At 42.1% G+C, this 72,089-nt stretch overlaps 1 protein-coding gene and 1 long non-coding RNA gene across 2 annotated transcripts in view; one reads left to right on the top strand and one right to left on the bottom strand.

Moving 5' to 3' along the window:
* Positions 1–24,851, bottom strand: part of LOC136996712 (transmembrane protein 164-like) — a 26,255-nt gene extending 1,404 nt beyond the window's left edge. The window contains exons 1-5 of the mRNA XM_067317550.1: positions 24,387–24,851; positions 16,590–16,639; positions 14,687–14,753; positions 5,367–5,445; positions 1–87 (exon numbers count right to left, since the gene is read on the bottom strand). The exon at positions 1–87 is cut by the window's left edge and continues 14 nt beyond it. Coding sequence (XP_067173651.1) covers positions 1–87; positions 5,367–5,445; positions 14,687–14,753; positions 16,590–16,639; positions 24,387–24,851 — 748 coding nt within the window. The remainder of the gene's footprint in view (positions 88–5,366; positions 5,446–14,686; positions 14,754–16,589; positions 16,640–24,386) is intronic.
* A 1,321-nt stretch (positions 24,852–26,172) lies between these two features.
* LOC136996713 (uncharacterized) lies at positions 26,173–60,040 on the top strand. The gene is made up of 4 exons (XR_010887673.1): positions 26,173–26,223; positions 27,751–27,823; positions 39,047–39,100; positions 59,964–60,040. It is a non-coding gene; the product is annotated as an uncharacterized lncRNA (long non-coding RNA).
* Positions 60,041–72,089: the final 12,049 nt, after the last annotated feature.

Genomic DNA, 72,089 nt, shown 5'->3' with positions numbered 1-72,089 from the left:
GCAAGATGCTAAAATGATATACGAACATAAGCCCAGTAGACAGAAGAGCCCACCAGAAATTGGAGAGTGGTTCTGGAGTGTCGATGCCTTGAAAAGAAAGGAATACATTAGTATTCAGCTGAATTACTGTGTCCAAACACTCATGGAAAATCCTCTTTTCTCCTCTAGATGTTGGGGTATCTGGTTTTAGCTGATAACCTAGTGACTACTGTTATAGTAATTAATATTTGAGAACCTTACTTCTTACCTGGAGCATCTGGATCAGTTTCTTCCCTCCTTCTGCTCCAACATTAAAACGTACAGTATATTAGCTCATTAAGCTTGCCTATTTTCCACCAACACCAGTGATTTTCACCTCATTTACCTAATTTTTCCTTCTAACACAGAAGTACTAAATGTATCCAAAAGCAGGTTGTTAATCGTACTCAGACACCTGCTCGTTATGGGAGCTATGACTTTAGCCTGCACAGAACTAACCCAGGTAGTGGCAATTACTGCGCAGTCCTGTACTGGAGTGTGGCTTGATAGCCATTTCCTATTTTATTGTTGGTTGACATCTATTCAAGTAATTTGCACCAATAATGCACAGGAACAGAAAACCTTTATAAAGTAGTCAATCCATTAGTGACAGACCATGCTCTTACGTGAAAATTGCTGTGGAGATACTCTCAAATATACCCTATAAACAATTTTATGTTCAGTAGATATCACAGATGCTGTAAAGTATTTGTCCCCCTCAAATGAAGCAGCAGGTACCACAGTATTTTGGGCCTCTCCTCCTGAAAATGAGTTTTGGCAATTTAGTGAAAAAAACACAATGTCACATGATCTAGAGTTTACCAAAGAAGTAAGAATACTCTAATAAAAGTACCTTCAGATGCAAGACTATTTTTAGAATTAAATAGTCACACATATAGCGAGAACAGAAACAGCTTACAGAGTTGTCAGTCTTACTAACAGACACGTTAATAAGATGTGGGGAAAATATTACTTTCCTTATGACTTTAATAACCTAGGGACACACACACAAAAAAGATGCACACTGTCATGCTGTTCAGACTCTGTAAAAAGCTGTAGACTTTCAGACAACTATAAAAATATACTGTCATTTTTATCTGCCTTTGCCTGCTCTCTGCCCTGTTAGATATTATCAAATGTTGACACGTATATTCATTACTCAAAGGATGCCTTGTGGCAGAGACGGGCATATTCATATTACCCTTCACTAGCTAGCACATTCAGCAATAACCATAAAGATTCAATAGACTTCAGCATAGGCTGTACAAGCCTACTGGAGACTGAGAATAACTATGCACATGTGTAGGTAGCTATGACTACTCACTACACTAAAGCTGGTATGAGTACGCCTATGTACGGTATCTTATGAAGAAAAAGGCAAATAACTCCTTTTCCCTGCTTCACCGCACCACCATTCAGTCATGCATGCTCTCTGTTTTAAAACCACCAGAGGACTGCTTTCTCCATCCTTATTGCCCTTTTACAATCCTTTCCTGCATTTATTTTTCTGTAATTTTGGCTGTCATGCCAGGTAGCTACAGCAAAATCAATGTAATTTAAAGAGAAATTTCTGAAAGTTACAATATTCTTCCCAAAATTACCTACACTTTACATTCTAAAGCAGTAGAGCTATCCATTGTCCACTGAAAATAACATAGCGGCTCCGTTCCTAGTCAGGAAAGAGCAAGAAGTTGGTGGTATACTTGAATGACAGCACACGTATGCACCCCATATATCAATCGCTCTCACTGTGACTTTAATAAACAACAACATTATTGTAATTTCACCCAAAATACAATTGCATACCATGTGTTAGTAACCAACCTGTGATTTGATGCAGCCATGACAAAGAGGAGCAGGGAAGCTACTTTGAAAGCGTAAGGCAGCTTATAAGAGTTCTTTTCCAGTGGGCGGATGAAGGTCAGAGGAAGTGTCTGAACTACAAGCAAAATCCAAAGTTAAAAGTGAACTTGATATGAATAACGGAGTCCTCTGTAGTTAAAGGGAGAAAATTCAGACTCGTCTAATACTTCTAACATACTTAGCAAGTATGATCTAAGAGCTGGGGGGTATCCTGTTTACAAACCAGTACAGAAAGCTTTACTTAAATAGCAATGATATTAATTAAACTCTGCTACCCGAAAACGTCGGTAAGATGGCAGATACATGATACCACCTGACGTATGGTTTTTCATTATAGATAGTGAGAGAGGAAGCAAGTAGCTTTGGTGTCAGAGCTTAAGCGACCACAGCTCTATTACCAAAGTACCAACTTTAAGTGACCTGGTCAAGCTATACATAAACTTTTGTGCTGCCTCCCCAGCTGTAAAGAAAATGTCATTTGACTTGCAAAGTTTTTAGTGTTGTCTTCGCAGTTTTAGGTGCATTTTTAACCTAGATGCAATATACAAAATAATATTTAAATAAGTTAAGCTATCTAAAACAGCTCCCAGGAACTGGCAGAGTAGTGCTATACCATATTTGTTTTCACATGAACTCACCTGGTTGACATTTACTTATGTTATTTCAGAAGTATTCTATAAAGCCTGAGAACAGATGGTACTGGACTAAAGAGGTAAACATTCAGAAAAGCTGGGATTCAGAGACCTTGATATTTGGGGGACAACTTAGGGGCCTACATCGTTTCACTAGGCAACATGTAAAACTCTAAAATAGACAAGCGGTCCTAGCTATGAAACAGGCTTGGAGGAAGAATGCAGTCTTTAAGAGATTAAGTAAATTGCCCAAGATTACAAAGCAGAGCAATGGCATAGTTTGGCTTTGAACCCATGTTTCTCATATCCAGCTCGAACAATCTAGTCAGAGAATCATGTTTCAGCAGACACTTAGGAGAGCTGTTCAGGTTCTTCCAGCTAAGAATTTTGCACTACTACATCCTCTTTTTTTTCCTTGCAAAATTAAAAAAAAAAATAGTTACTCTCACACTCCACAGACTTCTGATCTCACCAAATAATAGAAAATCCCCCTCGCTTGCTAGACTTCACAATCCTGAAAACAACAGTATGATATTCAGTAGTGTCATTATCCAGACATCGAGGGACAAAAAGGAAACAACGACCTCCGCACAGAAACATTTCAGAGCGATCTGGATTCCCACATGTGTTTTGGGATACTAATTTTAAATTCATATCTGGGATATTTTGTGAACGTTTCTCATTAGATAAATAATCGCTACAGATTCTACCTCTCTGCAACAGTGCTATTCAACAGATGACTGTTTAACAGGCCAGGGTGATCTACTTTCCTTAGCACACAGTCTGTTAACAACGGCATACAAAAAGGAAAACTGAGATCCAACTGAGAGGTTGTTTGAACGGCCTGTGGTGGGTTTGTCACAAGCTATTTGCTGCTCACATGGGAAATCAATTTCGATATGTAGCGGTGAGCTTCACCATCTCTCTATTCACTAAGAATCACAGGCACTTCTTATACGGTATGTTAAGCACATTCAAAAAAATTTAATCCGACTGCCAGTCTGGCACTAATCTCATTCTCAGAAACGCTCATGCCCCAGACAGTTGAGACCATTCCAGATCAGGGGCATCCAAGTAGGCTGTATATTTGCTCTTGTGTTGAAATAGCATGGTAATGGATATTTCAGTTTAAACTTTATTATTTCAGTAGCGCTGTTGGGAAGGACTTAATATGGATTCAGGAGATTTGGGTTCATCATCTGCTTCTGCAATAAGAACTCATGTGACCTTAGACAAGTCAAATAGTTAATTCTGTCATCTAGGCAATGGAAGTGTGGCTTTAAAATCTAAAGATCAACAAGGAACAGAGACTACATTTCTTTTATACTTTTTCCCCCATGAAGTCTTGTGCTAGTTCTAGTGTCCTTACTAATTATTTATTTTTATTCAAACTTCTCAAAAAATAGGCTTGTGAAAATCTTTACAGAATTTAACAGAAACTAATACTCTTTTGTATTTCCATCTAAGCATAAGGCAGTAGAAAATTACTCTTCTTTTGATTGCAAGCAGAGATTTATATTTTTCCCCTGCCCAAAATACAACCAAATCACTTTACTCTCTCCATAGTGTGGACAACCTGGGTTTGAATTGTGAATTTTGCACACCCATTTTAACAAAGAGGATGCTGGAGACTTAGCTCCCCCTGCAGTCTAATATGTCTGAACCATACAACGACGCTGTTTGACACTGAAGTGACACTGATACAGAGGCCTCTGATTAAGCATAAAGGATATTCCTGGAACTTCAGGTACATCTGTTCACACATCAGATTGCTCCATATGCTGGAGATCTCAAACTGTAAGAAGGATTATTACCTGAACTCTACTGCTAAGGAGTAGCCACATATTAACTCTTATTCCATACCATTGTGGAATGATGCCATTTGCTCACAGCACAAATATGTGGCTGGCATATTTCACTAACAAGAGACAAACAGAATGATCTCTGAATTACCGTACTTCACTTTTTCTTTGGATCATTTTTTACTTCACTTCACTCAATAGTCAAGAACAAAAAGGAGGTTACAAACTTATAGTATAGTAAGCGCAAAGGATTATAAGTGGCGGCTGCTGCTGTAAAACACAAGAGATTCACCAGAATGAAACAGGCTGAGTTTGTTCTGAGCATGTGCTAAATTGTATCCCACTGCTTGGCATCACATCCCTAGGTTGTCAACTGAAGCTACTGAACATCCAGACCATACATTATGAGCTTCTATTTCCTAAATGAAACAATGCAGCTCTGCTGGACAATGCGGCTGAGGGCACATCAACACTAGAGGGGGACAAAGCATCGCGCTTGAGGAACACGTTCTACATTACCTTCTCAGGGGTGATGATTAGAAAACCCCCTGTCGACGCAATGGTTTAGGATTCCCACACTTACTGCAATATTACAGTAAAGTGAATGCAAGATAGTAATCCTGTTTGAGCAGACAACAAGCAAGCTAGCCTATTTTACTAATGTGTGCCACTACAATTCATTAGAGCTTCAGAATTCCAAGAAATTATCTAACTAGCTGATTAATATTTACCTGGGATCTAATGCTAAAAAGAGATCTTTTCAGCTCAGTTTAAGGTGCAGTACTTCCCAAGAAACATCCAAGAGGGCAAAAGTCTTGAAAACAACATAAGCCTTTGGGCAAAAGACCATCTTTTTATTCCCCTAATTCAGGGCCTGATGCTGTTATCCAGGATGGAACTCCAACATATCACCAGAAGCTATTAAGTAACAACATACAAAAGAGTAATATATACTTTAAGAAAAAGAGCAAAATTTGTGGTAGCCATTAGGCACATCTTGTTCCATTGGGTGGGACGAATTCAACATACAAAGGGCAAAGTGCCAACCTACCTCCTTTCCGCAGCAGATAGAAGGGCACAACATAGAGCATCACATGCTGGATGTAGTAAATTTCCATTTCAAATGGGAGCTGAGGAATAAGGAAAACATTTGTAAATATTTTTCATTATTAACACCTGAATCACAAGGAACCATTTTTAAGAAGGAAAACTGCTCCTCATGCCCCACAAGAATCCCTTCATTTAAGTTCTTCTGTCACTGTGTATATTAACAAAGTGATGACAGACATTAATGGTCAGTGCTTTGAAAACGCAGCTATCTGTACCCGTCCCATCCTCCTTGCCGCTAACACAATACAGTGCTTCTAGCAGAGAATTCGCAAAATTAGCCAGCGGCACAATAAAGGAGGAATAACATAAGATAACATAAGCTTGCTCTCTTCCTTTTCCCAGTTAGCATAAATTACCAACAACAATGCAAAAAAGCAAAGTAATCAAACATCCCCCACATGGCAGCAGCCTATTTACAAAAAAAGTTAACTGCTAGCTTGCAAGTGATAGAAGGCTATAAAGCAGGTATTTTAAAATCATTGTAATGAAAAACAAGTTATTGCTGAGAGAGCCTGTGCAAAAATTTTCAAAAGACCTGATTTAGCAAACTGCACACGTGCAAAACTACTGCGCTTCTCTTAAAACCAATAAAATTCAAAATAGATGAATACCAGTCAATCTTCAAGCTGCAGAAGAATGCATATAAACAAGTTACCTGTTAGCAGATGAGCAATACCTGATTTACCACTAACAACTTTTGAGAAATTACTGTTAGACATTTGTCTGTTTAGTTGAATTCATGTTTCCTCTCACAGGAGGGGTCAGACAGACTGTGCTAAAATAATACTGTTCTAAAATTAACCTGAACCAGAGCCCAACTAATTCTAATTCTAGTTCTGTATGAGTTAGAAAAAGTAATACACTATATCTGAAAGTTATTCCCATCTCCTGTAAGTGTTTTTGTCTATATCCATTTGTTACAAAAAAAAAAAAAAAAAAAGGCTCAAACTAGACCATAACACATTTAAAATTGAACAATGGCAGGAAAAATTCAAATTCAAACTTCAGAATCCAAGTTGTTGTTGCAGTTCACTTAAAAGGCTGAAAAGACATACTTTTCTAATATATTTCAGATGTGAAAATTGGACAATACCCTTACTTGAGTCTGAAATCTCACAGGAATAATGCAAAGCCAAATCATTAGCTTTGGTTTAAACGCAGGCTCATTTTAAATGCTAAAATGCTAAAGTGACTCCGGATGCAAGTATTACTATCATGGCTTGTCTGTTCAAAAAAACAAACAAACAAACAAACAAACAAACAAAAAAAAACACCCAAAACCCCCACAAAAAAAAAAATCTGCATCAGCAGAAGTCAGAGATGGAAACAGTTCAATTTTCTTCCTAAATAAGTCAATAAAGAGCAGGTAAATACTACAGTGATGTTTTAAAGTCTACAATTCTTTTTAATCCAATTTTGAATGTAAAAGCTGTTAAACCCAACAGCTGGATTCCATTAGTCCTGGCATCCGCCAGCTGAATACTTTAAACACTATCAGTGTCCTGATTGCAAACTCCAACATGTTAGCTTACTCTCCCAAGAGCTGGCTGAAACGATCTTCCATACAAGCTGTTGGGTTAATTTGCTCCAAGTATTCTGCATCAAAACATAAAACCAATCAAGATAATAGTATGCAAAAGCAAGAACTTCACAGAGATTCTGAAGTTTCTTCAATATTAATCTTTCTTTTGTCTCCTGTATTACCTGTTGAAAGACACCTAGGGCAAAATAAGGAAATCAAACAAGAAGATTTGAAAAGAGGCTAACGCAGCTTTAGTAATGGAAAAAAATCCCTGTACCTCTCCCAGCTGGAATACGCACACTTCAGAAACAATAGCTCCTAATAGAAACAATACAACACGAGGCACTCGGTCCCTGCCAAGGAGCCTTCTCTAGTATCCTGTGGTTTCATAAGGGCTTCTGCACTCGCCGAGTTGTGAGGGTCAGTTACACAAACATCACACTCAGGACACTTCTGAGAACAGAGTAACAGTTATTTTGCCGCAGTAGTGTGGACAGTAATTTTTTGTGTAAAACAAAATAACATTTTTTTGCTGTGAAAGATTGATTGTTCTGAAGCCCGGCTAATTACGCAAGTGCATTTCCTGGTATGGAACTGACAACGCAGACTTCTCTGTACAGCCAGGCACTCAAGCTGTACAGCCAGGCTACAATAAAGAGAAAAGAACAAACACAAAAGATTAACTGTAAAGTGGTACAGAACAACTGACTCATCCGGCTCTAAAGGTCTGGTGTGTAAATTGTTTTATCAATAAACACTCATTCACAGATAGCAGATAGGTATCTTGAATGTGCAACAAGAATCTGCAAGTGGAGACAACATAGAAAGGATCACCCATCAATCCAGGATTTTAAAAACCTCTTCATGAAAACAAATCAGCAGTTTAGAATGTGATCAAGTTTGAGATATCCAAAAATCAAAGCAACACTTATTCACAGAACACAAAGGAGCTCAGAATACTGCCTCCTGAGTTAATTCATCATCAATTCATTTGATGGTATGCAGCTGCAAAGGCCATGAGGATCTAAATCCAGACTCCAACAAACTAAAGTAGACCCTTGCCACAGGCCCCAACAGACGTGTCTTCTCCCATCAGATGCCTTTGGTGGAACACAGCAGCCACTCTCAAGAGCAACAAGGAATTCCCTAGTAACAGACCAATGTCTTGATGGTATATTTCTTTATCCACACCTGTCCCCACACTCAGAAACATTGAATGTTCATTACCAAGATGGACCACTCTGAAATCTGTATATTAATTTTCAATCTGTTTGCTGACTGTTTGCCCTAAACTCCTCTCTCCCTTGCAGGCTGCTAGCATCACTCTTCCTGCATTTCACCTTGTTTCCCTTCTCAGGGCATTAAAACAAATAAAGGTACAAGACAAAATGACAAATTATCCATTTCTTCTACTAACTCATATTCTAGGCTCTTAACAGTCTAAATGAACACAGAGTACAGGCTGCCCTGTTACTCAAGATAATAGGTTCTTTTCCTTTAAAGGTTCCTACTCGAAGAAAAATCTGTTCATTGTCCAGTCACTGGTTTTAACATTGGTATAAAATCGTGCTATGTTCAAAACACAACCTAATACTGACATACACAATTCTTCAAACAGGCATACAAAATCCAGAGTACGATGTTAGCATATTTTGAAATAAACATTTAGACTATTCAGTTTTTACATTTTCTGATGAAATTTTTGTTAGAAGATATATACGGTGTTTTGTTTTTCCAGGAAGAGTTCAGCTCAAAGTAGCCACATCTGCTGCTTGCCCCCACATCAGCCCAGTATGGTGCAGATTCAAAAGTGCCACATTCCCAGGAGACTTGCTAAGGGCTCACTGGAGACGTACCAAGAATAAATAGTGAGCAGGCAGTAAGTTTTCATCCCAGGAACAGGTAAGTTACGTTCAGCGGTCTAGCTAAACTCTTAGCAGCCACTTCTACTGCTTGTGAGACTGCAGAAAAGAGAAACTATGTGATGAAGGATTAGAACTTGCCTCTGAGCAAGAAAAGTCACAGCCATCAACAGCAGTCCTCTGAGCACGTAACGGATGCCCTAACTTAAACCAGCTATTGCCCTAAGGAAACAATTAGGTCTTTCCATTGACTGCACTAAGATTTAGAAAAAGCTCTTCAAAACTATAGGCTTCTGGGCTGAACTCTATTCGAAGTGCTGATATTTAGATGCGAGTTCCTCCCTGCCCTGCAAAGTGTGGCAACTAGTGTAAACCCACTTCAACTCAGCAGTTGGTTTTCAGTGGAATAGGAGGTTGCTACTTTGCTCTATTTTCTGAAAGCAGTACTCCTCCCTCTGTTAATTATTTATTCCTTGGTTTTATATTTGCAACAACAGCTCAAGCACCGTGTTGTGCAAGAACTCTCCCTCCACCATCCCCTACAAAGACTGCAGGGTATGACAGAAAAAGGGACAAAAGTCATTCAACTCTGCCCTTTTCTATAGCACACCCAGCAGGAAGGCTAGGTGTCTGCATCAACTGGCATTCTGTACCAGTAGCTTTCCTAGACACAGTCAGTAACCCAGATTCATAACTTATAATTAAGGACTAGTTTCCTAGACAGGGTCAGTAATCCACAAATAAACCACAAGCAGATTTTTTAATTTAACCTGAAAAGCAAACCACAGTATATGTGAAATGGGAGATAGGGGCTGTATGTATATGTATGTGTGTTTGTGTGTGTGTGTGTGTGTGTGTGTGTGTGTGTGTGTGTAGCTGTACAATGCAGAAATCATGGGGCAAACAGCTACTAGGCCCATGTAACAGATGTTGGTTACTTCTCAACATACTCAGGATAGCAAATAACTTACTTGGCAGAGGAGAGACAGCTGCCAGAGAAGTTTAGGAGAATGGTCTAAGGACAGACGTGGAAGTCTTTAAAAAGAAAAAAAAATCCAAAACAAAAACACAAGTGGCCTTCAGAAAACAGATTATTTCCAGTCCTGCTAGGACTCATTTCTCAAGCAGACATCCAAACTGGCAAGTAGCCAAGAAGTTGACCAGGGCTCAAGTTACTGTTACACTATTCAGCCAATTTACAGCTCAGGCACCAGTTTGTCCACCTGGCATAGATCAGATAAGGGATTCCCACATACCTGAGTGAGGCAAAAATAAAGATATGCTAATGTTGGCATTAATGTCAACAGCAAAGCCACTTAAAATAAGTGAGTAACAGGGCTGTAGCTAAGTATCAGGCACCCATCTGTGTGACATCTGTGCTAAGGTCAAAACCAGTTTCCCCAGATTTTATTTGCAACAATTCCTTTTCTGATATTTTAGGGGCAGCTTGTTGCATTCAGATTTCCTGCCATACACCTGCTTGTCTGTAACTGATACAAATACATATTGACGAGTGTCATCCCCCCCACCCAAAAAACCCTAATCTCAATTTCAAGTAGGCATCTGCCATCGTCTACACAATCCAGTCAGTAGAGAGAATTATAATATAATCCCTTAAGGTAGCATTAATTGATCAGTTCTATCCAGTTTTATCTAGTTCTCATTTTCAATTAATCCTATGAGGGTGGGCATATATACACAGAGGGAGAGAATCAGAATCTGCATCTGCTACCAAAGGGAAGCGTTAGCATGCACAAGCACAGTCATGAGATTTATAAAGAGAATCTGTTTGTGCTGAAGATTAGTAGAGTTAAGACATGGTGGAACACAGGACTAGGAATAACACCTTGCTACAGGGATGGAGGGGATCAGAAACATAACAAAACAAGAACAACAACTATATTTTTACTAGTGTACAAATGCCAGAAAATCCAGCTAGGGCAAACCCCCAGGATTCCAACTCATGACATACCCAAATGCTGCTAACTTGAGAGGGAATTTTTTTCTTGGCCTGTCACTACACAGGATGAAGCTGACCAAGAAGGTTAGGAAAATGCAGTTGTTCAATGCACTGCTGAGCTCAACGGTATGCGTTTATTTTAACTTTTATTAGTGTTTTCCTTATTTGACCAGTGCTAGATTTGATGTTTATTGTATCTCATAAAAAGGCATCCCAGTCTCCTGGTCACTCAATCTGATCGTACAAACCAGCTTACATGTAATGACTCTAGGGACACAATCAGGCATCCACAGAATTGAGTCCAAGATAGAAGATGTCAGTTTGGTACAATCTCTCAAGGTGATGGGAAGCAACAGTCTCCTGTTTCCTTGATCTCACTGATCTCAGAACTCTCTCCCACCTACCTGCCCAGAAGCATGATCTCCCTCCCCCACTTTTAAATGAGTAGTTGGGTCAGGTGTCCAGCTTCTCATGCTCTTACTTTCTGCCAGACGCTATCTATTACAACTCTTTACAGATGTAACTAGCTATACAAATTTTTTATATCAACCATGTATACAGTAAAATATATGTCTTAAAATATCACAAAACTGAAATAAAAAGTTGAGGCATAAAATGATGACCATTCCTGACTGAGTCAAAAGCTTTTCAGGAAGGCATTACAAATCACAGCAGAGGAGCAGAGAGCATGGACAAATTTATTGCACTTTTTTTGGAACTTCCGACTAAGTGTTAAGAGTTATTCAGTGCTTTCAGGAAAATGTCATTGTAGACAATTGCAATGACAGTTATAGAGCAGAATGCGTGTCTACCAAGAGATAATTTGGGCCAAAGCTGCAGTGCTATAAAACATCACCCATATTATCTTGTGCCAGAAGACACACAGAAAAGAGACCGGCCTAGCAAGCAGCTGTTAAGCCAAAAATATCTTAGAGCTGTATTTATTCCAAAAATATTTTCTCTTGGACATAGTCCTTTGGCTCCTCTACCTCTAGTTAAGGGCAGAATTTTATATAAGTAGTCTGTATTTTTCCTGTTCAATCACTACTGCCCAAATATAAATGAGATCTACTATAATATCAGAGAAAATACAAGCTAATGATTTATTAAAACATTTCAACATTAGTATTTTAACCTTAAAAGGTTACTCCTAAAAATCCGATAGAAATCAGAAAGCTACCTAATTTGAAATATGAAATGAGAAGTATTCAATTATCAAGAAATCATATTTGAATTTTTCATTTAATGCCCTTTCTATTCAGCAGTAACTAGTTTTAGTAAAAACAATTGCAAACTGAAAATAAGCATTTCTAGTATGAAAAAGAATATGTGTAGTTACCAGATTAGGAAGGACAACCTAAATCTTGAAGAAACTCTAGGCTTACGCTACTGAATACACTGAAATCTGAGAATGATGATCAAGCCTTCTGTGCATGTGTGTCTTATGCTGTATGGAAGATTATTTCTAATGTGCAAAAGCCTACAGATGAATGCCATTAATATCCTTTCTCTGGTAACTAAACCCTGTCTCAGTGCAAAGTTTCATAGTCTTAAAGAAGGGAAGGAAGAGATCATGTACAAATCCATAATAAAATCTTCAGTTTTCAGGTCTCCTAGCTACCAGTGTGGCCAATCAACATATCATCCATAAAATTCAATATGGAAGCAGACTTTTATACTTAATCCTACTAAGACTGTCAAGATTTGCAAATGGACAACCACTTGTAAGATCTGCAATGGCAACTTCAGACTCCAGTAATACAGATAAGTAATAATCTTGCTAATAATATAATTAATTCATATGCTATACAGATACAGATATGAACATTTTATCCAGACACCATATATATGTAAGCAGGTAAAGTCAAGAGTGAACACTATCTTAGAAGAAACATTTAAATAACTGCAACAAAAAAAATTCTTGCAAAGAAGTCAAAGGTATCTTTACTTGAAAAAAAATGAGCAAGCATGTGTACATACATACATACGCACCCATACGTGCGTGCATAACAGCTCTTAAAAATAATCCTTAGAAATATTTTATCCGGCTCAGATTCAGGACAACTTTTCTTAGCATTAATTCTTGATAGGTTTGAGTATTACTAAGGACACCAACAGGCTAATTTTTCTTCCAGAAGACAGGAATTTTGTGGCAGTTTTGAAAACTTGGAGGAAGAAACCCTGCTGTGCCTAATTTGGGGGGAGAGCAGGTGACAGACACCAACAACACTGGGCATTTTCCAGGCCTGAGGAATCTCCCATACTCACGTGTACCCATTTCTAGTTGTTTTAGTCTCCCACTACAGCATTTTAACCATGGGCCACATGCTTTCCTTGAAGCTGCTTTCAAAGCCATCATGTTCACTGTCAGTTTAAAGATCAAGGTGGAAACGACAAAGAACTTTGTTCCACACTTCCACTCTCCACGTTATTAACTCTCCACATTGATTTATAAGCACAATCACAAAAAATTCCAAGACTAGTATTTTGGATCCATTCTAGTGACCTGTACCAGGAATTTACAGGCTGGTAAAGTGGACTGTGAATTTTCCTAAAACCAAATATATTTACTTAGCATTCACTTTGATCGTAGGAGGGCTGTTATGTGACTTCACTCAGGAAAAAAGCTTATTGATTGAGGTAAATAACTTGAAGCAAAAAATCTAATTCAAACTATAATCTGTAGGACTAATAGCTCCCACCAGGCTGAAATAAAGACCATATCTATAGCATATTCAAAGGCTTAAATGATGCTGACAGGCATACATCTACTAACAATCTAGCCTGCTTCAGTACCAATAATATCAAAACTTTGGCAGCAGAGATTTCAGCACCAACTATACAACTCGAACCCTGAATATGCCCTTGTATTAGCAGCCTACACAAACTGCATTGCCACATCTTCACTGGTCTTGCTTGCCAAAGTTTCCTAGATTAAACCTACCCTGGTTACGATACGATGCCACGGCTACATTCCTGAATGCACTGCTGCCACCCTACAAAAGAGCTTAGACTTTTGAATTAACCTAATCATGTGAAAGATATAAACTACTTTTTTTCATTAACTTTTTTTCCCCCATAATCAATTTACCCTGTAAAACACAAGGACAAAAGGTAGGGCAGTGTAGCAACCGACCTCCAAAAGAAGTCACGCTTGACAGCTCCATCTCACAACTTAGCCATTCTACAGTCTAACCTTCTTTTTACACTTAAATTTTATTTATAGTTTTACATGCACCTGCTTGAAAAGAAACTAGTTCTTCAGTTTCAAGCATTCAATACCATTGTCTCAAACACCGTCAAAATACTTACAAAGAAAAAACTGCATTTCAGAAAGCAGTTTGTTTGCTCCAGCAATGTAGAAGAAACACCTTTTAGAGAGCTTTACAAAAAGGACTGGGATGAAGAAAGGCAGCTACTTGCAAGTGTTAGTAATCTGACTACCATATTCAAAGTGGCAAGTTCTTCATAGTAAAAGAAGCAACTCAGTGATAATCTAGTACTTCAGAAAGATCTTAGCAAAAGAGCTAACTTACCTGCTTTGAGTGAAACACTCTCATCCCATCATTTTCTCAGTGTCTTAGATATCTCTTCAATACACAAATCCAGCAGGTATTTATAGATCACTCAGATTCATTATGCAAACAGTATGTATCCTGCTGAATTTAATTAAGAGGGAGGAAATATTTGCAGAAACAAAGATATGGGAATAAAGAAGTTTTCCATGGCCAGTGAATTTACATGCAGCAAGAAATTTTAACTGTCAGAACTTGCTTAGTATTTTAGAAGTATACCTCCTAAACCAAATCTGTGTCATTTAGCCACCTCTAAAGACAGCTCAAGCAAGGGTCAAGCACGTTTCTAGAGAAAGCATTGTAGAAACACACACAAGAGAAGGAAAGGTATAGTACACTCACCAGACGCGTGTTAACAACAGGAAACAGCAATGCCAAGAGGGCCCCATTTAACATATGCATCTGTAACCTTAGAAGAGAGATGAGACATTATTTTCACAGATTGGAAATGAAATGCAAATTTTTTTATGTAGTATGTCATATGTATATGTTATGTATAGTTATGTAGTATTTTATGTAGTATGTCTTTCATAAATGGTAGCAAGAGATTTGAGAAAATTCTGCTGGCTTGAATTTGAATAAAGCCACTGTTAACTGCAATAACCAGGATAAAAACTCTCTTTAAATAAACATTTAAATAATTTCCTGAAGTAGGACTGCTTTCTAGAATGAACTTTGGATTCCTAGAAGGTTTGGACTGCCTGTTCATATTAATCCTATTCATGGTCCAGGCTGCTAAATGGTTGAAATTGTGCTGTTCATTTTGCTTTCAGAGCTTAAAATAGATATTTGACGAAGTTTTTACTTCCATCCAACTCCATAAACGTACGTGACATCAAACTAAAGCTTCAGGAATTTGGAAGAAGTCTGATTTTTGAGTCACTTAAATAAAAGAAGAATTATATTTGTCAAGATGCAACAGTGAATCCCAAGAGAAGAACAGGGAAAGAAAGTAGTATTTAACTTACAGTGCTGTATTTCGTACAGCTTTCAGTCCTCTCTCCCTGAACCACTGTTGCATCAGGCGCACACAGAAGTAAGGTCAGAACTGTTTAAGTTTACTTTATATAAGAGATAAAGTAAGGCATAAAATTCATTATACAACCACTGCCTGTCATAAACTCTATTAAAAATTACAAAGTTTGTAAGTAAATTGGGGGGGGGGGAAAAGAAAAGAAAAAAGGTATTACAATTCCAAAACAGTTCTTCAAATGTCATTTATACGTCAGGACCTCAGAAAACAGAAAGGCTCATTCTGAAGAAGAACAAATACTGCAGCCTCTGCCCTGCAACCAGGCCTTTGCAAATGCATAGTAACTCCAGGATTTCCTAGACACCAGACTTACTTTGCACGCTCTCTGAGATGAAGAGGCACTAGTACTGTATCTCTGTACTCAGCCTACTCCCTGCCCAAATAAGGAGCAGCAGGGAAAAGTTGCAGCCAGACAGTAGCACCTCCAACACAATTCATGAGGCATGCCCCCAGCATCATATTTTCCAGTCACTGCCTAGACCAAGACAAGAAAGAGACGAGTGAACTGTCATGGTGGCAACTACAGCCATTCCTGATTATCATTCTGTCTGGGAAGTCCCATGACCCTCCCCACAACATGACTAGTGGTACCCCTATCACACAATGCACGTGAGAGAGCGCCTTTGAGAACAAGAACTCTAAGACCCTATAGGCACAAACCTGTTAAAAGTATGGGCTGTTTACTGGACTCTACTGCACTAGTCCATTAGACCACTTCCTAAAATTAGTAACGATAAGCAATATTATAGAAAAGATTGCACACATTTGAGAAATAGCCAAATCAGTAAGAATTTGCTTTAACTATTTAACTTATCTCCACATTTTAAAAAATAGACCCATACTGTACATATGGCCTTCCATGAAGATCAGCTACTAGTTTTCAGTGAAGATAATCAGAAAGTACAAGGCACATGACATAAATTAAACAAGCCCATAGGTTAATCTGCAGAAGGACACCTGTGCTCTCATCAACTAATGGATGTTGTTAGTGAGACCAAAGCCACCACCAGTACAAAAGAAACAAGGGTAAGTGGACTCAGCACCCACAATTGAAGCCATGATCCTTTTCAAGGTCTCATCTTTCAGTCCAACCAGTATGTCTTTCTGACTAAGGGCTGGATGCATATCTTAATATTTTATGACTTAAGCCATGATCAACTTCTAAAGCACATCATGCAAGTAGATAGAAATGTAGCAAGGACAAGGCATTACCTGAGAAGAATCATTGCAACCCGGCATGGAGGACAGGCAAGAAGAAAAATCTGAAACATTAGGAAAAAAAAAAAAAGAAAGAAATTAATGATACAATCTTATTTAAACTCTATTTTGTACATCTTTCTTCCCCAGTTTTGTATGTCACAGATCATTTCTAACTAGAAGGACTGTTTTACAGCAGAGCTGCAAAAGACTAAAAATCATGAACAAATTAAAAGGTCTAACATTACCTACATATACAAGGATTTAAGCAGTATGAGCAGCATCTAGGATTCAGCTTCTGCCAGTTCCTAAGAAGCAAGTCAAACTCTAGTCCATTTGAAATTCTGTCATTATTAAATATATATATATATATATTTAGATATAGATATATCTAACTCTCTCTCAGGGCTTTTTGTAAAGCAGATTACTGTATTACCAATCACTTAGATCTTCAAGAGCTGGGTCCTGCACTGCTGAGGCAAAGGAGAGCTTTGTCATCATAAATGCTTGGTATTCAGCACAGCAGTGACCTTATCATGACCGGAGGATATCTCAGTATCCGTTCTATGGATAACCTTAGTAGTCATCTTTAAATACGCCTGTTGCCTTATTTCCATAGAGTATTTTTGAAGTACTGTTTAAATTTCACCAGTAATTAACTAGCTATTTCCTAAGATGAAAAGTAACATAATGCAGTGTGAGCAGCATATATTTGTTTCTTTTTATAGGCCAGACTCCTGTCATAAATACAACCTGGTTTAAATCTTTATGTAATAAAATATTGTTGATTAGCAACAGTCTCCCATCCAACTTTCAAGGATAACCGTCATCCTTTGATACTGTTGTCCAAACCTCTCACAGCAACTTAAAACACTTCATATCAGCAAGTTTTACTCAGAATACAAAGAAAAAAAATGCGCAAGTGTTCAGTGCTAAATCCTCCCCCCCCTCCCCCCGCCATTTTTCTTTAATATTGCCCACTACTGGGAGGAAGGGGTGGGGGGGAAAATCGTACCTAGTCTGCTCTGTGAAAGTATTTCAGTGAAAAATGGATCATGCTTTTTTCTTTGTTTCTAAAAGAAGTGCACAATAGATTATTTCATTGTCAGGCTACTAGTCAAATCATTAAATCCCTTCAAGTGAGAATATCTGAAGAACATATCTGCTTTGGGGACAAGTTGGATAAATTCAACAAACATATTTCTTTGAAGTGCTACAGGGCCTACCTGGCCAGGTAACTGATAGATGTTCAAATTAATTACTATCAGGTCATGTACTTGCTACAGCAACAATAGAAAGGTTGAAGCCTGGATCATTCTATTCAGCCCTTGTGTCTAAAAGGGCCTGTTATTACCATATGAATAAATGTGCACATTTCAAATATTTTATTTCCAGTGCAGGTTCCTAATATACAGCCATTTATTTCTCTAATCAACTTGTATGTTTTAATTCAAGTCCATCAGTCTCAATAACAGTTTAGAATGTACACACACTCACAGGAAAAAAAAAAAACTTTTTCCTTAGTCGTACAGAACTCTACAGTCTTCTATTTAAAAAGCAAGGCATTTCAACTCATCAAGGAAGGTTAAAGAGTAAGCGAACACAATGGACGCATGATGACAATCTGCTAGTTGAGGCTTTCTTTGCAAAGGCAAAGAAAAAAAAAAAGTATATACCACAAAATCTTATGTGAGGTCTATATATCACCTTACACATTAAGGCCCATATGGCTTCTGGGAAAAGTGTCCAACGCTTACTAATTACATTTCATTATTCCATCATTTGATATTTTTGCAACAGACTGTCTACTAACTAGACTAAAGTTCCTTCAGCTGTGGAGTATATCCCTTCTGTGGTGGACCATAAAATTTTCCCTTCTGTGGGGACCATAAAAGTTTTCTACAGGTCTTTTATAATACCTAGTTTTTCCCATGCTCTTTGTATATATTAGTCAAACTTTTTAAACATTCCATGAGATAAGGCACTTAGAGTCCTACTAGTTTATTTGAAGCTTTAAATTCAGGTATCTTATGATTTCCTTACATTCATAAGTATGACAGAAGAGAGGTGTTACATTAGAAGCATTGTTCATACTTAAATGAAGAAAATTCTACTCCTCCAGTACATATTTTTTTTCTTTTTATCTCCTACATCTTAAAAAAATATATATTTTTTTTCTCTGTGTACACAAAATAATCAAAACAGAAATGTGTCTTAATCACACCAGTCATTTATTTTTCTGACTGCAGAGCACTCCAATTACTGAACAGCAGAGGAAAATAAACTAGAGTACAACTCTATGTACCAGCTGAATCTTAATGTACCAGCTGAATTTCACCATTGTGGTGAAACAATAGCAAGTATTTAAAAAGTATGGTCGTAATAGTTACAAAGATTGAGACGAACACATCAGCCTAATCAAAAATACTTTACTGCCTCAGAGACAGGCAAAAAAGAGAAAAGGATTCACAGCTGCTCATTTTCAGGTCAGCTCTACAGCAACACACACAGTTTCAGGATTTGTGATGGCAAAAGAAATATTTACTATTTTGAGCATGCAAGTCCCTCTGTTATGAGGGATCTTTCAGAAAAATGTGTTTGACTTCCATTTTTGGAAAGGATAGCAGGGAATTTAACTAGAATGTTTATGTTAAAACTTAAAGACAGTGGAATAGATCTTCAAATGTTTCAGCTTTAGCAATTTAATATCAAGCACTCTCTCTCTAAATACCTACTTTCCATGATAAATAAACCTCACCACCTCTTAAAAGGAATGCTTTACAGACCCCTTGTATCAGATTTACAAAAGATTATTTCACAGAGTACATTTAAACATTAGAGAGCATTATCATTCAGCTCACATAGTAATTAGCAGCCTGAAAATATCTAGTTCACAGCAGACACTCATAAGCTCTAACATACTGAGTGTTCACATGCTCATCCCGTAATAATATTACATTTCACTTTCATCCTGGAAACACCATCCTTAGCCTTTAGGTAGAAAACAGCCAAGTCTTATAAACTGAACAATATCATATTAAGTTAGTGACATGGCTGTGAAGAGTACCCAGCTTCTGTTTTCCTGGTGAAACTCTGAAGGTTTTACTTGCTCAGACTAGCAGAGACAATAGCCCCCATCCTAGCTGATACGTTGCAGACACAAGACAACATCTCTTTGAAAGTACACTGAAGGAGGCTCTTCCACACACGTTTTTATCTGATCATCATTGCATACATTCAAGGCAGAATAGCTAAACTTTCAATTTGGAAAAAAGCTAAGAAACAACCTCAGTATCCCTCCTCATTTTGCCAGATGTGTTACCCATTACATTTTTGCATGTTACAAAGGAAAAGAAGGACAAAAGAATTAACTGGAAGCCCAAAATGTACAAAGTAACATTTTAGAGAGGAAAAATAAGCTATAAAACATCCATTGTTTGACATGCTGAATTCTGGGCACAGTTCTAGTCATTCCCTTCCCTCTCACTTCTATACACACACCACTGAAAATACAGCAGATTTGGGAAAGGGTTACAGAAGTCAACAAGAATGATCAAAATATACTGAATAGCTTCTATACATGGATCAACTTAACACATCAAGAATCTTCAACCTGAAAAAGATTTTGGGTGATGGGAGTGAGAGAAAGAGAAGATACAAAATCATGTGTGGTCTTAGGACTTGTTATCTGCGCGTTTCCTTAATGTGGGCACAGCACTGCGAGTCAGGATGCTTGAGAGACAGAAAGTAGCGTTTCAATCTTTCACCAGCACAGGATCAGGAGATTCGGAGATTCTTTTCAAGTAATAAACTACAAAGAAATTCAAAACACTGGTAAATCTGCAAACTGAAGTTCACTTCAAGCCTGAGGACCCAGAATAAAACAGAAGTCAGAAAGCCAGTCAAATTCCTAGTTGCTCTGCAAGGCCATAAATATCGTCCATCCCCATGGGAAATATTTCTGGCATGAAGAACTGCACGACCAGCACTCCCTCTGCACAAGCCCAAATACAAAGGTCACACCAGAACACATGATGGGTCAGCAGGGCTGTTATAAGTTGTAGACTGTAAGGAAGAGGCAGATTGCACTGCCTAACTATTCGTCTACTGAGAGGAGACCTGAAAGAGACTAAACTCATGGTTGCATTGAACCAACCCAAGAATCAGCCTATTCCACATTCCATTTCTTGAGCCATGCACCAAGAAAGAGGAGAAAGCTCCAAGTGATATCTGTAGGTCTGGGACAGACTGCAAAGAAGGAAAAAGATATTTTCCCCCCTGCAGTAATATGCTTAAAAATTTTCTAGAGTGAACATATACGTGATCCAGTCGCTCAGTATTTGATGGAGTTTCCAAGAAATACCATGTCTGAGTTCCTTAAACATCAGAGATCATTATTTTCTTAAATCTAATTTATTAGTCACCTGCATTACTGTGGTAGGTAGTAGAGCCTGTATGTAAAAGGACTATTCTGAAGACCATATCAAGATAATATTGCATGAGTTCATTCAGGAAAACTCCTGTAATCACAAACAGGATCACGTGAGAGACTACAGAGCTGCACAGGGATCAAAAGACAGAAACATCATGACCTAGAGCAAAACGTTTCTTCCTTTGGACTTAGATGCACTGTTCTCTCTACGAAGTAAACAGAGCAAAGTCTATAAGGATTCACACCACTGTTAAGTGAGGTCAATGGAACATTTCTTTCCCTTGTGTATCAATCCTCTCCTCCCATGCAAAAAGCACAGAGAGATGAAAGGCAGTCTTCACTATTCCTATGGTAATGTATGAGAGGAGGCATTCTGTAGGACTTCAAAATTACTTTCAACTCTTCATTTGTCAACTAATCCAAAAGGAATATTTTGCAAAGTATGCCTTCCCTACCTTTAATTTCCTGGCAGCACTGGCAAGATAGCGATATGTAGCTATCACAAAGTATTACATTTGCCCTCCACAAATTCCTGTTAAGTTCCTTCCCTTTTAATCACTGGAAGCAAGCATAACCACTCAAAGGAAATAAGCAACTGGGAAAAACAGGTATTTTTTTTTATAAATTCATTTTTAGAAGTCAGAATTTACAAAAAAATACTCCTTGACATTGCAATAATATCTCTAGGTAGAAGTCAAAAATAACATTCATGGAAAAAAGGCTAGATATCCACTGAAATAAAGTGGTATTTTGCAGCAGGTTTAGGGGCTTTGATTGATTCTATCAGTTTTCCTAGGGGCAAAAATATTAAAATGCATCCACATCTCAGAAGTGTGAAAAAAAAATCTAATATTGGAACAAACACCTAAAATTCACAGAAGACTGCAACTTTATGAAACCACAATGAACTATGTTAACATTAACCTGACGGCTCACTTAATACGAACTAATTTTCTAATCTGCATGCACTACGGTAACCCCTAATAGTATTTTCACTTCTTGCACTTTAAAGCATTACTTATGCTGCAATTATCAGATCAATTTTGAGATATCAGAGGTTTCCATTATTTGATTTTTCCAGTTCATACAGAAATAATTTTATTCAAACAATCTTTCACAGTTTGCAAATCTAGACTTCAGCAATGCGCAAGCGCACCAGTATGAGTTGGAAAGAGGTGAAGAACACAGTCAGACACACCTAGTTTTCTATTTTCCATTTAACTGTATTGCCAGATTGGACATGGTAAGAAAGGAAAGGAATTGGGGGGCAGGGGGGGAGGTTATTTGTTTGTTTGTTTGTTTTTTAATCCAGCGGTGCCTCTTTAGTACATTTGCTATGAATCACTTTTGGTGGAGGGGAAAAAAAAAGGCCATGATGCAAGCAGATTTTCCTAAATCAGCATTATTACAACCCCAGCATACTCAGATGTTGAGAGAAACTCAAACTTCAAGATGTAAATGTCCCAATATGTTGCCAGGCTACTACCTAGAGTAGCTAAAATTTACTACTTTATTTCTGCAGCTCTTGCATAACTTATGTTTTCCATGTTATGGAAACTATTAGGCTCGCTGGCCTCCATAACAGGGTCCGACCCGAGGTTCCTGCTGAGGCAGAAGTTCGAAGTCAGACTGGAGAGAAATAAAATTTAGTGATACACGTGCGGTAATTACAGCTCGAGCTGGGGGCCTCTGAAGAGGGACCCCGAACAAAGAAATCTCTGGGCAATTATACCCTTACAATCTAAATTCCCCACCCCTTAAGAGATAGTTTGGACCAATAGTAATAGTTAGGTCTGGGTTCTTCCCCTTCTTCCTTGGGCCCCTTCATTGTCTCTAGGCAGGCTGTTTCTTTTCTTATCTTCAAGGTTGGCTACTCCTGCTGTCCATGTAACTTCTTTATCCCTCCAGCTTGAACCGGCTCTGGGGCCCCCTTTTACTTATCTAGGTAAAAATTCACAGCCCGAGGCCTAAGGCTTCAGCAAATTTAGCTACTAATGCTAAGCAAGTTATGCTAAGCAATTAATTCTAGACAGCTTCAGTCCAATATTCTCTAACATCCACTTCATTACCAATACTGACTAATTGATTGCACAGCTATTGTTACCACTTTATGGGCAGCAAGTGTCCTATAGTCCTATGAGCTAACGTTGCATCACTGCTAAGGAATTTACATACCCTACTAATTAAGTTCTGGAACAGCAAGTTAATCGCTGTAAATGTCTTGAATATTTCTGTAAGGAGCTTGGTTTTCCCCTCTTAAAAGGATACCCATCTTCCTTAGACCTCTGGTACAACAAGAAAAAATGTTACCGTTCCTTTTTCAGGAAATACTCTCCAGGAGTGAAAGTAAGAACTGGCTTGATCTGATATAGCCTAGATCAGTTGCCTCAGATCCTTTGCCTTCTGCAAAGGGAGACTGAGAGTAAGAACTACATTGGTTTGATTTTTATTTGTTATTGCTCTTAGACAGATGTTTTTATTATGGCAGCTTTTATGAAAGTCTTTTTGACATTCTTTTATTAATTTTTGAGCTTAAATTTTGTAAATTGTCCAGTGTTGAGGCTAGAGCATTAGAGAAATTAAACAGAATAATAAAGGAGTTTGGGAGATGTCAAAAATAATTAGTCTCAGTGAAGGTGACTTCTAGATACATGTACAGGACTATTGGAAAATATAGCTCGTATCACAGATATCACAGTTCAATAATTGTTTATGAGTATTTCCATTATTCCAACAGCTACACAAACTGTATATTAAAGTGCATCTGCAAGCTAGACACAAGTCATTAAGTTACACAGTGTATCCACAGGTATTCAGCCAGCCCGGTTATTTCATCCCACAGACAAATGTGACACAGGTAACACTGATTTCTTTACCATTCGGCTTTTAAAATTAGAAAGTCAAAATCAAAATTCTGCACAAGCAGTAATTCACTTCTTCAACAACTTCACAAAACACATTTGCATCCCTGAAAAAAGCTTACCTGAAAAACTTACCTGTGAACTGCATAGGTCCTTTAGCAATAGCCTGCTTTCATTAAGTTTGGTGAATTGGTAAATTGGTAAATTTTACCACTACTGTCACTGGAAACAGCATTTTCTATTTTTGAAGCAATAATCAGGTAAAGGTAACTAATGAGAGTTTTTATCTTTTGCCTTTCCAAGCAGGAAGTCTGACATTAGTATTTTCATTTGACTTTTGTTTCTTCAGAGATTTCAGTTCAGCCAGTTAAAAACTAAATCAGTATTAAAATGTTTATATCAATTCTTGACATTTGTACCCTTGCTATGCACTTTTGGTCCACAACTGACTACATAAAAATACTGCTTTGCAAGTATAAAGCTAAAGCAAACTTCCTGGTAATCACACATGGGCCTTACCTGTGTCATAGTGACCACATGACATGGATTCAGCAGGTAAATGACAGTCTTGGTAGCAAACTTGAACCCCACCTCCAGTCCAAAGACAAGACAGAGAGCCACCAGTAGCAGGTTTTTGCCCAAGCTCTCCTGCTTAGCCTGGGGCTGCTGTAGCAGATGACCCTCCAGCTCCCTGAAATGCAGCTGCCTCAGCTTCCACAAGGACAGAAGGATCTCCACAAAACCCACACTGAGGAAGACCAAGCTCTCCAGCAGACGCTGCTGCCCGGAGAGAAAGGCAGCACATTCTGGCCCTCCATTGCCAGCAAAGTTGGGGTCCACCCCCCCGTACAGCCAGCCCAGGAGGTTACGGAGGCTGTAACGGGACATGGTGGGATAGTGCCTCTTCTCCTCCCCGTCACCATCTGGCAACAGGTAGGAGCAAGATGGAATCAAAGCCAAAACGCTGTCGGGCTGACGAAACATGAAAGGTAAGGACGTCCCCTCTGTAAACTCCTTCCCTCCCGAGTTTCAGGAGAAGCCAGCAGCCCAGCTCAGAGCAGGGCTAAATTTGGGGGTTTCCTCTTGACGCCAGGACGGTAACTGCAAGCAACAGCCTGCAAGGGGAGAGGAGTTACAGGTGAAGGGGGTCACTGAAGGGCGCCGCCAGCCCCTCGCCCCCAGACCCATTACCCTCCCACCCCCGCTAACGCCCCTCGCTCTCCCCCGCCTGAACGTTACAGGACTGCCCTTCTCCCCGGCCGGCACCACCACGCGCCCCGCCCCGCGGCCGCCTCTCTCCCCTTACCCGGCCCCAACGCCGTCCTGCTCGGCTCGCTCCCCTCGGCCTCGGCCTCGGCCTCCCCCACCTGCGCCCCCCGCCCCTCGGCAGCCCTGCGCGGCCAGCGGCGGCCGCTGACTGGACGCCGAACGCCCGCGATTGTCCGCCGAGCGCCCGCTGATTGGACGCCGAGCGGCCCCTCGCCCGCGCGCCCAACGGCCGCTGCCCGCGCGCCCAGCGGCCCCTCGCCCGCGCGCCGCGGTCGGCGCCCTCAGGGCAGCGGCAGCGGGGGCGGATAGCGGCTCCGTTAGCGAGCGCGGCTCAGAGGCGGGCCCGGCGCCCCCCGCCACGGGGCTGGCCCTGGCGGGCGGGGAAGGAGGAAGCAGTGTTCCCCTCAGCGGCGGCGCCTACAAGCCCGAGCGGCCGGGCTGTGCCCACCGCTACCGCGTCCCGCGGCTCTCCCAGCCCCTTCCCAGTGCCGTAGCATCACCCCGCTGACGTGCCTGACTCGCATCGAAAAATGGACGAGCCCCCGGGATTGGCTGCGCGCGCCCGCCCGCTCCTCCCTCCGCCGCGGCTGCTCCCGCCTCTCGCGGCTGCCTCCCCCGCCGCTCTCCTTCGCTGCTACTTCTTCCTCTTCGTCCTCTGCTAGGTGCCTCTCGCTCGCCTTTCTCTCTTGTTTTCTCCTTCCTCTGCTCTCCCTTAGCTGCCTCCCTTTCCTCCTCCTCCCTCTCGAAACCAGCCTCCATGAGACACCCGAGGGTTGTTCTGGGTCCTCCCTCGACCCGGCTCCCCTCTACACTCGGCAGAGAGGAAGTAAAGGAGCCAAGAATAGTTCTTTCTGTGCTCCTCGGGCTCTGGCTGCTGCGCTGCTGCCTTTTGTGGAGCTGGGTGCTCATCATCACAGTGCTGTTTGCTGAACTGATTCAACAAGCAGCATTAACTTGATAAACAAGTTTTGCAAGTGCTATTGCAGCATTAGTCAGCCAAGAAATTGCAGTGGCCTGCTTCCTTCCGGCACACCACGGAAGGGCAAACTTCAGAGGGGCCTCAGCTTAGTCCCTGTCTGCACGCATGGTAAGTATATGCAGTCAGTTATATGTGGAAATTGTGGTCATGCAATATGTACAGTAGAGACACCGCTTATATGCATGCATAAGTGATTTACACACATACCTGCAAAACTGAGTCTTTGCAAACAGAGGCCAGGTTTGGTTCTTAGAGTCGACTGGTTTATGGGTTTGTGAAGTAATTATACTGCAAATATGCAGTTCTGTTTCTATCTGAAGGACAAAGGCAGATGGAGATGTAGGTAGAACAGTGGATAAAAGAGATATTGTCAAGGTAGTTAGAACTGTAAGTGAATACACCCTGACAGCTGTCTCACTTTATAGATTTTGCTTCAGAGAGTCTGCCCATTGCCTGGGTGCAACTAGTCATTTCATGTTCGGTAGGGTACTGTATAATGCGTGTTGTACTGGGAACAGTTTGTATTACTGTTTCATTACAGCCTGTGCGTGACAATTATTATAGTGTAACAGTGAATCTAGAGTGCTCAGTTTATCAGAAGCGCGTGCATTTTATTTTGGGAGCTTGCATTATTACAAGTGGGGAAATCAGACAGACTTCTTTACATAGATTTAATGAAAAAATAGGCCATGTTTCAAAGACTATAGCTATTGTATGTTTCCGGTTATTGTTATACTATCAGTTGTCAAGGATGTTCTGAGGACTGTCTAACTACACTGATACTACACTGATATATCTTCTGGAACAGTTTCTATTCCAGAGACATTTATATTATACGGACTCTTGAATTTCAGCACTGACTATGATTTTTATTGTGTGTAGGCAAGTAATCCAATTTCTTGCCAAAATGTCACAATTGTCAAATGGTGATAATAATGCCTATGTTGCAAGGATGATATGAGAAGTGAAATTCGTGTCTGAAGGAAAAGAATGTTTATGAGCAGCAAAACTCATTTTTTCCTACAGATATATATTCTACATTCTCCTACCTCAATATTCGCAGTTCCCTGATTCTCCCCACACAGCCCCAACTCCCACCTTATCCACACTTCTCCCCACACAACCCCAACTCCTGCCTGATTCCTTTTTGTACCTCTAAGCGTTATCAGCATCGGAGGCCTCAAAGCCTAAGGAATGTCCCAACAATCCCCTGCCTCCAAGCTTCCTTCCTGTCTGCAGGGGCTTTCTAAATTTTAAGTTTTCTTACCAGACCCCTCTCAAAAGTGAAGAGGTCTAGTAGCTCAGCAGCGTAGGGGATAACAACACCTCATACTTCTGTGTGTTTTGAGAAACTACTGGCTACTCCAAACCATCATTCCAGCTCAGGCTAGTTCAAAAATACAAATGCACCCATGGGCTTGTCACTAGCCCATCAAAACAGATCATTGTTGCACTCATGTTCTGGCCTTTTCCTCACTTGCTCACACATTTAGATCTCTTGCATATACCCAGTTATGAGGAACAGGGTTGGTAGAGCCTGAGTGCATAGGACTCATTTCCTTGTGAAAGCAATCTAAGGAAATTGCTGCATCTGAGGTAAGACTGCCTGACAATGTATTGCTCTTCTGATTACAGGTCACTTTCACCTCACAGAAGAGGAGTTCAGGAGATGAGAATTCCCAGAAGCAGACCACAGAGGCTGCAAAAGGTGAGAGACAAGATGACACACAGACGCAAGATACAAGTCTGTCTGCCATGGCTTTTAGCAGCAGTAGCTGTTCTACTGTATGGGGTTAAGGAAGTGGAAAGAGATGGATCTGTTCCAGGTTGTCCAGAGCAGCAGATGATCCAGTTGGTAGAGCCCACGAGGGAAAATAATCTGTGCTTGTCTTTATAAGCAGTATTGTTATGTTTTAGAAATAGGGAAAGAAAAGAACTGCCAAACTATTGGTGTTAGTGCTATTTCTTGTGGGGGGGGATCTTGTTACTATTGTTAAATATAGAAACCTTGCAATAAAGGTTGCAATAAATCTTTGGAGAAAGAATATATATTTAATATATAAATAACATTTTTACTTTTATATAATATTCAAAATCATAAAGTAAAGAAAGGAAACAAATTACAATCACAGCACATAAGAAGCAGCTGAAACACATTCAAATGTTCAAGACCGATCCACTTAATTATTGATCACTCAATTTGTTATTGTCATTTAGATGAGAATAGCTTAGATCTTAATCTTACCAGTGGATTAATGAGGAATCCATTAGAACAGGAAAGTGAAACTACAAGAGACTACTATAGCCTCTTTCAAAATTTAATAAGTGAAAATTTAACAGCAGTGGCAAAATAGCCTATGTTTCTTAACAGGTATAAAGAGGATTTTATAATAATAATGAATTTAGTTCTATCAGCCAAACTTTGAGTTTACTAAGGTCTTGTCTTACACTGTATCCATATGGATACATAAGAGGCTTCCTAAAACCAAGAGTCTTTTCTAGACATAGATGATTTCAGCAAGTGTGTTGCCAGAAGGATTTATCACTGTAAGGATTATTTCTACCTGAATACACAGAAACACCAGTTGGGTTTCAGTTAAAGTGTGTAGTCAGCAAGTTGATGGTCTCCCAAAATAAATATTAACATTTAAAAATATAATGTAGTAAGTTCACTAGTTAACTGAACATGGCCTCCTTTGAAAGCACACAAACATTGTCAAGTTTCAGAATCTTAGAGTATGATAGCTCTATTCTGCTTCCTCAGCTTCAAAAGAGCTTTGAATCTCTCTACCACTGATATGCATGATGCTTTGTTAACAAACCAGAGGATATTGTTCTGTGGATGAATGCACATTCTTATGTAACAAGGCATAAAAACTAAAAAAATAGTTATTAATAATAGAATAATAGGCAAGACAAGGAACTAATTCTTTTAGATATTGGTGTACTAATTCAGAGAGAATAAGAGACACTGGAAGTCTTAAAATAAGATCAAAATGATGACTTCATTAGCATGAATAGTTCCATATAATTAATGTATAATTTAACAGAAAACTAGAATATTAATATGAGGATATTAATATATCCTTATTCAAATAAGGATAGGAAAAGGGAGGATGTTTTGTTTTGCTTTGTATAGCAAGAAAACATACATTGTTTTGGGGTGCAGAATATGTCGTAAATTAGACTTGCGACAATATACATGATAATAATGAAAGGAGAGAAGCACATCACAGCAAGGTGAGCTTACAGTCAGACCATGAAACCCAAGATAACAAGGTGGATGGTTATTTTAAGATCAACTAGCTGAAATGAAAAACTTAGTAGTAATAAGGCATTTTAACTACTTGGACATCTATTGGGAAAAGAGCATGGACTAGCCACAAGAATACGGCGAATTGGTCAATTTGCTTGGTTTTGTTACAGAGAATGCAGAAAACAACTAGAAATAAGGCTCTTAGTTCAGTTCTAACCAGTGAGGAAGAACCGGCTGAGAATGTGAAAGTGGGCAGTGTTTTGTGTGAGAGCATTTGCAAATGAGAGAGTTTGTTGTCCATAGAAAAGGAAGGAAAGATGACAGCTAAAAAAAACCAGTTAGACTTCAGGAAAGCTTAAAAAAACTTAGGGAATTAATGGCTAAGATCTCATAGGAAGGAAGTCTTAGGAAATAAGGAGCTAAGAAGAGGGACAGTTCCTCAGAAAAATAATTCTAAGGGCACATTTATCCCAATTTTGAGTAGAATAGGGATAATAGTAAGGTTAGCTTGACCATGACATGAGCTCACTATTGACATTAAGCATGAGAAGAAAATATAAATCAAGATGGGTCAGACTACTAAGTATAAAGACTAAAAGACTAAAAAGATGTCATGAGAGGATTAAACTGTCAGGAGACATCAAAGATAACAAGAATTATTCTGTATTAGTAGTAAGAGAAAGACAGAGAAGAGGATTAATACCCTACTCAATAGAGAAGAAAATCTGTCAACAAATGATAAAGAAAGCTAAGTAATTGTTGCCTTTGTTTTATCAGACTTCATAAAAAGATCACCTGCAAGCAGATAGTTAGGACAGGTGATGCCAAAATCTTAGCCCAGAATGGGGAAAGAACAGATTAGGAGCACTCAGACCATTTGAAAACATCTGATTTATCTGAGTCTGATCAATATGATCCAAGGATAATTAAAGAATTGACTGAATTAATATCAGAACCATAAACAATTATATCTAATAGCTCTAGGAGGATGAATGAGATGCTGAAAAACAGAAGAAGCAGCTGTAAATTGCTCTTATTAAAGAGGCAGGCAGGAGCTGAGAAATACAGATTGGTCAATTTAATTAACTTCAATCCCCAGAAAAATTCTGGAACAATTAATCATAGAAACTATTATTAGCACCTAGATGATATCAGGGAACGAGAGCAATCAGCATGGACATGTCATAAATCGTGCCAGATAACTTGATTTTTTTCCTCCAATAAAGAAGAGAATTTAGGGAAAGGACAGAAGCAGATGACCTGTTGTCATGTGAGTGTCAAAAAACTAATTAAACTGACATTTTCATTAAAACATTAAAGAAATATGGTCTAGATAAGTCTATTATAAGGGCTATACAGAACTGGCTGGATAGCCAGCAGTAGTTCACCCTCAGAAAGGAAGACTATATTGCTGGATTCCTAGAGTTTGTATTTAGTCTGGTTCTGGTTGGTATTTTTTATTAACAGTGTAGATGATGGAATCGAGAATATGGTTATTAATCTTGTAGGTGACACAAAGCTGAGGGTAACAGAATTAAATTTTAAAATAGTCTTTACAATTTTGAAAAATGCTGTTTAAGAAAATAACAAGGAACATATTCAATAAGAACAAGTTGCATCCTAGTTCAGCACTTCATACTCGTATAAGTCAGCTGGTATAAACCATCACTGCCTTTCCTCTTCCCCTTGCTACTCATTTTCTCTCACACCACCTTATGCTAGCATAAGCTTTTCTGGGGCTATGTGGTTGTCTGTATGAGAAAACTGATTCACACTACAATTATCATCTCGGAGTTAACTGTAATCTGGAGCACTTACCTGATCTATTTGATCCTACTTTGGGTTACGGCGATGGATGAGGTGACCTTGCTAGATGTCTTAACAGCCCTGTTTTTCTGTGATTATCCCCTCATTAAAAAGAAGGGGTATATTTGATATAAAATTGACATACCAGTATGATTTTTTTTTTTTGGCAACAGCACAATATTGTTGATTCTTGTTCAGATTGTGATCCACTGTAAATTCAAGAGATCTGTGTTCTCTGATCTTGATCTACTGGGTGGCTTAGTCACAGTTCCTTGATTTGCTCTGTTTCAGTTTCTTCAGCTTCTTTGAGAAGCACTTTGAAATCTGTGAAAAAGAATTGTTGACAGAACACTAAGCCATTGCTCTTTCCTGTTTGTTAACCATTTCTTCTCTTCCTTTCACTAAGTAATTTACGTTCTTTCTAAGATCCTTTGTAAACATATATATCGCATATGTCAATAGAAATGGTTGTCTAAAAGCAATAAATTCCTGTGACTAGGATGTTTGCACAAGAGCCTGAGGCTTGTTCTTGTATCTAACATGAGATTTATTTTTCTTTCTGTGAATTCTTAAAATATCAAAGTAGTGAAATCTAATGTTAATCCATCAAGAAATGCCAGGGCCCTGTGTGCACCAGTAGGCCTTAACTACCCTGAGCAGCTTTGTCTGGGACCTCTACCAGGGAGCTCTATTTAAGCTCTGGCCTGTGCCCCCAGTCCTCGCCTACGTTGTGGGCAGCCCTGAACCCGTGCTCAGCCCTGTCCCCCAGTTGTTGACTGGACTTCCCTGACTGACCATGGACCTGACTTGTCACCTCTCGTTTCTCTGATGGTCACTGGACTGTCAACAGAACCTGTCACTGTCGCCAGCCCTGTTCTGCTTGCCTGCCTCGGTGCTGTGGCACTGCACCCCTGTTGGCAAGGTCACTGCCCCTCTCTGTGCATGGTCACCCTTGGCTCCTGGATTGCTTCCCGTCGTAGAGCAGCCCCACTCTTGCTGACAATAAAAAGATTAAAAGTCAATTTATGTGAAATTGCTTCCACTCCAAAATAAAGCTGTATGTTCTTTTCTATTCCTAATACATCACTTGCAAATTCCCACTAACTTTCCTAAGTACAGCGGTAAAGGCAAAGCCTGAAGTCTTGCACATGGTAGATAACAGTCAATAACCATCAGAAGTTGAACTTCAAAGCAGAAGAACTGAAAGGCTAAAGGATATTTTCCTTAATTCTTATTCAGTAGAGCATTTAAGCACAGACTTATTTTCAGTCTGTCCTTAAATTCTCTGAATTTAAGTACATAAGTTAAGAGCTTTCCTCTGTCAACATCTAGCTATGTTTCTATACTTTAGAAATTTGATTCTATACATCAGTATGTAGTTACACCTATAGGTTTACTAGAAACTGTGCATCCTTCTTGTCATGTAAAAAAAATTTTTTTTTTTAAACCCAACAAAATAAAATAATATTTTAAGCCTTGAAATGGTGAGGAGTATGTTCCTCAGGAATAATTATACTTACAGTTATAGCTGAATACATCAGCAAAGTTACATTAACAGTGAATCTATAATTTACCATGAAAGTTTTTTGCACAATGTAATAAAATTCTGATGTTTAGTTGTTTATTAGATTCTTTGAGCCGATGGGAAACTAGATTATTTGAAGTGTCAGGATGAATGTTTAATGCTTTATATATAATCCATGATGTCTCATACAAAATGGAAAAACAGATGACCACAGCTTTAGGAAAAAATCCATTAAATTGTGTGTACTAATGTTAAGACTTTTAAAAACAATAATCTGAGAGGGACTGCCATTTTCGTAATGGTTGGAGCTGGCCCCAGCTGACAGGGCTCTGAGCACATTCCTCCCTTCCAGTTTTGTTGGCCAAGTTGAGGAGTTTAGCTAGCTGCTCCTTCACTGCTAAGAGCTGTTGTGAAGAAAGCTAGATGCAGGGGCCTGCACCGTCTTTCTTTTGTGAGCTGCTGTTTAAGCTGAAGCTTTATCACTGGCCCTCGGCTGTGCTACATCCTAGCTGTGCAGCAGCTATGTCTGTGCCCAGTCTCTTACCTCCTTGGTTCTGGCCCTGATCCGAACTCACTGGCTTGGCTTCCTGGCTTGACCTCAGACCCGTCTCATCTGTGACTTGCTGGGTGATCGCTGGGCTACGACTGACCCTGGTCACTGTCTCCAGAGCTGATCCTGACCTGAACTTGCTGGCTCAGCACCGAACTCCTTAGAGATGAGGTCACTGCTGCCTACCTTGTTAGCACGCTCAGGTCCTGGCTCTCCATCCCTTGCAGAGCAGCCAGGCCTTGCTGTCCACTGATACCAATCCATTATATTGGAGCTGATGCATCTCTTCAAAGCCTCGTAAAAAAGGTGGTATTTATTCCTATTTGACGAAAGAGACATGAAGTGCAATGCGATTGTGTCTTATAGTTCTAAGTTCATATAAGAAGCCTGTGGCAATCAGGAGTTCTAACTGAACCAAAAAACCTTCCCACTTCATTGTATCAGTAACTCTGTTTCATTTTCTCCACTCTTCCTTTGCCTGTTCTTCTCCCACCTTTAATAAGCATTTCTTGGTCAGCCATGAGTGTTACAGTCTTGCAACATTGACCATGCACTGGAGACAAAGGTTTGTTTTGTTCCCTCAGCTTGGAACTTAGCATTTTTGTAGTTTCATGTGCTTGATCTGAATAGTGAGGAGTTTTGAATTCCTACTGGTACAAACATGGATACTCAGAAAGAAAGGGGAATTGCTTAACTGAGATAGGAAGGAAAGAGTGCAGCTGGATTGAAAGAAAAAGCAGTAATGAGGACAAGTTTTGCAAAAAGTTGTGATCAGATGCCTATTAAAGTACTGCTGTTTATTTAGAGGGATTTTTATTAAAAGAACATAAACATTATGTGCAGGATCTTTGATGGTCTGATGATCTTTGGAGGTGCATATGGAGTCAGAGTTAGACTCGGCAGCAAATTTATCATTCATATATGCTTAAAATGGAAGCTGGGTTGAGACTCCCCTTTAGCTGTCATTTCTTGTCTGAAGGATGGTATTTGGCACAGTATTGCCGTCTGGAGTATGCTTTGAGCAGTCAGAATGAGACTTGGAATAGCCACAGTGCCAGTAGTTAACAGACTTGGGGCATAAATGTATTCAAGTCATGCCCGCAGAAAGCAACAACTTTTCTACTGCTTAGGCCTGTAAGCCAGAAGGCTTGTTTCTGTAAAAAATAGAAGCTGGAGTGTCTTTGGCTTTCTAGTGACATCCTAATTCTTTCCACTTTGCACCTGGCCTTCCTGCTGTGCTCCTTGGAACCCGGGAATTAAATCAAATGTACTTCCCTTTCAAAAATTAGGAAAATTGATTCTATAACCTAGATAATTCTGCAGAAATGTACCTACATATTTTTCCCTCTCTCTCTCTCTCTCTCTCTCTCTCTCTCTCTCATTTTCCATGTTTTTTCTGTTGTTAGGATGGCTTTGGTACCCCAAGCTGAGTTCTACTAAGTCCTGAAATTTTCATCTAGTCTTAAGAAAATTCTTCCCTTATTTTCCATCTCTTAAAAAGTAACCAAAACTTTGATCACTGGCAAAAGCAGTGGACCTACAAACAGTGCTGTGCTGACCATGGTAAATGCTGTTTGTTTACTCGTTTTATTTTATTCAGTATGAACAAGGGAAATAGATTGATCAGTTTTGATTTCCATTTTTAAACACTTCTGTTGTACTTCAGTGTAAGGGACATGGGCAAGGGACTATTGAATCTAGTCTTCAAAACTGTTTAATTTGGGAAAAAACGTCTAACCAAGATTATTTCCTTCGGTGCTAGTTTTGATAAATGTATTTCTCTTCACAAAACAGTTTGAGCATAAGATGCTAATTCAGAAATGGTTTTTTTTTCTCTTCCAGTTCTTTCATATATAACTGTTATAAATGGTCGCATACAGAATAACCGTTGATGGTTCTCTCTCACGTTTTGGCAAAAAAAAAAAAAAAAAAGCATTTACCCTCCAGGGGCACCAGAACAAGACGCCTCCCAGCAAATCAGTAAACAAGTCTTTCCTCTTGCATGCTGATATCAACAAGTGAAATAATTAAGAGCCAGTAGTTATATTGTCATTAGTCCCCTGGGTTAATATTTAACTCCCTCAAAAATGGACATGCTTATAGATATTACAATTTTTCGTGTTGAATTATCTACAGTATCTGATATGACTGCATCGCTGAACATTTAGTTCACATTTTGAAAATTACCTTTGCAATCAGAAGTGCCTACAGGGCAACCACATGGAAAAATTCAGTCTGGTAAGCCGTACTCAGTACAGCTTTGTTTCTGATTACTACAAATCTGGTTTAATAGAAATTCTGCCATTAGTTATGCTGACTTTCTTCCATTTAGTCAGTTGCTCACCTATATTTTTTATGAATTTGAAGAAAGGCTTGTGGTACTGTAATTGCTGATTTCCTCTCAAGGGTTTTTCTTCAGAGAAAGATGAAAGGCTGTTGTGTTTGTCATATCTCTCTCCCTGTCAGCTAATTTAGCTAGAACATACGCTAGACAATACTGAAAAAAACTAAATGTCAACTTGAAACATTCAAAATAGAAGCTTAGAAAGCATATCATATTTTCATGTTTTTTAATCTGAAGGACTGAAAATAATTATAAAGTACCGACGGAAACTTGTTAGATGACAACCGGGTGAACCAGCTTTTTGTTGAATCACATTCCTGTCATTTGTTTGCAGTATCTGACTTATTTTTTCCCTTACGTAAAAAGCTGCAGTATTAATAGACACAGAAACAGTTGGATGTAAAAGCAAAGAGAAAAAGAAATATCATTAGTGTGTGAGATTTGCTTTGAGATACAGAAGATTATGGCTAACAGTTCTGCATCTGGAGGCTGAGTATGTGAGAAATGGTGATACATTTCATTTTAGGTTCATATCTTAAATGAGTAAAGGAATTCTCTGAAAATATTTGGAGCTTGGGGAAAATATTTTTTTAAGATGAGTGTGAAAAAAGAGTCTAATATAAAATAAATAAAATGTTTCTGTAAGAAAATTAAAGTGTCCATCCAGATGTTATTTATGTATTCTTCCTAAGCTTGAAGTATCTTGAGAACTAACTGAAAGAAGAACAAAACTGCTCTTTTCACACACCAGTAACTAAACATCTTATGCCTTAAAGTGCTTGATGACATTCACGCCCTTCTGAGGCTGTGTCCTGTGCTGTTTAGCTATTTTTCAATTTTCATTGTATTTTCAAGGCATTTGCTTTATTTCATGTCCAGCGCCAGCACCATTTTATTGTTAATATAATAAAAGGCATTTCACAAACCACCCAAACTCTTTTTCTGGAAGCTCAGTCTTAAGAGCACTTTTTTCACCCTTTCCTCCCAAGTCAAAATATTACAATATTAATATAATGCACACTTACAGATGTTTACAACCACAATAATTAAATAGACTTGTTAACAGTATTTAACTAGTCTTTCAACTGGCTGCACCCAGATGGGAGGTGATCTCTGACTTACCTATAGGTAGACTACAAGATACTTCTCATACTGTTGTCTCAGAAAAAGAAGAACCAAATCAGTGATGAATTTGATTGTCAAATTGAATTTACAAGAATTGTTAGTTAATTCATGTTTGGTAGAGTTTAACTTTACCCATTGCTGGTATACACAGGACTTATATGATTCTGTAAGTCTACACAGAAATGCAACGAGAAGAATTTGTGCTTTCCAGTTTTGTTCTATCAAACCTTATTAGAAATTCTTTTAGTTTTTGCTTATGAAATCTGTCATCACCTGTCAATCAGAGATGGAGGACAGTAATCAGTGTAACAAATTAGTGGAAGGGACGTGTATTCTTTCTTTTGTTTTAATGTGTTTTGTGTTGTGAAATTTTTCTGACACTTCAGATTTTAAATGCTAAAGCAGGAGACTAAGTGTTCATGAAAAATTTGTATATGAATTTTAGGGGTTTAAAAATATGTTACAAAATTTACAATTTTAAAGTTTGCTGTTTAAGAAGATTACCTGGTAATTGTGTGCAAACAGCCTCATTGTTCTTCAGCTTAGATCAAAAGCAGCGCATAACATGGTTAACAAGCAAAGATTTAAAAAATCAAGAGATGCAGATGTCGATTCATTCTGAATGAAGATCAGTTTTAAAAAATACGAGTTATTTCCCTGAATTTCATTTCAGATTTAAAAATCACCCATGAAGAGTCTGAGTAGCACAGGTACAGTAGCAAGCACTGACATAGCGGCTTATGCAACATCAGTTAAAAAAACACCTTGCCTGCAATAGAGGCTTTCCAGGCCACCAGACTCGGGAGGAAAACTTCAGTAACCAGAGCAAGCTGAAATCGGTAAAAGGAATATCAGTCTAAAATACAGACCTTTACTTTTGTACAGTGGTACCACCACTGGTTATTAATACAGGGGAAAAAAACCCAACCATCAACTATTGTAGTAATACATAAGGGGAAAGTTGATTTGTAAGCAAATCAGGATTCAAATTTTCCACATCTTTAAAGGTGAAAATCAACACCTTGAATGGGTCTATGGAGATTAGGTAATGCATACTCCAAAAAGTTAAGTGAAGTATAATCAAAGTACTAGGTTAAAACTTTCTTTTTCCCCCGCACATGAAAAGGATACATTTCTAAAATTGTAAGGTCAAGTAACTGAAGTTTTTCTAGTATGACTAGGAAAGAGTTAATTTTAGATGAACACCTCATTAAACGAAAGCAGAGTGTTTATATTAGTTTTGTCATTTCAGTAGTAATTCAAATTGCCAAGCATGAGAAGGGGTGGGTGTTAAGTGCTTGAGTAATAATAAATCCATGATCAAAATGAAACATAGTGTTTGCATATGGGGATGACAGTGACATGGTGAATGTCTCTTGGCCAATCAGAGACTAGTACAAAATAATAATCTTGTAGAATTTGAAAGCATTGTGAAAGAGTGGTGACTATAATGCCACAGTCCATATGTGTTTAAAGGTGACTGTGATGCAAGAGAACTTTAGATAGTACCTGTGAAACCAAGTTGCGGCCCCTGACTTTCATCTGCAGATAAAAGAATTTGATGCTTCTTTTATCAGCAACTCAAGACTGAGTTCTGTCTTAAATTCTGAAATCTTATTTCTGATTATGAGACACTCTATTACTACTTATAAATCTCAGCCTGAGAGATTCTGAACACTTGCATCTTCCCTAAACTTCTGTGTGTAGTTTGCCTTTATTATGAATACTGCAGTGAAATGTTGTAATATATAACAAAAGGTAATTCCAGTCTCAGAAACAAGAAAAAAGGTAGGAAGGAGAACTATTAGATTATCTGATCCCTGGTTAAATAAGTTTTATAAAATTTGTACTACTCCATTCCATTGTGGAATAGTATGTGATGAGACCAATTATGTCATACTATAGTATTATCGCTATGTATTTTCATGTCTTGTGATATTTAGGAAAGGAGGTGTTTAGTGTCTCAGCTTTTACAGTGATATATCAGGAACTCAGCACACGTTTTACTTAAAGGTTTCCAATCCAAACATGCTTGCAACAACTGTCTTGAAAATGTGAAGCTTAATCATTCAAGAATTAGACCGCAAAAAGAGATACCCAGATTTATTATTTGGCGTGTTTTGGTTTGGGGGAAAGTGAATTATTGGTTTTTAATCATCGGGCTACTGGTATTGTAATATGTGTGTGCAAAGAGGCACAGCTGGTTTTTTTTCTTACACCATTATATCAGAGAAGAAGGAAAGAATAGATCAATACCATTAGGAAAATATGCCAACTTTGGGACCAGACCAACCAGAGTATTTAGTTCTTTCAATTCTTTTACAGTTGATGAACGGAGCAGACAACAGGATTAGGCCAAATCACACAAGCTTTGCTCAGGTGAGTAGTAACTCTTACCTTTTATCGTCTCAGGTTTGAATCAGGGTTTCTCTGAAAAGGTGAAATATTTAAAGTTCTGTTAGATACTTGTATCTTTTATTGACCTATAAAAATATTGGAACTGCACTTTTAACCTTTCTGTTGAATGTAAGTAATATTAAGCGTTATTTTAATATGTTGAATTCATTTTTTACTAATCCACAAAAGCAGATTCTGTAAAATACCAAATGGCTCCTCTTCTAGTGTACACCATGTTGAAAACCACATGGTTCATCACACAATGAATTCTGACTTTTATGCTTAATATGCTATAGTTCTTATTTGTAGTCTAGAACTGCTTTCAGCTTTGCCAATATTTTCTAGCATTGACTCACTGAAGATATGCATTTATAAATGCATATTTATTATTCTGTAGAATGTCATCTCTTTAGAGTTTATTTTAGTAAGTTATGGAGAAAGATGGGTATGCTCAGTTTTTCCATGCAAGTTTATGTGTTTCATAAAGTCACAGGAACACCACACAAGACAGAGGTCATGTTTAAGTTCTTTACTGTTTGCTATTGATGGTTTTATTTAACCATTTTGTTAAAAAGACTAGATGGAATAATGAGCCCTCTAGTGGCTGTTGACCCTCTTAAATACTCATTGTAACGCTCTTGATTTAACTAATACAAAAAAAGAAAACCCTCCTTTCTTTTTCAGTAGCAGCATGATTTTTGTTGCTTTAACTCTTGGGATGTTGTTACCACTACTCTTATACACCTAGGAAATGGAATAGTAAGAGCTGGGCTGCTTCTTTTTAAGGCATGAAAGAAGTACCAGTAGAAAGCAGATTCAGAATTACGTCTGCATGATACATAATACTCTCTCTAAGGAGAGTTTTGCTTTAAAAGCAAGAATAGATGTCTGATTCTGCAAAGTTTTTATTATAGAGAAAGCTCATATCCTTGCTTTCATATTAATGAGTTAAAATCCAGGGAGCTTCTGATGGGGCAGCCTGGTGGTCTTTGCTCTTTCCAATCATGCTTTGACTGGCAGACGTATCCAAAGAGGCAGGAATCCAAAAAAAAAAAAAAATTTTTTTTTTGGTTCCGCTAATGGCAGTGGCATTTGGTCACTAGGAGCTTGGCAGGGGCCTAAACTCATCAAGCATTTTTTAGTACTTCATGTACTGATAGAACAAATGCTAGAAAAAGTTGTGTCAATGTTCATTCTCATTTCTTGCCTTGTAGAGTGGACTTGAGCTGACACTGCCACAGTTCAGGGTAAGCAACTGCTTGAGAAAGGCCAGGCAGACAGCATTTTGTTGGATAATTCTGAATAGGTCACTTTGCAAAGAATTCTGTCATGGGAGACATGGATAGAGCCTTGTTTTGCATCTGAGTACTCTAGCTATCCAGCTACAGAGGGTCCTGCAGGGAAGGAATAGGAACTAAACTCGATTTCCTAACCTCACATCCGCAGATGAAGGAGAAATAGGGGATGGCAGGAGGGAAGGGCAAGACTGAATCCCTGGAACAAAGGGGTGTGTAAAAAAGGCAAAATAAAAGAAATCAGGTAATGAAAGTGACAGTGGCAGAGGTTCTGCAGCAAGGAGAGGAAGGAGGGGACAAGAAATTGCATTCCCTCCTCTGTTAGAAATAGAAGAGGGAAATAGATTCAGTATTTCTCTAATGAGGTGGGGTAAGAAGGATCCAGCTCTAAACAGCAGCAGTCACCAGACTGAAATTCAGTGATAAATAATTTGGATTAAGTTTTCTTAAAATGTGTAAGGATTGCATTTTTGGAAAGGAGTTGTCATGAAAATGTAAGATGTTTTGCTTAGGCCTATGGAGCGCATAGTGTTTGAAGGAAACAAGAGAATATGATTCTGATGCAGATTTAGTATCTCTGCCTATATTCCCTGTCTCAGGATTCAGATGAATCCTGTAGTCAGTGGTTCCTGTATTCATACTACAGCAATGGATGTTTGCTAACAGTTTTCATTAATAGAAGGGATTTTTCTTTTTTCAGTCCTGCTGGGCTGTGATTCCTAGATAGCTCAGTTCCTTTTAGTTTCATTCAGTCTGTTTCATGAGTCCAGGAAATATTTGCCATAGAGCTCTCCAAATGTATCAGGGCTCAAGGATCAGGTACACGTGAGCGTTTGATTGATGGTATGTGTCATGCTTCAGAGCTAATTGATTTTTGTTTTCTCCCCTGGTTGATTGCTAGGAAGACTTTTTCCACATTCTCAACCTTGAATCTTCCTTTCTCTGTAGCACAGTCTTGTCTTCCTGCCAGGATATGGGCCAAGGCTATGGTACTCAGTACAGGCATTTTACCCAGTGGGTCATACCGGACTCAGTAACTGATTTTTCCCTTTAGAAACTATGACAAATGGTGAAAAGAAGAACCCAAATTACTTTCTTACAGCAAAGCATTACTTAACAGCAGAAACAGGGAAAAAGAGATTAGCAGAAACTGTTTGTAATGTAGTCCTGCAGAATTACACCACAGCCAGGTCTTCTCATTTGTCTTGGTGATCTGTGAGCAAATCTGTGGAATGATTCAGTTAAGCCAAGTTATCTACCAACTACTTCAATCTGCAGCATAATCAGAAACTCTCGTGCAGGCACAAAGTGATCAAGCATCCACAGGAAACACTGAAACTGAGAAAACCCAAGATTACTTTCAAACCCACAAAGTGAAGCCGAGAGAGGAAGTGGGGAAAGTTAGGGACTTTTCCTATGCTTACAGTTGTACTTACACTAGATGAAAGTTTTTCAAGCAGAAGGGTAAAATTTACACGGATGGTTCCCTTTCAGATATTTCTACAAGGAGAAGGATCAGTAAGAACAACGTGAGGTCAGTTTCTCCCTCGTCTTACCAAGTCGTGATCCTTCCTACCCCTCTTCCTTCTACTGAGCAATGACGTAGACTTCTCAACAAAATAAATGACAGGGATGAAATGAGCACACCTTTATGGCTGTGCAGTACCCAGTCCAAAAGAAATAGCTGGGCTCCATCCAAGCCAGAGCATGACTGGAAGCATACCGCAGCAATCCCAGGGCCATATTTAGGCAGCTGGAAAGGAGTGACCAAGAGAGAAATGGTCAGGGGAAACTATATGCCTGAATACCAGCAGGTGGCAAATTCCTGAGCTAAAAACAAGGTGTGCATCTACAAAAGGACCGATTCACAATTCAGACAGCTCGGCCATGTATCTTGCTTTCCATCACCACCAAACTGCATTTAACAAACTACCCATCTGTCTGATCTCATCTCATCGACTTAAGTCATGTAGGCATCTGTACCTAAGCTAGGCATATTACACCTGACCAGTCTACTTGTAGATGTGATGAATCATGTGCTGCCGGTACCCGTTTCTTACTGTTGACTCCAAGAGGATTACTAGAATGACTAATTCAGTAGAGGATTCCCACCAGTTATGGCTTATCTCTTAGTGCCTTTGCAGGGGTAGACCTGAGGTATATGACATAATGCAATCAGCTGCAAAATAAAATGAATCTCATGTGTACTCTTAACATCTCAAAAAGGGTGAGAAATTGCACCATCTCCTTACTGCATGCATTCTTCCCTAAAATCTCAGGTGGTTATGGGAAACAAAAGAATAATATCGAAGCAATCTAATCTGCGGCTGTAGAACTAGCTCTGTATGTGATTCTAGCCAAAGATAACTAGAGACGGTTGATAACTTCAGTGGAAGATTCTTTCTGTATTTTCACATTTGTGCAAGAAGAAAGGAAAAGGAAGAGGAAAGCAAAGCAAAACAAAGCAAAGCAAAGCAAAGCAAGAAGCCAGAGAAGCTGCAAAACTTACCTTGCCTGTGTTTAGAGATCTAATTTTTTGTGTAAGGGCTGTACAACTTTATCTCCTCAACTTCTGTCTTCCCTGGTATGTTAAAGAACATAGAATGGCTTCTGGAAAGCTTCCAAAACTTGCTTAGGAGGTGGCTGTTAGTGTATAATCCAATCCCATCTAATTTAACTGGCCATGTCCTTTCATTGAAATTCTTCCGATTGCTGGGGCATTCCAAGCTGTCGTGGCCGTGGCCGTTGCAAGTGGGAGGGGCGTTAGATGAGGGAGGACAGAAGAGTTAGTCCAGGGTGCTTTGGTATCAAAAACTGCAAGCAGGAAGCACGGAGATATAACTAGGTGCTACAGTTGTAGGAAAGCAAGTAGCTCCAGCCGATCATCCGGAAGGAGCCAGCCTCCTTTTCCTCCACCAAAGACATCCACAGACAATTAGGGCATGCTGATTTCATGCATGCTGTTCTTCAAGGATTCAAGGCCAAAGAAATGTGTTGTCTCTCCTCTTAGCTAAAAAAATGCAACGTGGGTTTGTGGAGTCACCTAGCTTCCCAGATTGGGAATGCAGGAGTGACTCACTTCGTAGGAAGAAAATTGAGGAATGGCCGGCTAAAAGGGCATAATAAAAACCCTGCAAAAAAGGGCTTCATTTGCGATCTTTAAGCCACTATGCTTACATTCATATTTTGATATTGCAATGTGAAAGTAATTCAATCCCACAGTGGAGAAGTTAGCTTTTGGGGTCCCAGCTGCATCAGTAATTTTTCTCACTCTCTCTTACTGTGCTGCTCAGGAAGGTTTCTGACCCACAGAACTTGGTCCAGTCTCTAGGCTCCTTGGCCTGAGCCAGAAAAGGTCCTGCAGTACTGGGATGGCAAAAAAAAAAAAAAAAGAAAAGAAAAAAAAAGGTGCTATTCACAGATGTATTCCATGATAACAGAGCAAAAACCACGAGAAAGTTGTATTTGCAATCTAGGAGACAGCACACAAGGAAAGATGAAACCATCTGAATGAAGGAATCTGATAAATATCCTCCAGTTCTATGGACTCACAGGAATGTTTTGCACTTTGTTAGATACAGCTAAGGCCTTTCAGAGCCCACGGCATTTCTTTTCCCACAAGGTTCTTCTGCTCCTTCCTGACCACCTTCTCCATTTCCAGTGGACCCCTTGCACCTAAACTTGACCAAGGCAGAGGCCTCAAGGCTGCTCAGTCAAGACATAATGAACATGAGAGCCTCACGGCCGGGGGGAAGAGATCCAGACCAGTGTGTGCTGGACAAAGAAAGATACTTTTAACATCTGTGTCTTGATCGATCACTTCCTTTGCAAACTTCTTGTTTTGCAGTTACGCTCCTAGCAATGCTTGTTGCCAGCCAGCATGTCACAGGCCCAGGTTCTTAATCGCTGTAGAGCCCGGGTACGGGCAAAGTTCCCACTTGGCGCCTGCACTAATACACGCGCTGGAGAGGTTTGCGGTTCACGTGCTGGACCTGCCGGCTCTCTTTGCTAGCAGCACCTCACCCGAAGAAAGATGCGCACAGGTACCTCTTCTCTCTGCCGTCTCACAGGATGAATAGACTCAGGGGAAGCAGGCAGACCTCCCGCGGTTAATGGTGGTGGCCTGGCTTTCCTCTGCTTCCTGTGGTGGTTATTTCGCGCTGAAAGAACACTTTTCTTGTACGCTGACCCATGGAGAAGAAGGATGTTGTGCATGAGCATCTTTTCCATTCCCGGCTAAACAGTAAGGATGTTGCTAGCAGCTCAGGGAGCTCCAAGATGCTCTCGATAAAGCCCTCTGCATGGCAAGAGCTGCTGCTCATGACAGCGGGCTCTCCAGAGCTGTTTCCCTTGCCTCTTCAGGCTCTGTAGCTCCCAGGAGGCGCCTCTGCCTCAGCCTGACTGCACATCCTGCCCTTTCTCTAGCCTCCCTCTTTATAACACTGAAATGCAACCCAGGCTTGGGAGGGGGGAAGAAAAGGGTTCCTCTTCTCTCATCATACCGCAGGGAAGAGGCAAGAACACGCTTGTTGCATTCGAGCGGTGTAGCAGTGGCCCCAGGCTGATGTGGACCCTGCTGAAGGGCTGGGCCTGTTTTTTCAAGCACACTACCACTCGCACCGGGCGTGAGGCTCTGGGCGAGTTACCTGACATCTAAGCAGTTTGGAAATCAGGCGGAGATTCAGGCCTGCCTCTCGCTGTGGAGAGGCTGAAGAACTGGCTCCAAGCAGCAATGTTACCTTATTCTTGGTGGCTTGTTTGGACACTTTGTGCACTCCCGTTTTGCAGGCAATTTTGATTGATACATTGTTGTTCAGCAGCAGCCTCTGCTGCCCGCTTCAACAGTCTTCTCCAAACTTCCTTTTGACCAGTTGATCCGAGAAGCCCAGAGGACAGCACCGAGCATCCTTTATATTCCACGTATCCATGCCTGGTGGGAGGCTGCTGGACTCACCTTGAGAGCTACGCTCACAACATTGCTAGAGGGCGTTCCAGCATATGCTCCAGTGCTGTTGCTCGCTACGTCGGATGTTTGCCATGCAGATCTCCCGGCAGAGGTATTTCTCTCACTGCCTTCCCGGCTTCTTTCAGTCTCACGTTAATTTATCACTCCATTAAGCACCGAAATACTGTGCTCTCCTAAGCCATTCAACACCGGCATTACTAGGGCACCCTGCTGGCATCTCTTCCCTCTGCAGTTGCCACAAGGCTTCAACCTGAAGGGCAGCAAGGCAAGTAAATCCAAAACAGGCAACCTAGGAGATGCTCAGTGTCCTCCCTTGGAGCACTGGAACCTCGGGTCGCTTCACAGAGCTTTAATCCTAGAGGTGTTCCTTAAACAAGATGCCCTAAGTTGCCCTGCCGACCCACTACAATCTCGCCTTTAAGGCCAAGAAGCAAACTTGTTCTAGTCTCTCCCTTATTCAAAGCATTCCTCAGCTTCACTGGAAAAGGCATTCATCTTTGTGGAGCAGAACACAAATTTGCGGGGGGCTTACGGCTGCGCTGTCTTTTCTCCTCCCACCTCAGGTACGAGCTTTATTTTCTGAGCTTTACGGAGAAGTTTTCAGTGTCCAGTCACCTAGCGAGGAGGAAGGGAGAAAGTTTTTCGAGGACTTGCTTGTCCAGCAAGCTGCTAAGCCTGCTGCACCACAAAAGAAAGCAGGTGAGGCTATTCTACAAACACAGCGTTGCTATCTCTAGCTTAGCAGCCACTCGGCATTTGCTTTGGTAATAGATTTCCTGGCACGAAGGTTTACTCTGCTTGTGTCCGAGTATCATCACTTGGCTAACCTTTTCTGGTTGACTGAAGCTTGTCAGGCACGGGAAGTCCTCCTGCCTGCGGCATCACCACCTGAGCCTCGACTGCTGACAGAGGAGGAAGACAGGCAGCTCGAGGAGCAAGGGGATGAGACACGGCCAGCGGTGCCTGCAGAGTCCAGTACACCCCTCTCTACTGGCAAGTCCTTTCTTCCTTTTTTCTTTTTTTCTTTTTTCCTTTTTTGGATAAGGTGCCAATGACATTGATATCTTCCCTCTTGTCATGGCATACCTGGTTTTGGTGATGCCGGTGGCTTTATGCCAAAAGCATTCCATTTCCAAATTAGGTGCAGCATGTGAGGTCAGTCCCCAGGACAGTCACTCAACGTGCTTATGAAATAAAGCCCAGCCACAGAGCTTGGCTCACACTGTAAAACACTGGCCTCGATGGCCCCGCAACGGCTAGCTCCTCAAATGTAACATGTTGTTTAGAGCAGTTGCTGAACACTGCACAAGTTCTTATGGTAATAGGAAACAGTGAGGATTTTTCCTTTGCTTTTGCTTCCTTTTTCTCTTCCTCTCCCTCTTGCCTTCCTGCCCGCCACCCCCACACCAAGTGATTGCCGTCTGTCTGTGAGGCTTAGGCAACCTCTGCTTTTGGAACACAGGGGAAGGAGAGCTTGTCTCCAAAGACTTTTTGCTTCTCACCTCTTTTACTTCCTGTGATGAGAGACGAAGCCACCTGAGCTTATGACCTTGCTTTGTGCTCATGCCTTCGGTCTACAGTCTGCTCTGTGCACAAAATCGTCAAGGGCATTCTTTTATGCATGATATAATCTAACCAGTTCTTGCACTTTTTAATTCTAATAACAATTGAATCCCCTTCACTTGCTGCCCTCTCTCCCTCAACACATGCATGTAGTGAGCCAGCACAATGGTACTTCAGTCCCTCTCACCATTTCCCTTGTGCACCGAGTAAGACGACGGTGCTAGAGTTTGCAGACAGAACTGCTTAGCTAATGCTTTGGCTTGCTTTTTCTCCTATCTCCGTGCAGCTGCCTGCAGACAAAAGCGAAGGAGGAACGCATCTCCCTCAGAGAGCCTAGCAGAGAAGAGGAGGAAACGCTCACCCCCTGCTGAGAAGGAAACCAGCCTCTCTCTCAGGGTAGGCTGGAGCTCACTGATCCACCTTTGCTTCCCGCTCTGCTGACGACCCTTGAGCTATCCGTTCTGCCAGCAGAGCTGCAGGCATGGGCAACATTCAGCTAACGGGGAGACAGAAGCACCTGAGGAGGCTCCCACTGCCAGCTGGCAGCCCTCTTTCTAGAGGCTCTGTGGCCTCTCTTCAAAAGATGCATTTCGCAGGGCCCTGCGCTGCAGCCACAGAAGCTCATGCAAGGCAAGAGGGGCTTTGCTGTGGCAGCCGCTGTCCTTTACTACGAAACGGGCCATGGCAGTTCCCGCTGTTCTCAGAGAAGTTCACTTGCAGTTAGGATCGTGGAGGTGACTGATAGCCTGAGGAGCAGCACAATGCTAGCTGAAACTGGAGCCTTGCTTTTTCTCGCAAGTCGGACACAGGAGCTCATTTCCTCCATGGAAATCTGCTGCGATATTTAGTCTGTTCTTGGGCGTTTCACTCCTTTTTTATTTAGCCATACAAGGAAGGAGGATGCGAGTTGTGTGGGACCATTTTCTTTTGTGTCTGAACACATCGAGAGCCTATTCAAATGATCACGTGTTAACGTAAACTTGTACTGTCTCCCTTTTTTCTTCAGCAACTGCTGAATGTCGTTGGCGACGCAACAAAGGGCTGCAACATCCGCCACCTCGAAAAACTACACCTGGTGCTCAGCCAGTGTGTTTTCCGCCATCGGCAAGACGATGACAAAACGCAGTTGATAGAGGTACTTTGCTTACACAGCACTTCCTGTCACTGTTCTGCACTTCTTCCTTGCGCACTGTGGATATCCTGCTTATTCGCTATTCCTCTCTTTCCTGCTTAGCAGTCTGTGTTACATACGAGTTGCTGACTTCCACCTGGAAGGCATCTACACAGACTTTCATTTCATACAAAGCAGCTAGCTACAGGATTTTACATTTCTATTCCAGCTTATAGCAAGTTTGCCTGTGTTTAGTTGGCAATTATTATTCCTTTTTTATCTTTTTTTTATCTTTTTTTAGGAAATGAAGGAAGAAATTGAAAACTTCTCCCGTGCTCAGTAACAGGAAACGTGCTTCTACTCTGCCATTCTTTTTCATTATTTGCTGTTTAGTCCTCAGTGCACAATTCAGTGAAGAGAGCCTGTAGTTATAATATAAAGACATCTGTTTGAATATATATCCAAATATAGCGAGGCTATACCAATAAAGCTCATATAAATCCTTTTAAGCTTTCTTACTGGCTATTTGTTGCTGTTGTTGTTCCATACCTATTGCATATACATACGTGATCTGTTGAGATCAATGTGTTTGGCCTTCCTTTCGCATGTGCATTGCCTGAAAGTCTCGTGCCTGGCATTTTTAGGAGACCAATGGTCCTCAGTGCCTTTGACCTACACACATCTGGACGTCTTCCCAGTAATCTCAGTGCCTCTCTCAAAAGAAAGCAATGGAAAACTCGACCATCTTTGCCCAAACGGTGACAGGCGGTTTTTCTGGCGCCGCCTGTGCTGCTGCCTATGCCGTTGTCTATTAGGCAACGTTGCAAGGCAGCGCAGAGGTCATTCTTCTCCGGACCTGCTCGCGCCCCCAGGGATTCTCAGAGAAGGAAAACAAGCCTGCAGCAAGCGTCGGGGAGGAAAACTCTTCCCCAGGCAGCGGCACTTTGCTGTGCTCGGGGTGCCCCGCGCCCGGGCACGTCTCAGCCCGCAGCGCTGCCTGCTGCGCGCCGCCCCCCCCCAGCAGCTCTCCTCCGCCCGCTCGGCGGCAAGCGGCGCTCGCGCTCTCTCGGCCCCTCGCCTCGGCCCCGGCCCCCTTCTCGGCCCGCCAGCGCCCCCGGCAGCCGCTCCGCCGCCGGGCACGGCTCTCCCGGCACAGCTCTCCGCCCGGGCGGCCGCGCTGCGCCGAGCCGAGCCGCGCCGCGCCGCGCCGAGCCGAGCCGAGCCGCGCCGCGCCGCGCCGAGCCGCGCCGAGCCGAGCCGAGCCGCGCCGTGCCGAGCCGAGCCGAGCCGAGCCGAGCCGAGCCGAGCCGAGCGGCGCCGAGCCGAGCCGAGCCGCGTCGAGCCGCGCCAGCCCCCGGCTCCCTCGGCGCCCACCCCCGCCCGCAGCGCCCGCCCGGCGCCCACCCGCCGCGACCCGCCGCGACCCCCAGCGCCGCCGGCAGCCGCGCTCCGCGCCGGGAGCCGCCCTCGCGGCGGGAAGCGCCCCCGAGCCCCGCCGAGGCTGCGAGCCTGCCCGGGGCTGCAGCGCCCACGGCGCCGGCTGCCCCCGCACCCTCGCCCCCGCCGCGCCTGTCGCGCTCTCGGCTCCGCGCAGCGGCCCCGCGCCCCGACGCCTCGCCGCCCGGCGCCCGCGCTCTGCCCCGCCGCTGCCCCGGCCCGCCTCGCCCGGCCGCAGCCTGTGCTAGCGCGCCCCGCAGCCGCGGCGCTCCAGCCCAGGGCGCTGCTCTTCCCCAGCGCTCTCCTGCTCGCCCCGCCGAGGCTCAGCGCCCTCGCCACGGATGCGACCGGCGTGTTCGTCGCACTGCTTTAAAGGCTCGCGTCTGGCATTGTAACACAAGAAATCGGCTTGGGGCAATGGTAACTCCCTTGCCAGGCTTGCTTGCCTGGATCGGCAGCGGTAATGGGCCTTCTTCCCTTCTGCCCTTCTGAGCGCAGATCCAAAAGCTGCCCTGGCAGATGGCCGTTGGCAGACGTCCATCGCAGAGCAAGCGGCCGTGGGAGCGTCGTCTTTCTTTTCCTGCTTCTGCCCGCTGCAAACAGCAATCAAGCAAACAGCAGGCAAGAAAATCAGGAGGAGAGAGCGCTCCTGCCCTTCCCCTTTGTGCAGTGCAGTGCTGTGCGATGCAGCAGGAAGAGCCGAGAGCGAACAGCTGAAGGCGCCACACACACTTTACCCCAGACTTTGGAGAAGCTCCAAGACAGCTAAGTGCTTACGAAGGAAACAACCACCCGAGCTGTAAAACTGTGAGCATCCCTCAAGGGGCACAACCTTTGCTGATCTGGTTTTACATTTGACTCACTGTGTCCCCTCAGAGAGGGCTGCTGCCCAGGCGCTCCTGCTCCTCTGCATCTTCTACCCTTTCACTTGAAAAGCCCTCCCTCCTGCTCTCTCTCCTTGCTGCTAGCACTGGTGTCGAATGGTAGTGCTCCTACGAGTAGGGCTGCTGCTTGCCTAGGTGCTTGCCCAGCACTCCCTGGCAGGGCAGCGCTACCCAATGCAGTGCACTTGCCCCGGATGACGGGAGCATCAGTGCAGCCCTCTTTGGCTTCAGGAGGTTCAGAAGCCTCTTAGCCTGGGATTTGCACCTGCATCTTAGGAAGGAGAGTGTGCTGGGAACTGACAAGTATGGACTTGGTGGTGTGGCTGTGTGTTTCCTTCCCCTTCGGAACGAGCAGAAGAAGAGGACGGTGAGCATAATCACGGTGAAGAGCCTGCCTGTTTGGAGGTGCTGGGAGCTGCACTTGACTTTGAGGAAGAGGGTGAGGCTGAATACCAGCATGAGGGGCGTGCAGAAGAGGAAGTCCAGGACTCCAATGGTGATGAGGAGTATGTGGCAGTTGCTAGAGAGGCGAACAGTGCTAGAAACTTACCCCAGCATGTTCAGCAGCAGCGAGAGGCTCCAGAGCAGGCCGGAAATGATGCCAGACAAGTGCTTTGGGCGATGGCTTCGGCACCAGATGGGACAGAGGACAGACGGGCACCTCTCGATGCTGATGGCTGTCAGGAGATACAAGCCAGTTCCGTACGTGAAAAGATCCAGGAAGAGGAATATCCCAAACTGCACTCCCACATTGAACTGCATCAGGCACTGAACTGTTTCGATGGCGATGCAGAGCAGGTAGCCAAAGTCAGCGGCAGCCAGGTTCAGGATGTAGACAGTGAAGCGGTTCCTCCGGATGCAGAAGCCGAGGTACCACAGGACCGTGCCATTTCCCACCATGCCAGAGGCAGAGCTGATGAGGCAGAAGCTCTCCATGAACTTGAGGAGAGCATATGACGGCTCTGCCTTTTGCACAGTCCCACTGTAATTAGTCCCTTCAGCCAGGCTTGAACTGCTTTGAAAGGAGAGCATTATGAACTGATCAGTCACTATGAAATAACCAAAATGGAGAAAGTTTCTTCTTCTCTCTGTTTCTCCAAGAGACAGAGGGGAATTTAGTGACTGATACACTGCTTTTATACTTACAGCCTTGTGGCCTGGGACAGCTGTCGCTCACGGAGTATGCATGGCTGATGTCTGGGAAGGTAACAGCAAGGTGCTACATATTGAGGAGAAGGCAAAATCATGCAGAAATTTGGAGAGGTTGAAGCAGGAAGACAGGGTGAGACAGTTCAACAGAGTTAAAAAAAAGAAGCAGAAGAAAACATTGCTACTTATAGAGAGGGAGGAGCAGGAGATGGGGAGGGGGTAACTCTACGCAGTGATCGTGTGTGTGTGGATGTCTGTGAGAGAGGACATGAAGATGGAACAGCAGAGACAGAGAACATCCCAAAGCATTAATGATGGCAAGGAAATGCTGAACCTTTCCCACAAATGCTTACCTTCCTGCCCCAGTGCATCGGAATTGACTGCTCAGAGAAGCTGGGACCTGACATCAGCTCTAGTGTCTTTCTCTTGGTTTCTGATTCATCCCATGGATCTTCTGGGAAACATTTTCTGTGAAAAAGACAAGGAAGTTCTTTCAGCCTGCAGATTCAGTTTCTGTCTCCTGTGCGTAATGAAGCAGGTGTTGTCAGGAAGGAGTGTTTTCACTGTACTGAGGAGGCTGGGACGAAGTCAGCGGCAGATGAGAATGGGGCTCTCTCATGTTGTGAGGCAGTTTCCTATTTCTGCTCTACTTCTCTGGTTGCTTTTACAGTAGGTGGGGAGAAAATTACCTGCCAGGGATTCCATTCCCAGGGATGCTGTGGGATTTTGCATGCATCTGTGAAAGGCTCTTGGTGCGTTCGTACTCTGGCCAAATGCTGTTATAAAGGAGATGTACAAATGAGCAGTCAGTAGAGGTTGCGGGAAGTTTTCAGAGTAACTGTATTCTGTTTTGTTTTTTCTTTCTTGGAATATGAGAATCAGCTGGAATGGGATTATTCCAGAGGAGGATGTCCCTTCTTCCAATGTTTCCTTCAAAAATCATTTCCTGTGCAATGTCTCGCCCCAAATCCTGCCAAGACCCCCAAAAGAGAAAGGGCTTGTCTGCTGCGCGTGGGGTGTGAAAGGGAGATCAGACATTGAGGCCTTCACAGCCTGGGTGCTAGGCATCAATAATCCTCTTTGGGCATTATCAGCCTTTGCCTGCCTCCCCGAATGCTTCTGGGCCTCCCTTTGACAACACGTGTAGAAAGGTGCCTATTTCTTTCTCCTGCAGATAGGAGGAGTCTCCCCAAACTGCACAGGGCTCTAACAGCATTTGATGACTCGTCGTTCACCTCTGGCCCCAGAGAATTAAAGTATTTTAGCAGCTTGACCTGAAAGGGACTTCAGAAAAATAGTAAACACAGCGATTTATTCGCCGTAATACAACAGAAACCCTGCAGACCAGAAGTATGCTTGCTGTGTGCCACTTACAAAATGAAGAGGAAGAAAAGAGTTTTAACAGTGTGATTGTGCAAGCTTCAAAATGGGCAGGTGTTGGCTCCAGAGGGACAAATCTCACTCAGACTTTGGGTATCACGTGGTGAAGCAGCAAAGGTCTCTCTCTGCCTCTACAGTCAGGAATTGTCTTTGATTAGACAAATTAGACCTATTTTGTGATATTGTGACTTTTGTTTGCTACTTTTGTTTGATGTTTGAGGTAGGCTGAGGTGAGGGAGAGAAGAGGGTTGACTGCAGTAGGAGCTCTTGGAGTTGAGAAGGGGGTAGCTGTGGGAAAGGAAGGGTGGGGATAACTACTGAGGGCAGAGGCTTGGGAAAGGGAAGCAAATCAAGTCTTTTTAGAGTTTTTCTCTGACCCTTCTTCATGTGGTGAAAATTGGACTGCTCTGAAACACGCATATGCACCTACAGATTCCTTCCTCCAGGCCTCAACCACATTGCAGAAATACCAACAGTACCATGAGTGCCTTATGTTGCAATCAATGAGAAAATAAAGACTATTTCAAACGCTGGTGTCTAGGAGCTCTTGTGATGAGTGGAGTCAGGTTTGCTGCCCTCAGGGCGGCAGGTGTCCCTTGCAGGCACCTCATGCCACTGGTACATGGACTGTGTTGAGGAACACACTCAGCACTAACATCCTTGGCTGCCTGTCTCCTTTCAACCGTCCCCAGGAAAGCAGAAATGTGGTTTTTTTACAGGGTGCTGGTGGCCCCCGAGGAACGCATTCTTCTTAGCCATGACCACTGACCTTCTAGAGTGCTCTGTGTCCTGGCATCTTCCCAGAGAGATACTGAGCAATTCAGAGGACAAACATAGCTCACTTGCTGAGGGCATGCTCCATGGTAGGCTGGGCTGGCTATCTTAATGTTAGTTCAGGGCAGAAAATTCTGCATATGATCCCTATTCCTTGCAGTCATCCTATCACCGACTTCTTTCGGACCACAAGAAATATATTGCAAACATGTGGCAGATGCCACCTCTGAGAATGCTTATTTCTTACTGTCAGTGATTGAGAGGGTCTACGATAGTGGTTTACATCCTCTGGAGGTGCCTCTCTCTCCATTGGGCATTCAGGGAATGTCAGGTGATTAGCTTTCTGTCTAAGGCATTTCAAACAGATTTCATAATGTTAAATAGCATCAGCCTGGGCCATTGATATGTACTGTCATGTACTGTCATACTGGTTGTAGTGGACGCCCTGTGGAGATATGCCGAATCATCAAAAACTTTGCATTCCATATAATGCAAGTGAAGTAACCATCCTATGACTTCCATAGACCGTGCAAAAGCATGCTGAAAAAGTCACTCACAGTTCTCGTATATCTATTATAAGGCTTTGGTAAGATTGGTCTCTTGTCTCCAAAGCATATTCAAAACCTGAGTCTACTTCCTTAACGAAACTAATTAATGAAAGCCTGCATCAAATAGCAGCAGCATAGCTCTAGTTTCACAGACCTTGCAGAAGATGCTCTACTGCTGCTCAGGGTCACACAGATTGAGAAACTGTCAGTCCTCTTCCCTAATGCCTGCTGCTGATTTCACAACCTCCCTCAACAAAACTTCTCATTCCCCAAGGGTCCACTGTCACTGCAGAACCTCCCTTAGCACACTCATCACTACCGAGTGTCCTCTTCTGACCTCAAAATCTCTCCCAACACAAGTTGTCACCATACATTGTCCCCTACTACTTCACAGAACCTGTTCTACAGTAGGGTCTCCTTGAACTCTGTAGCCAGCCTTATGACACCTCAGCAGCCCCAATTCTGCAACCTCTCCTAGTGTTACCCTTCAATACACGATGCCCGCTTCTGATGTCACAAGGTCTTTCAACACAGCTTAGCACCCACAGTATTACCTGCCACTTCATACGATCTTTCAGCACAGTCCCTCACCGCACCTCAGGCACTTCTGATTTCACAAACTCCATGAAGACAGCTCCTGGCCATGTAGCATCCATTTCAAGTTTCACAACTTCCCTCCACACCGTGCCTTGTCCCCATCCTGCCCATCATCAAATTCACAACACACATTCACCATGGCTCTATCAACAAACTCCTTGCCAGTATTCACTATGCAGCTGCAAAACCTCATTCATCTCACCATGCACAGTCCCTCCTTGTCCAAATCACAGCTCCCCTGAGCATGACCTGCTGCCATAGTGGTGTCCAGAGCCAGGTGCCAAGGTAAGTGGAATGAAAATGGAGAAAAGACCTTTCTCCTTTGCTGGCACTAAGCACAGCCCTACGGGGAATTATTTTGCAGCAGGAGGTAGCAGCAATTCTTCATTTGGACTTGTGCATTAAGTCACCTCTGGTAGTCCATTTGGCTAGGGAAACAAAAGGACATGAATACGATGCTAGCCAAGTTGCTGCCATGTGTGCCACTGGGTACAGAAAGTGGCAGGCTGATTCATACTAGGTTAGCAGGCCAGATGCTATTGGCCTGATCTCTGGCTTCTGTCATCTGTTGTTCCTCTTCCTTTCCCAAAGATTGTAAGACTTTGTTTACCTTCTTACCCAATACTCTTGTTTCCTGTAGTGACTACTGATAACCCTCATTAAGCTGCCCAAGACTCCAGGCGACAGTAAAAGGATATTTAAGTTAGGGGACTATTTTCACCAAGACATTTCTTTACCAGTATTTATTCTCATTAATTGTAGGATTTCTGTTTTCACTCTGTAGATCGCTGGCATTCTGTGCAGAGGAGATGGAGACATTAACTATGTTGCTATCAGGCCATTCCACATTTCCAGAAACTTCAGCAAAACAAAGTAAAGGACGGCAGCTGAGACAATGTCTTTCCTGACATCCGTGAGGCATAAGCTACAAATACACAGTAGAGTTGAGAGAAACGATGAATTTGACTTGGGCCTTGGTTGAGATGATATGCTGATATAAATCAGCATGTCTATTTGCTTCATAGGTTCACCTTTGACTGCAGCTGCTCAGGTTAAGAAAGATGGGGCCCATCATGACAGTGAGATTTGTCCGCCCTAAGTTATTTTGTTTAAAAGCTAGATGTCTATTTCAGACCTAATCGCATCCTAAAATCAGTTCTGAGGTAGATCAGATGCATCTGCCTCCGGAGACATTCATTTTTTTCCGCAGAAGAGCCTAGAGTGACTAAGTCAGGGTTAAATTTACTGACTTCCATCAGCATTAAATAGGTGACGTCCTCCCTCAGTTTCCCAATTCGTAAATGAAGGATTTTTTTTGACTGACTTTGTAATTCACTGACCTCTGTTAAAACATGCAAATTCTTGCAAAGAGGCTGGATTTCCAGTGATGAAATTTCTGGTGAGATAGGACTTGGAGGGTCATCAAGAGGTCACCCAGGACATCTTCTGTCCCTATAAAAGCTTAATCGTAACCACTCCTGAGAGAAATGAGCCCAACCTGTCCTTAAAAGACTCCTGTGATAGGAATTCTTTACCGTCCCTGGAGGATGGTGACACTTCCTACAGCTTGAGGTTTCTTTCTTTTTTTTTCTTTAATGAAGATTTCTCTTTTACATGTTTTTTGGAATACACAGAAGTTAAAAAAGGAGAGAAAATATCTAGATTACAAATGGACTGTTTTAGCATTCACAATGCTAGGAAGCCAGAGCAGTGGACCTAATGGCCCTTTACACATGGGAAATCCATACAACTATCAGCTTGGAGTAAGGAAGACTCCGAGAAGCGTTAACTGGATAGTTCCATGCATATGCTTGTCCAGTTGAATACTCAGCTACTCCTTTGACTGTTATTTCTTATGGAGAAACCCTGAAATGCCTTTGTGATATCATTATAAAAGCATTGACTGACAACTGTTTCTTTACAATATATTTACTTAAACTTTTCAGTCAAGACAGAACTCATTCTCCTCCTTTGCCTCTTTCTTTCACGCCTTCCCTTCACCAAGCCTCCACACCGGCTTCCTCCAGCCCCAAGAGCCCTTCAGGTGGAAGATTTCCTGGGAGAGGGTTAAAGGTTGGTACTTAAATGGTTTTCTTCTCAGCCCTTTTTGCAGCTGCTGGGGTATGAAAGCATCATTCAGCACACCCAGGTCACATCATCCACACAGCCCATTAAACCACTTCTCACATAGGCAGGAAACATCAAGATACACTTGTGACACACGAAAGCAAGTAATAAATTAGATGGGATTGGATTATACACTAACAGCCACCTCCTAAGCAAGTTTTGGAAGCTTTCCAGAAGCCATTCTATGTTCTTTAACATACCAGGGAAGACAGAAGTTGAGGAGATAAAGTTGTACAGCCCTTACACAAAAAATTAGATCTCTAAACACAGGCAAGGTAAGTTTTGCAGCTTCTCTGGCTTCTCGCTTTGCTTTGCTTTGCTTTGTTTTGCTTTGCTTTCCTCTTCCTTTTCCTTTCTTCTTGCACAAATGTGAAAATACAGAAAGAAACTTCCACTGAAGTTATCAACTGTCTCTAGTTATCTTTGGCTAGAATCACATACAGAGCTAGTTCTACAGCCGCAGATTAGATTGCTTCGATATTATTCTTTTGTTTCCCATAACCACCTGAGATTTTAGGGAAGAATGCATGCAGTAAGGAGATGGTGCAATTTCTCACCCTTTTTGAGATGTTAAGAGTACACATGAGATTCATTTTATTTTGCAGCTGATTGCATTATGTCATATACCTCAGGTCTACCCCTGCAAAGGCACTAAGAGATAAGCCATAACTGGTGGGAATCCTCTACTGAATTAGTCATTCTAGTAATCCTCTTGGAGTCAACAGTAAGAAACGGGTACCGGCAGCACATGATTCATCACATCTACAAGTAGACTGGTCAGGTGTAATATGCCTAGCTTAGGTACAGATGCCTACATGACTTAAGTCGATGAGATGAGATCAGACAGATGGGTAGTTTGTTAAATGCAGTTTGGTGGTGATGGAAAGCAAGATACATGGCCGAGCTGTCTGAATTGTGAATCGGTCCTTTTGTAGATGCACACCTTGTTTTTAGCTCAGGAATTTGCCACCTGCTGGTATTCAGGCATATAGTTTCCCCTGACCATTTCTCTCTTGGTCACTCCTTTCCAGCTGCCTAAATATGGCCCTGGGATTGCTGCGGTATGCTTCCAGTCATGCTCTGGCTTGGATGGAGCCCAGCTATTTCTTTTGGACTGGATACTGCACAGCCATAAAGGTGTGCTCATTTCATCCCTGTCATTTATTTTGTTGAGAAGTCTACGTCATTGCTCAGTAGAAGGAAGAGGGGTAGAAAGGATCACGACTTGGTAAGACGAGGGAGAAACTGACCTCACGTTGTTCTTACTGATCCTTCTCCTTGTAGAAATATCTGAAAGGGAACCATCCGTGTAAATTTTACCCTTCTGCTTGAAAAACTTTCATCTAGTGTAAGTACAACTGTAAGCATAGGAAAAGTCCCTAACTTTCCCCACTTCCTCTCTCGGCTTCACTTTGTGGGTTTGAAAGTAATCTTGGGTTTTCTCAGTTTCAGTGTTTCCTGTGGATGCTTGATCACTTTGTGCCTGCACGAGAGTTTCTGATTATGCTGCAGATTGAAGTAGTTGGTAGATAACTTGGCTTAACTGAATCATTCCACAGATTTGCTCACCGATCACCAAGACAAATGAGAAGACCTGGCTGTGGTGTAATTCTGCAGGACTTAAAATGGTGCATTTTAACACCAGCTGACTGGGAATGTTTTGATACTAGAAGGAAGCCCATACAGTGGATATTGTTATTAAAAGAGTGCCTGCTTTTGGCTGACCTTAAACTCTCTGTGAAGAGTTTAATCTGGTGGTTCCCAGACTTCTTTGACCAAGGGAATTCTGGTGGTCTGGGTGCATAATGGCAAGCTAGAGACGTTACACTCTTTCTAAAGATGTAGGCTACTCATTTATTAGTGACATGTAATGCTCGATGGGTTGTAGCTGGAATACAGGGTGCACCAAAGAAGTCCCATGTTTATGCTGGAATGTGACCTTGTCTCGAATGAGAAACTGTATGGATGTAGAAATGCCTAGGGACAAGGAGCTCAGCCATAACCTAAAACAGGTGGATGGCATTACAAAAAGCTCTGAGCTACTTTCAGGGACCAAAAGGGATTATTCTCTGAGGTTCATTCTAACCTGGTGGTGCTAATTTGCTTAAGCTCCTCATAGTGAATGGAGGAAAAAAGGGTTCTGCAATGGACCCTAATTTAGTCTTTCTGAATCAGCCTATAGAGAGACTTATACTGGCTGTTGAAGGAGTTTAGTTAGATTAGCTTCATTAAGCTAAGTTAACCCTTGAAAGCATCACGCAGAGCGTATCAAAAATCACACTAGGTAAAATCAGTACAATGCTGGGACAGAAGATCTCACAAGAGTCTTTCATTCTTCCTTCCTTGGATAGAAGCAATGCTGAGATTTAGAACAATGTGAAATACTACATTAAGTCATATGTGCAATTTTTTTCCCCTCCATGATAGATAACCTTCCCAGAACTCATTTTTCAGCCCGTGACATTTCATATTTACGTTTCAAAATGTATATACACAAAAGAGTTCTTTTCTCTGCGTGTGGGTACGTTTCCCTTCTAAACAAGAATTCAAAGATCATGTGTACTTATAAAAGAAATCATCATTCTGAGCAATATTTCCAGGTATTCTTAAAGACACCCATTTTACAAAGATTGCTGTCAGGGACTTTGTCTACCCTGAGGGCAAACATACTACATTATCTGCCTTGTAGTGCCCGAGGTGAACACTCTGGCCTTGTCCTTAGTGCATGGAAAGCTATCAGCCATGGAGACAATCCTTCAAAATCCTGGAGGATCAGGATTAAGGAACATATCACAGAGTGCACCTATCTCTGTGCCACCAAAGCCATGGCAGAAGTTTTGTACTGTGGAGAATTAAATAGCCGTTAAAAAAAAATACATGACAGAAACTAAACACTTCATAAGCTTAATACTAATGCTATATCTTTCTTGGTTTGTATCCACTTCTGATGTAGAACTCATTATTAATAATGAAAAAAATGCTGATGAATCATGTGTCTGTCTTTGTTTTCCCAGGTGTATAAGCTGTATATTGCATATTGGCACCCGACTGATCAACATGGAGAATGTAAGCAGTGTGAAGGAATTCATTCTTCTGGGCCTTTCAAAGAACCAAGGGGTGCAGAAAATATGTTTTGTGGTGTTTTTGTTCTTCTGCATTGTTACCGTGGCAGGAAATCTGCTCATCGTTGTCACTGTAGTTAGCAGTCAACGTCTGAACTCCCCCATGTATTTCTTTCTCTGCCACCTGTCCATTGCAGGTCTTTGCTTCTCTTCTGTCACAGCTCCCAAAACGATTGCTGACTTCCTTGTTGAAAAGAAAACCATTTCCTTTGGGGGTTGCATGGCACAGCTATTCATGGGACATTTCTGTGGCTGCGCTGAGATCTTCATCCTCACAGTGATGGCCTATGATCGCTACTTTGCCATATGCAGACTCCTCCACTACACCACCCTCATGACCAGGCGTGTGTGTGGCTGGATGGCGATGGGTTCATGGGTGGGGGGCTTTGTGCATTCCCTGGTGCAGACCCTCATAACCGTTAGCCTCCCTTTTTGCGGCCCCAACAAAATTGACCACTACTTCCGTGATGTCCACCCCCTACTACAACTGGCCTGTACCGACACCTATGTTGCGGGCATCATTGTCGTTGCCAATAGTGGAATGATTTGTTTGGTCTCTTTCTTCATCCTGGTCACATCCTACATTGTCATTTTGTTATCCTTGAAAAGGCGAACGTCCGAAGGGCGGTACAAAGCCCTCTCCACCTGTGGGTCCCACATTACTGTGGTGATTCTCTTCTTTGGGCCATCCACATTCACCTACATACGCCCATCCAGCCGTCTCTCGGAGGACAAGAGGGTGGCTGTGTTTTACACTGTCATCACACCCCTGCTGAACCCACTCATCTACATGCTGAGAAATGAGGAGATGAAAAGTGCCATGAGAAAACTGTGGAATAGAAAAGTCTGGAGTGAAAAGGGTGAGGTGTAGAACTGTGGTAACATTTTCTCAGGAGCTGAGAAAATCAAGTCTCTCTCACTATAATTCCATTTTGGAAAATTCACTGAAAGCTCCCTTTTGAAGAAAAGCTTGGTTTTAGCTGTTGCAGTAATTAGGAAGACACTGAAAGTTCATGTTTTGATTGGAATGGCATTGCAAACTCTGTGACTAGCAGGGATTCCTTTTATGTTCTCTTTTTGAATAGCACAGGCCCAGGACTGGGGCTTCCAAGCACTGCTGAGACACCAGCAAATACATAAATGAATGCTATCAAAAATACTAAAATGTGTTCCAGGCAGAGCATCCCGTTAGTCCGAGCTCTCCCAGGTGTAAACTTTCCGTCAGACAAACTCCATCTACTCTGCAGTTTACTCAGCTAGGAAACGATGGCCCAAGGTGTCTGCAAGACCTGGAAGGTCACCTGCTGCTGGAAGCAATTGTGCCAAAGGCTTCCTTCCCCTTTACTTTGGAGTGAATGCCTTCTTAGGAGCACTGCATTGTCATATGCTGAATCCATGGGTTAGCAAGTGAAGTGCTGATATTAGATGCTGGCTGGGTCATTTGCTGATGCAGATGATATGAGGAGAAGCTTCTCCCCTTCCCATTCCAGTGCAACTCTCTGCCTTTCTGCAGTAGTTCACCTATTGCTAATGCCCTCCTTCCTAACCATCCCCTCTGCCCTTCATCTCTGCCTCAGATTTTGCATTTTACTGTTTAGACTAATAGAGAATCAAAGATCCAAGTGGAAGATGAATTGCTCACTGTAGGAAATTGTCATCACCAAAGAAAGCATTGGGGGGCAAAGAAAGCATTGGGGGGCACAATTTTATGTGTCAGTGAAAAAAAAGATTTATTTGGGAATAATTCCTGTATGCAGGATAACTCCTAGCCCAACAGGGCACATCTACAGGCCCAGGCAAAGGAAGACACGTATTCCAAGGGAATAGCTGGAGCAGCTACTACTGCAGGAGGGAAGAGAAGAAATGTGAAGATGGAAGATTAAATCATCTCAGAGCCAGCCAAAGCTGCCACAGGGAGGTTAGTTGTAGCAGCTAAGGTTCTCCACAAGGACGAAGGAGCCACGAGGAGCCACGGGACCCTGACTCCTACCTTGCCAGGAGGAAAAGAGCAAATCAGCTGCGTGAGGGAGAAAGACATCTGTGTAATGCACTCTGAAAGTAACTAAAGCACTTTCTTTTTTCTTCCTTCACTTCACGTTCCCTATAAACACTTGCTTGCACTTGTGTTGCACCTTAACACGGCTTAAGTGTGATTCAAGACAAGAAGGTGTTCCCTGCACAGGAGAGCGGCAGATCTACAGACCAAACCCTGGCACAATGTCGGAAATGCTCTGCTTCCCTGAATGTCCTCTGCTCTATGCAGGGGCTGGCAGAGTGGGTTCCCATTTCACAGGCATGCACCAGTACACTGCGGACGTCTCAGTGTCTTCTCCTCACCATGGTGGGTTATGTGGATGGCAGCCAGCAGGACGGAACTGGGATAAATCCTGATTCTCAAGGCTTAGAGGGATAGTGTCCCTCAGGCCTGGGCCAGCATGTCCCTCACCCAGCATTCACACTCTGTGGACACAGCTAAAGGTGGGACCATCCCCACCTATTTGTAGCAGTCTAAATTCTTCATGCAATGAAGGACAGTTGTCGAGCTCAGCACCATTGTCAACAGAGAGGGACAGGCGCCTTCAGAGGTTGGTCTGTCTCACCGTAGGTGGGGCAGGTAGAAAGGCAGATGGGGCCCACTGACCCCCTTCATACTGCAACTGCTGAGGGGTTAGGGCACACGGCCAGTTCAAGCTAAGGCTTATAATTTAAAAACTGTTTGTTTGGGTTTTTTTTAATGTTTTGGGGAAGAACGCCATGATTCTTCTGATTTCTCTTCCATCTGCCGGATGCTAGCAGGCAACAGTGGGACCATAGCTTATGGAAGGCGTCAACAACAACAACAACATTCGATTCCTCTACACATTGGCGCATGAGCTTCAGGCTCTGCAGCAACAGAAAGATGACAACTAGCAGGACCATAAGGCTACATTTTCACATTCTTTTTCCTGCATTTTAGGACCGTCAGGCCAGTGGGATAATAGTGCATATAGTCCAAATGCTTTTACTGCCCTGTGCATATTCTAATTTTAGCGTTACTGAGATAAACGGCTTCTGAGACAGTGATGGCCTTTAATCATCACTACTTGATCAAAATTCAGACTATAACATACTGAAGATAAGTTTTCTCCCCAGCCGTGTGTCTTTGGGCAAAAATAATGAAGTTTCGCAATCATATCACCTCTCTGTAAAATATGCTGGCAGCAGTTTGAAAGAAAGAGACTTGTAAAATCCGTCTTTAGGGTGCCATAGATGATCATAGGGACACAATCTTTGCTATAGTTATGCACAGCTTTAAGGAGAGGAAGTCAGGGGAAATAACAGCCCTAACAGGCTTGCAGTGAAATGCAAAGGGAATCTGCAAGACCTCTTTCCATCCCCCTTTGACTGTAAACCTTATGCAGAGGCAGGAACCTCTCACCTGTCTGAGATTAATTCTGTCACTTTCAGCTCAATAAAGATTTCAACTCCTTCTGCCAACTGAGGGACAGCATTTGTAAACTCAGCCAGAAGGGATGAAACATCTACTAGTGATAGAACACCTATCCTTAGAGCTAGCTTAGTTGAATCAATAGAAGGATTCCAAAGCCTTTCCCAACTTTCTCATCTCCCAGAAATGACTGGCCATTTATTCTCAAAATCGCATTGATGACAGACATGTAGCTGGTAAGTCACCATCTTATTCCTTCATTCTTTTAAGTGAAAGAACACTGCAGCTTGATTAACTTTCAAATTATGTCCAATGTCCTTAAAATAACTACCAGTTCACTCAGTTGCCTCAAGTGGATTGCTGATATGTGGAGATGAAAAGCAGGAATAAGTTCTTGTTACTTCACAATGGTAGCAAAATTAGAAGTCAATCTTTTTTGCATTTCTGTAGTTTTTTCATGTTTCCAGGCAGAAGGGGAAAAAGGAGGTAGTAATGAGTGACAGAAGAGGGAGATTTAAGAGAAGAGGGACAGTTACTTTCCCTAGTGTTTGGGGGGCAAAAACACAGGTGTGTGTTCTCCAAGATTTCCTTTCCAGAACTTCAGGTTCTGTGTGTTGCACTGGAAGAGGCTACTCCTTTCAAATACTGAAGACGTAGCAGAAATGGCCATAAATTCAAATCACATTGCTTTTCTCCTCTTGAATATCTTTGAAAGCTTTTTCTCATCTTGACAGGCTGGTGGCTTTCCTACATGAGCAAGCGTTCCTAATAGAACAGAGAACTGAAATTCTGTGCCACGCACTCCTCAGGCAGGAGTCCTGTTTCTGCTTGGAACTTGCAAGTTAAAAGTCAGGATTCCTCCAGCTTTCAGCAGCAGAGGAACACAGTCTTTCAAGATAGAAGTTGCAGATACAACCAGTTAAAAGTCCACCTAAAATCACTTCTAACAATTAAGTACCTTTCTGAATCTCACCCTTGGAAGCTGATCAAAGCTTCCTTGGAAGTCCTACTCTTTGTACCAAGGTTTTGATAAACAAGTCCAAGTTTGGCACTACAATGGTTTTCGTATGCCCTCTTTCTCCTTTTCTAAGGAAAAAAGTCTGCTTTTCTTGAGGACATCTATGGAGCACTCTTCTCCCCTCACTCGTGGCCAGGGTTGGGTGTACAGTATCATCCAAATGGCCCACTCCAAGGGCAATGGCCCGCTTGTTCCTGAAGATACATGGTCTTGACACTAGTTCAGACATCATTCTTTCTGTATTGCAATCACCAATACATTTTTTGCCTATTAGCTAACTCCCCCAGGCATTGGTAGCAGGGTAGTTAGAGCCCAGTATGGGCCAATAAGTCCATTAATGGGACAAAGCAGCCCCCGTTCAGCCTTGCTGAAATAGGAATATAATGGTTAGGCTGCAGCTGTGCCAACTTGGTAAGACCTGCCTTAATTACATGGACCTCCACCAGCCTGACCTTTGGGACTGCAACTTGTAAACATACAAATAACAAATCCACATCCTGGCAGAAGAAAGTAAGAGTTTCCTCTCTTGAAAGAAATGGCGGCAAGCACTAAATGGCAACAGCAGCAGGAAAACTCAGCTTTGCACCTTCCCAAAGAGGAGCAGATACCACAAGATCCTCCAGGTTTGGCTGAGAAAGGATTTCTCATTTGCTTGCATCCCTGTTGTCAAGGAAAAGTGGCCATTTTCTGCTCAGGAATAAATTGGGAAGAGTCACCAAATGAAATACTTTCCATTTAGAGGGTGAAAAATCTCATGCTAAAAGGGAAGGAATCCTGAACAAAAAGGGAATCAGTCATCCCTGTAAAGGTTCTACCAGCTTCACCTCACATGAAAAATTATTGTTCATCTATTGGAGGTTAAAAGTAACCTGGCTGACGCTCTCAAAGCGGAGTTCTTATCATGTGGGTGACTGAATGGAGGTTTCAGTTCTTGCTGAGGTCTGTTTCTAGCATAGGCTTCAAGGTATTGCATATGTACAAAACTATTCTCTTACTGACCTGTTTCATCCAGAAAGGCAAGAGTAGGTACTGTAGGTACCAAGCCAGTTTATTCCCCCCTTGAGCCAAATCTTCAGAAGTACTTGCCCGTTTCAAGAAGCAGAGAGCAGGATTAAAACCAGCCTATAATGGTTAGGTACACAGTTTAAGTGAGGAAAATGCTTACCCTGCTTAGATGCACAAAAGACCAGACTGCCTTTACACACTGAGTTGTCCTTGCATAGTTGGCTGTTGTTTATCTCCAGCCTACCCAACATTTTCTGCCCTAAAGCACAGCAACTAGCCCAGCTAATTTTCAGAAAAGGGCTTCAACGAGCTTGCTATCAACAGGTTGCTCTCTTCCATGGACTACTTGGGAAACTAAAGGAGGAAATTTCCCTCTCCTGCCCCAACGTCAGTGATCAAACACTGGATTAGGTGCAAATTTGTAGAATCTCCATCTGTGCTGACATTTAAAATTCAATGGGATCGGGCCGGAGCAATCTGATCTGACTGAACCTGCTTTGAGGAGGAGGTTGGACTTGATGACCTCCAGAAATCCTTCCCAACCTAAATTATTCTATGATTCTATCTGCAGATTGAAAATGATCTCTTTGATCTCTAAAATGAAGAAATAGGCCTACCTTCCTTGCATGAAGGTGCGAGATATTTTATGCCGTATTGATCCCAGAAATAAACTCTTATTTCAAAAGCTACAAACATTTCATGTACCTTCGTAATAGTGAGTAGCTTCCTTCTTCACTACAAAGACATCTTACTGAAACAAATCAGAAGATTTATCTAAATAGAAAAACTTTAGGACTTCAAACTTGCAATAGAGCCCCTCCCTGCTCCACCTGCCCAGATAAATGTTATTTGCTGAGAAGTTTGCAGAACTATGCAATTCAGTACTGCCTTTAGAGCAACAGCTCCTTCTTTTCCCTATATGTTGCAGCTGACCTGCAGCCTGGGCGTTGTGAAACATTAGTGGAGTGACACGCTGAGAAACAACTTCAATATGAAATGTGATATTCTAACACTCAGCTTGCCGCTTTGGAATTCTTTCTTCAGAAAAATGGTGTTACTGAAGTACTTGGTGTATTTATGACTCTCGATGCAGTTTAATGTCTGTAAATTAGATCTCCTGCAAGACACCAGGCCTTAATTAGGAGTCTCAGCAGATGCACTGTAATGAAGAATCTTTCTGTGAATTAATTTCCCCTACCCGTGGTTAGGGGTCCAGTCAACATCTATTCTAGGCTCCCCCTATAGACAAAGGAAGCAATATCACCTTCAGAGGACAATTCATCCCATCTTAAGATAAGTGTGAGAAGCAGAAGGAATCATCCTCTAAGGGTGTCTTTGTTGTCATTGATTATAGGACATGCCCGTCTCATTCCCTGCCCTTAGTACTTTTTACTAGTGAAACTGATGACATAAGTATCCTAGCAAATTCAGTGAACCCTGGTCATGTCTGTCCCTATCAACTCACAAACAAAGCTTAACAAAGCTTTAGACTGCAAACTTTAATATAAATTCTTTTAATAATAAGACCATATTCATGTAAATAGCAGTACAGTGCAAGATATCAGAGTAATCAGTTCTGCTTATCTGACTCTGAAGAACTGCAGTGCAACTCCGTGGAGTTTAAGTATGCCATCTGAATGTGAATCCATCTCTGTTATTAATTATGATCAAACTTGATAATTCTTCCTCTCATTAAAATGCACAGTCCTGATACACAGTTAGCTGGTTTTTCCACAGAAGACTCCTGTTGTCTCTAATAACACATCCACCCTTGGACTCATGTCCTTTTGTTAGATAACCTCTTTGTCTCATGGACCATCTAGTTTCAGGCAGCCTGCTCACCGGTGGAGCATATATTTTGCTGTGATAACCTGTTCATCTGTGGACCATCCAGGCTCAGATTATGTGTCCATCCATCGGGGTAGATTTTTCTTCAAATGCAGATAGAAAATTCTTCAAGTAGGTAATCGCTGGTGATTTGCTTAGAGTTCTGGTGCCTCTGCCTTAACACTGCCTTTGCACTTGCACCTAATCCCACATATATTTTTCTTCTAAGATCCTTGAATAATTAACTCTTTTGAAGAAAAGAAAAATAATGGTCTATTGGAAGATGTTGACATAGATATCATGCTTTAGTAAACAGTTTGCCATTAACCTCTCTCTGCTCTTGCAATATCACTGGACACTTATTGAAATTGCTTTACGATAAGATGATGAAGACAGCTGTTCTGGGAAGCTGAGGAGCCTTTGAGACATATGAACAAAGACCCTTCCCCTGATTCTGGCATGAGTTTAAGGACATCTCTACCTGCCAGAAAAGCTAGCTTATTTGTGCTACTTCGAGGGCTTAGAGGTTGTTCGACAAACTGTTGGCCTTCAGAGCAGAGAGCTGAATTGGGTTACTCAGCTGAAGAGTGATCTGCTCTGACTGTCCCTAGCAGGGAAAGTCATCAGTGGGGCTTAGGCAGGCAGAAATGTCCCAGGTAACGCAGCCCCGGTTAGACTGTGCTTACAGTGGCTGCTCGTGTTGTGGAGTGGGGGCGACTCCTGGGACAATGAATGTGCAGTGCCATGTGTAAGATGATGAGTGAGGGAAGCTCGTCTCTTTGGGCTGCACCATGAGGTCTGCAATGTATTTGCATTGGACCGAGTCCTCTTCCAGACTGGATTAGACTGGCAATGTAATGGCTTCCGGAGTTCTCATCTAGACTACGTGAAAGCCGTGGTGTTCAGGAGATAGCTGGGTTAAAAGTGGATCAACAGGTATTGCTTGTCTGGGTTATTTATCTTTCTTTGCTGTAGTCCTCTCTCACAGTTTAGTCAGGAATATCTGAAACCTCCATGGTATTCTAGGAAGCATGAAAATGTTTGCTTGCAGAAAATTTGTACTTCTAGATGCTGCCAGAGTTGCTCTGGGAACTGACTGGTTATTGTTTAATAGCACCTGTCAGTCTTAATGATAAATCTATGGATATGGAAGAGTGGAACATATTTCTTCCTCAGACACCACGTTTACACATTAAGGGCTCTAAGTGGTTCAGGATGGGCAGAATGGGGTGCTCTGAGTGATGACCCCCAGTGAGAGGGAGTGTAGCTTTTTATGGGACCTTTACTTGCAGTCCTTCCTAAGGATAGGGAAAAATGGTCTTACACCCATTTGTCTAATAACTCTGTGTATTGAGGCAGTGTTATAGCAGGTTCCGTTTCCTTCTCTGTGCTACTTCCATGGCCATGTGACTGAAGTCTTTCTCTACTGAAGCCAGTGGCTTTTTGTTCTCTACGAGCCAGCTCCCTGAGTCAGATGGAATGTGATCCAAAACCAGAACTCAGGGCAGCATTAAGCTGCATTAACGTTGGACTTGAAATAATTCCATAAACCTGAGCTGGTCACTCTACACTCTTCCTGTAATTCATAGATATAAGTATATACCTTTCAAGGGAGACAGAGACAGGAGTGATCAATCTCTCTTCCAAAACTATGGAGGCAAACAGACTTTTATTTGCCTTCATGAGCTATAGAAAGAGCCTACAAGTTTGGTTTATGCTTTGGCAGCTCATTAACAGAAGTCTAAACTTAGGTAAGATGAATCCCAGCCTCAGCATTTGTAAAAAATTCTTCTGTGTGCACATTTTTAGCCTGCGATGAATGTGAATTGGTTCAAGGATATTCACCCACAACAAAAGAGGGTAGGCTGTCCCTCAGGACCACCTGCTGTGTGGTAACTTTGTTCTTGCATCGAGGACTCGAGTCGCCCACATCACTAATACTGTAAACAGTTTAAGGTGCCTGATGAATGTGACCCACTTTTGCTGAAAGGTTAATGATCACCTTCAGACTGGGAGTCAGGAAAAAAAAGACTACAAGGATGTATGAGGTAAGGGAATGGAAACAGAACATGGAAGCGATACTGCTGAACTGGTACTAGTTAGCAACAGTTGAAAACAAAGCTGGGATGTCTTCAAGGCATCCAACTTGAAAGTAAAAACTTAGGTGAAACTAATCGCCTTCAAAAGTGTCACAATTGTACTTTCTCACAGTAAAGCTGTAGCTCTTGCTATTACAGAAAAGATTTTAATATTACAGTTATTTCTTTCTTCACTTCTGCATTCACTTTTCTCCTACTTCTGTTGCATAATGAGCAATTATTTCAGAGTAAATTCATCCATGAACAGCTGTACTCATCATTTTAATTTTTTAAGCACCTGTTCCAACTCCTTTGGAGGTTTTATTGACTGACAAACAATTTTCCCCATGTAACACTCTGTTCAGTGCCTCATTTTGAGGACCTCCTTGGTCCTCAAGCTGTAGACTGTGGGGCTTACCATTGTATAAAACACAGATATCACCTGGTCTTGGTCAGGCAAGGAGCCAGAGCTGTGGGGTGTGTAGCTGGAGTGCCAAAGGATATGGCAAAAACTATCAAGTGCACAGGAGGAGAAGGCTTTGTGCCTTCCCTCGCTGGAGTGACACCTCAGGATGGCAGAGATGATGTAGATGTAGCAAAATGCGTACCTGCAGTATGACAAAGATGTCACCTAAGATGCAAAATGCTGCAAGGATGATCTTGTTAACCCCGATGTCAGACCAGGAGATACCACAGATCAGGGGCACCACACCACAGAAGTGACTGGTGATGCTGGAATGGCAGAAGGACACCCCAAAGGCACAGCTGCTGTGTATCATTGAGATTAGAGACCCACAAAAGTAAGAACCAAGTCACAGCTGGATGCTGAGGCTTCATGACATGACAGCTTTGTATAGCAGTGGTTTGCAGCTGGTCATATGCCATCACAGCCAGAATGAAACATTCGTTGGTGCAAAATGTAGAGAAACAGTACATCTGGGCAGCACAGCCACCAAACGAGACAGCTTTGCTCTCTGCTAAGAGACTGGCCACCGTCCTGGGGGTGATGCCTGAGCAGCAGAGCTCTAAGACTGCCAAATGGCTAAGGAAAAGCTATTTGGGAGGGTGGTTTGGGGAGACAATCCTTATTAATGCGGTCAAGCCCAGACTTCCAACTACAGTCATCAGGTAAATAATTAAAAGCATTACAATGAGAGTGGGCTGTGCTTCTGCCTTGTTGATTAGATCTAGACCTCTGGGAGGAGGAACTCAGCTACTGTGGTGTAATTTTCTCCTGCCGTTTTGCTCAGATATTTGTTCACATTAGGTAAGCAATCTTGTCTTGATACGCTCCGGAGAACAACTGGCAAAAACCGATCATGATCATGTGCTCCTGCTAGCGGTGAACAGCATACTTCCTTTGGTCAACGAGGACAGTACTGATTTCATCCAACATGCCATTCTGAAATGTAATCACTTGTCTGTGTTATCCCAAACCAGCTGTAACATACATTATCTACCTAGATTGTTCCAGTGTGAAGCTGGAGCACTATGAATGCCACCAAGTCACAGTCTAATAATGGGAAATACATAGGTATCAATGTTCAAGAGCTGTTAGTGGCAAGTAGGCTAAATGAGACTGGAAACAGAAGAAATAGTCTCTGACAGATCTTAAAGAGGTAGTAACATTTCCCAGTTCTTTGAATTCTTAAATCAAAATTACATATGCTAGTGAGCATTTCAGTTACTACTGTTTCCAGGGTCTGAGGGCACTACTAGGCCTTAATGGGCCTGATCATCCTCGCCTGAGGCATCCACTTGCACCTCCTGCCCATGGGCCCAGGAGCCCCATTTAAGCTCAACCCTGGGCCTTCAGTTTCTGTCTGAGCTACCCTAGAGGAGCACTGATCTCCAGCTCAGCTCAGCTCAGCTCAGCGTGCAGACTCCATTGCTCTGGACCCTGCCCTGTGGACTGACTTCCCAGCTTGACCCTGGACCTATCTTGTCACTTTGGGCCTGCCCAGTAGGCACTGGACTGTCTCTGTCCCTGGTTACCCTCACCAGGCCTGATCCTGACTCTGACCCGCAGGCTGACTTCTCAGCTTGACCTCATACCTGCTTCATCACCATGAACTCTCCTGGTCATCCGGACTCTTGGCTGAACTCAGCTAACATCTCTAGGTCTTCTCTGCCCACCTGGCTCAGGGCCAGAGGGACAGGCCCTGGCTGCAGCCTCCTGAGCTTATCATTCTACACATCCTGAATAGGGAAAAGGAAGGAAAAAATGGGCACTTCTATGGCATAACTCATCTCATCGTGTAGCAGATGTCTAAGATACTCACATGAACCATTCTGTAAAAATACCTGTTACTTTTTTTTTCCTCCCCCTCCCTATTGAGAAGAAACTAAGATGGAAGACAGAATCGAAGGCATGCTTAAAGGTATATCTCTAGGTGAGATGAATTCCATAAGCAGGCATATGCATGTAGAGCTACTCCAGATTTATTACAAATAAACCAACTATTCCTTCAGTGCCATATTTATAACTGCGATACTAATATTTGTTTAATTCAGAAAAGGATATTAAAGTCCACTGGTTGGATTCCAACTGTTTCCAGTCAACTTGATAGCATTCTGCTAGACAAATGTCTGATAGAAAACACTCTTTGATTAATTCTGCTCATTCCTGCACCAAACCAAGCTCCATTCACACTCATAACAAA

Source organism: Apteryx mantelli, unplaced genomic scaffold (genome assembly GCF_036417845.1).
Source record: "Apteryx mantelli isolate bAptMan1 unplaced genomic scaffold, bAptMan1.hap1 HAP1_SCAFFOLD_68, whole genome shotgun sequence".
Lineage (NCBI taxonomy): Eukaryota > Metazoa > Chordata > Aves > Apterygiformes > Apterygidae > Apteryx > Apteryx mantelli.
Note: the sequence above shows the minus strand (reverse complement) of the source record. Positions and strands in the feature narration are given on the sequence as shown.